This window comes from Lipotes vexillifer, unplaced genomic scaffold (genome assembly GCF_000442215.2).
Source record: "Lipotes vexillifer unplaced genomic scaffold, Lipotes_vexillifer_v1.1 scaffold1038, whole genome shotgun sequence".
In the NCBI taxonomy this organism is placed as follows: Eukaryota; Metazoa; Chordata; class Mammalia; order Artiodactyla; family Lipotidae; genus Lipotes; species Lipotes vexillifer.
In genome coordinates, this window is record NW_006780148.1 from 510,748 (window position 1) to 578,724 (window position 67,977).

Genomic DNA, 67,977 nt, shown 5'->3' on the forward strand with positions numbered 1-67,977 from the left:
ACCGTCCGGGGTGTTTTAATGCAACCTAAAAAGTAAACATAGCATTACACTCATCCTTTCTTTAGTCATTTACATTTAGTTTCATCCTTCACAGAAGGGTTTCTGGTGGGAAACAGAAGTAATTGCTTTCTGCTCCCATGCCTAGGGTCTCGTGATTTCTTTGTGGACAAATCTATCATACCATGTGGTTGTTAGTCTGGTTTGGATCCTGGCTCCTTCACTGACTCATGTCTACTCATCTGTAAAGGAAGCATAATAATAGTATCTACTTTTGAGAGTTATGGGACTCAATAAGTTAATATTTTGAACAGTGTTTGTCAAATAAAAATTCCTTCTGCCACCCAAGTTTGCTTAGTCAGAAATTAAATATTGTCGCTCCCATCACAATTCCCAGCTTTCAATGGCCCTGGCCATAAGGATACTCAGGAAGCACCCTTCACAGCAACACCCTCACAGCCAAATGAAGTGGCCAGGCAAAGCCTTTGTCTGAATGATCCAAGGCAAACTACACCACTGCTAGGATTATTCCAGAAGAGGACTTCAGCCTCTCAAACAAGTCTTGCCTATATTTCCTCTTTTTACAGACATAATTTCACTAATGAATACCACGTCCTGGATCATAATGATGCTAGAGGGAAACCATGGTTTATAACTGAAATTGCCTAAAATCACCAAGCCACACACACTTGACAGATTATTTCACAAACCCTACCTGGCAAAGGATTGGAGTAGATTTCCAGACAATTCAGTGACATTTTGTCTGAACTACCTGAAATAGTTGATCCAACCATCTGCTGGGAATTTTTGCTATTTGTCAGGGTTTCCTCAGGTACAAAGACTAAATTCAGACAGTTTCTATGGCAACTATCTGAGATGGCAAGTACATCCTTAGCAACAGAGGTCAAAGGTTTAGGGGGAGTTTTAAAAAGCCACCACCACTTGCTTTAATCTTGGACCACTTACAAATGCAGAATCAGGGCTGCTGGACTTGCAGATTAGGGCTGAAGGCTTCGTTTAATTCACCGTAGCCCAGAAAACACTGAAACCCTCCATATCCTGAATCTGTGTCCAGCCAGGATAACAACACAAAGGCAGCTAACATCTACTAGAAGCCCTTTGTCTCAGCACATGCTGAGAGATTTATATGAACTACATTGATTTTTCATAAGAGCCCTATGAAGCAGGTACTGTTAAAATTTCTCTCTCAAAGATCAAAAATCATGAGGTGAGGGTCAAAAAAGTTACCAGACTTGTCCAAAATCACACTGCCTGGCTAATTTCACACCTGTACTCTATTCATATATTATTCTCTCTATGAAAGCACAAGCATCCTGATAAATAAGACATCCAGCAGCACTGAATCTATTACACATCTTTCCAAAAATCAAAAAGGTTTTTTTTCACTCCATAGCTGCCTTTCTTCTTCAGATGCTGACATGAGACTGCCTTCTCAGAGGGCCATCGGTCTAGGAGATTTGGCTCCTACAGCACATCTATTTCTGATTTGTACCCTCTCTCCTCATTTCCTTCTGACCTTTACCTCAGCAGTCTCTTATTTTTTAACCAAGCCAAGTGTTATGGGTTGAATGGTGTCCCCTGCCTCAACATTCATGTTGGAGCCTAACCCCCAAGTACCTCAGAATGTGATTTTATTTGGAGACAGGGTCTTTACAGAGGTAATGAAGTTAGAACTAAGTCATTAGGGTGGGCCCTAATCCAATATGACTGGTGTCCTCATCAAAAGGGAAAACTTGGATGTGGAGACACACATAGAGGAAAGACAACATGAAGGCACATGGGGAAGACAGCCGTCTGAGAGCCCAGGAGAAAGGCCTCAGACCAATTCTTATGGTCCTCAGAAGGAACCAGCCCTGCAGACACCTTAATTTTGGACTTCGAGCCTCCAGAACTGTGACACAATAAATTTCTATTGCTTAAGCCACTCCGTCTGTGGTACTTTGTTACAGCAGCCCTAGCAAACTAATATATCAAGGAACTCTAGTTTTGACTGATAAAGGCACTGCCGTCCCAGGATACGGTGGCCTCGGATGGGGCTTTATTCAGTTATTATACATGCAGTGCCCACGGCATCCCAGGGGGTCCACTCCAAGATTGATTGAATCTCCTGCTGGGCTCCAGAGACTCCAAAAGGCATTTTTAGACACTCCTGTCATTTTGCCATTTATCTGAGTAAGGACAGGAAATTTCTAGGTCCCAGTTCTCAAATTCTGCAAGTAAATCAATATATAAGCATTGATTTTTCCCCCCTCTTACGAAAGCTAAGTGATAGGCAAACCTTAAATCGAGTCAGTCATGGCTCATCCTTTTTGTTAAAAAAAAAAAAAGTTAAGGGCTTTGAATTAAAACACTTCACCATGCTCTAAGGCTGAACCACACATTTCCAAAGAACAAAGAAGGTACAGAGGAGAGGACTGCAAAATTTGTTTTCAAATATCATAGGTGATGTGGATAGGAAAGAATGTGACTAGAATTCATAACATCACCAGAACCAAACAGCACCAAATATCCTGTGTGCCATTTAGTTTACCTCTGCACTGTATATTACTAAGAGCAGCATAAATTATACAGCAAGGCCAGATATGAATAAAGATCAGATAAAAAGCTTGCTCACACCATTGTTCATCAAGTAATATTCAGATCAATCATGCCCATCTTTGTGTTCTCACTCACAAATCTCTGGCACCAATTATATCACTTAAGGTTTAGAAAAAATCACAGGAGGATCTGACCAATTTGCACTCTTGGCAAATTAAGGACCCAATGAAAGTGACCATTAATAAGCTAGAAACAAACAGGCAGGCATAAAATCTGGGCTGCTGCCTTGCACTTCAGACTGATTAGGAGGGAGGAAGGAAGGACCAAGGAAGGAAAAGGAAGGGTGGATTGCCCCCTCCCCACCCAACATACACATAAATGTAAGCACTTTGTTCTCTCACTAAACTTCGCAATAAGTATGCCAATCTTTCAGCATATGAAAATCTGGGTTTACACATATGCAAAATTGAGGGTGATTTCTTACTTAATCAATAGGTTCATGATCAGGTAAATAGTCTTATGAGAGGATAGATGGCTCCTCTTAAAATATTTTAAATTTCTATGATTGACTTAAATACAAATTACAAGCATAATTATTAAAGAAAATAATAATGAGTTCTAAGGGATATTTTAGGAAGTGTGCTCACTCTTACTCCCAGCCGGCTATTGTCCCACCTGGCACTCCCCCAGCATGAGCAAGGGAAGGGGCAGGAGGGGTGAGGAGGTCAGAGGGAAGGGAGGCCCCCCACATGGGGACACAGATGGCAACCCCCCCCACCCCGTGGTGCTTCTCTGACGTCTTAAGCAGGCTGGCAGTAAGGATGTCAGTGTTGAGTTCTCTGAGGTGCACAGGTTTCCACCCCAGAAACTCTACAAGGGAGACAGAGGGAGGACTTTCTTTCTTCCATATCCAGCAGAACAACATCACAAGGGTATTTTCTAGCCTAAAAAGGAGGGTAGAAATCACTATTTCTCAAAAAAGTGGCTTAATTATTTTTAACAAAGTGTTGCTTCATGCATTATACAACATTTCTTTGTGTATTATAAAATGCACAGATGAGTATTTTGTCAAGATAATAAAACTACACATTCTGGCCTTAGAAATTCAGTATGAGGTAAATCTCAATTAGATCCCATCCCATATGGTTTAAACACTGAGATTTAAAACAAAACAAAACAAAAGACTTGCTATAATACTAGCTCATTTATGAGGTGACCTTGAGGCAAGGACTCTAATGACAAAAATGCACAGTCATGCTCGAGTGTAGTAGGCTAACGTTCTGATTTCTGTAATTAAATCATAATTGACAACTGGGATGGGCAAGAGAGTAAGGCGGAAACAAATTTAGTTCTGTCTTCATAAAGGATGCCATACCACTATGAAATCTCACTCATTAGCTAGTTTTTTTTAATAATTGAAAGTTTAAAAAACTAGCATTTAATGAACATCTACTAGGCTAAGTACTTTGGAAGACATTTCATTTAAGTTTCACAACAATCCTATAGGCAGTTCCTGTTGTCATCTCACAGGACGGGAAACAGCTCAGCGAGGTTGAGGAAAGGGTGTCAGTCTGACTGCAGAGACCAAGCACAGACCCTCTGTGTGAGGAAGATGTGCTCATCCTTAGTTTAAATATTCTTTAAGGGCATAAATCTACTTTTCTGATTTTTCTTTATCTCTTATTCAGAAACACAAGTCCTAATGTTTTAAAATAATTAACATACGGTAAGAAATCATTGATTCAGAATATCATGGATGAGAGAACTCAGTGTCAGTCTTACAGAATATTTTAAGAGAAATTAAGTTTTCTTTGTGTCACATTCACAATAACCAAGGATAGCTTTGTCTGTCATATATGCATAAGTGAAAAAATCATCTTGAGTATGGTTAAAACCTCAACCACTAGGTGAATGTCTGCTTTTATTAAGTTAATATTTCTTATACCTAAATAAATATTCATGTTTGTTCTCACAAGTAACAAATAGATAGATATTCCCCTAACAAAAGTCAGTACTCTTTCCTTGTTTAATCACTGGGGAGACCACAGAACAAATAGCCCCTTCTAAATTCAACACCACAGGTTTCTGAAGGAATACAATTTTATGCCAACAAATAAATATGGATATTTCTATCTGTGTAAACTAACAGCCATAAAAGCCCTTATTTGTCAGCCTTTGGAGAAAGGGACACAGTGGTGCTCAGCTTTCCTTCTCAGAGTCATCTCTCTTGACCTGGAAGAAAAGCGAGAGCACACTCTCCAGAGAGTTCCTTTGACAAAGGAATAGGAAGTCAAGTTGCTGCCAGGATATATTTTGCCTTTCATAAAAGAATGGAGGAGGTACCAGAAATGCAATCTTCACCTTGAATGACAGTGACTTTTCCCAGGGGACATCTAAGCAAGTTTCAAAGGATGCCATGCCCACACCTCACCAGAAGGCTTATAGTGAAACATCAGAGGGGCTTTAAAATGCCCCATTAATGTTGTCCCAGAGGTCTCTGAGACTGTCCTCAATTTTTTTCATTCTTTTTTCTTTATTCTGCTCTGCAGTAGTTATTTCCACTATTTTATCATCCAGGTCACTTATCTGTTCTTCTGCTTCAGTTATTCTGCTATTGATCCCATCTAGAGTATTTTTAATTTCATTTATTGTGTTGTTCATCGTTGCTTGTTTCCTCTTTAGTTCTTCTAGGTCCTTGTTAAATGTTTCTTGTATTTTCTCCATTCTATTTCCAAGATTTTAGATCATCTTTACTATCAGTATTCTGAATTCTTTTTCAGGTAGACTGCCTATTTCCTCTTCATTTGTTAGGTCTGGTGGGTTTTTGCCTTGCTCCTTCAACTGCTGTGTGCTTCTCTGTCTTCTCATTTTGCTTAACTTACTGTGTTTGGGCTCTCCTTTTTGCAGTCTGCAGGTTCGTAGTTCCTGTTGTTTTTGGTGTCTGCCCCCAGTGGCTAAGTTGGTTCAGTGGGTTGTGTAGGCTTCCTGGTGGAGGGGACTAGTGCCTGTGTTCTGGTGGATGAGGCTGGATCTTGTCTTTCTGGTGGGCAGGTCCACGATTGGAGAGGGTGTGGAGAAAAGGGAACCCTCTTGCACTGTTGGTGGGAATGTAAATTGATACAGCCACTATGGAGAACAGTATGGAGGTTCCTTAAAAAACTAAAAATAGAACTACCATGTGACCCAGCAATCCCACTACTGGGCATATACCCTGAGAAAACCATAATTCAAAAAGAGTCACGTACCATAATGTTCATTGCAGCTCTATTTACAATAGCCAGGACATGGAAGCCACCTAAATGTCCATCAACAGATGAATGGATAAAGAAGATGTGGCACATATATACAATGGAATATTACTCAGCCATAAAAAGAAACGAAATTGAGTTATTTGTAGTGAGGTGGATGGACCTAGAGTCTGTCATACAGAGTGAAGTAAGTCAGAAAGAGAAAAACAAATACCGTAGGCTAACACATATATATGGAATCTAAAGAAAAGAAAATGGTTCTGAAGAACCTAGGGGCAGGAGGCAGGAATAAAGACACAGACCTACTAGAGAATGGACTTGAGGATATGGAGAAGGGGAACGGGAAGCTGGGACAAAGTGAGAGAGCGGCATGGACATATATACACTACCAAACGTAAAATAGATAGCTAGTGGGAAGCAGCCGCATAGCACAGGGAGATCAGCTCGGTGCTTTGTGACCACCTAGAGGGGTGGGATAGGGAGGGTGGGAGGGAGAGAGACGCAAGAGGGAAGAGATATGGGGACATATGTATATGTATAACTGATTCACTTTGTTATAAAGCAGAAACTAACGCAGCATTATAATTGCTTAATTAAACTCCGATAAAGATGTTAAAAAAAAACAAAAAACCTCAAAAATAAATAAATAAAATAAAATGCCTCATTAAAAAAAAAAAAAGCAAAACTCAAGTGTTTTCTCATCCTCTCATATTATTGGACCCCACTTCTTTGGCATAGAATTGCTTTCTCCCTTGCACAATGGTCAATGTAGTTATTGCAGCATTACTGGGCTTTTTCCCCTAGAGAATGAAACAGCAACTTCTCAGTTTGACCTGCGTCACCTGCTTGAACTTTCTCATGGAAAGAAGAGTTAATATTCATTGAACGTCTGTTGGGTGTCAGACAAGGTACTGAGTTCTTTACACGCTGATCTAATTTACTCTCACAATCACTTGGTTAGGCAAATATCTCCATTTTGTAGATGAGAAAATTAAGGCTTGCTTGCTGGTAAATGATGAAACTGGCCTAATCCATCTGCCCAACCCTGAAGACTCATAAACTATATACCCAACAGTCCATGATAAACCCTCACTCAGTAAGACTCCTTTGTTTCCTGGTGAGAGCTGAATGCCATCCATTTTCCATGTCACCTAAACATATGCTTTCTTCTTCTTTCAAATTATTCCTCTCTTGCTATCTAAGTTTTTGAAGAAAAATAAAGACAAGAAAATATTAGAGAATATATTGCTCTTCCAATCTCCTGTTTGGTATCCCCCATCACAGAGGGCATCTGTTCCCAGAAAGTCACTCACAATGAAGAAAAAACTGAGACAGAGGCAGGGGGGCTGGACCTTTGCAGACACCAATAAGCTGTACACGTTTTGACATCTCAAAATAATCACACATTAGTTGATGGTACATCTGCCAATGTGGCCGAAAGAATGACCAGAATCTGATCAACATACACACCAGCCTTGCTTTCCCAATTGGGAAGGCAGATCTGTCTGTTTTCAAATCTTATTCTACTTCTTTTAAGAAAGGGTTCTTTTCCTTCTATGACTTTCCCCTTCCCTGCTGTGTCCTGGGCAGTCAGTCCTAAGAATCCTAAACTGAATCTCACTCTCTGAGAAGTAAAGAGAATGCTCAGTTTTTGAAGACCACATATGAGAGATGACACTTTGTGAAAATGAGATTCCAGCCCTGATTTGTAGATTATAAGAGCCCCAGGGCATCTCAGAGCTAGGAACTTTTTTTTATATTTTAATTACAAAGAATGAGTGTAATCCACATTTAAACATCCAAAAGTTTATTCTTTTCTTTAATGTCACTACCAAGCTAGATTCAAGCCAAACCACTTCATCAAATGAATTTATACAAGATATAGACAAATAAAAAGAAACCATGAAAGAAATTATGCTCAGTAAGCAAAACTTATCACACTAGGAATTAACTTTCCTTCCCAGCAAATGATACATAGCACCCCTCAAGGAATCAATTTGTCCAGCAACTTAAGTAATCCCTCCACCATCTATTCAGTCATTCTTAAAGAAATACGCTATCGACATAGTTAAGACATGTCAACGCTTACCTTTCTGTAAGTAACAAAATGGTTGTTAAAAGTTATTTTCTTCCATTCAACTGTTGAGACTCTTGCTGGGACTTGAGTACCTTCCCCAGAGGACACTCCCCTGCTCTGCTCTGCTTCCCCAGCCTCTCCCTTCACCTTCAGTCAAACATTAACCATCGACTGGCTTTATTGATTTTCAGGAACCATCAGATGTCATAAAGGGTATTGTACTCCAGGAAAGAAATGCATTTGTACCAAAAGAAGTTAATTCACATCTAATACATCTCAAAACAGGTTTCTGAATTTTGGAATGTAGGTTTAATAAATTAGAAGACAAGAAGTTAAAGTGGAAGGACTCTACACACTCTGTGTAGAGTGTGAGGTCCATGACATCCAAGAGTTTTATCCATATTTTGCTCCCCCACCACTTGGCACAGAAGACTCAGCTGACATGTATTTGTGTAGATTCCATCTTAAACACAGACAAACATAGACAGATTCCTGATTCCCACCCCTCAGTCACTCTTGGAATCTACACTAAAGATGAAAATCAAGGTCACCTTTGTGTCAAATTTGATATCCATTCTAATATTCATTTCTGGGCTTCTCCTGAGCTGTGTTGTGTTTTCCATCTGCTAGGTGTGCATCTAGCACAATGAAAGCACAAGAGCACAGCCCACTGTCTAGATGGGCTTCTTGCTTCCCAGATCCCCTTGAGAAGACTTAGTGATTGCTCTAAGCCTCGTTTATCTTGGGGACCGTGAAGTGAAACCACCTAGTTGCGTGCCAGTGGTTATAGCATACTCAGTGGACCAGCAGGCCCAGGAAAGATCCTTCTTCCTCTGTCTCACAGCCAAGATAACTACATTTAGGGAAATGAGGTCAGTGAGGCTAAGCAGCTCTCACATTCTTAACATCTGTGCCCTCCCCTGAGCTGAATGAAACGACCTGGTTCCACAAAATCAAATAGCTTCCTCTTGTATGTTTCACCTCCCGAATCAATGACAAGAATCTCATGGCATCGCTCTGAAAGGAGTTTGCTTCTTCTTTGGAAATTTTTTGTACTTTTTAATAAGGTATGCAAAAAGTACATTTAAATCTATAACGTTTTCTGTAAAAGAATGTATATATATGTATCACTTTTAATCCTTGTTTCTTAGCAATATTATACAGCTATGTTCATAGCATCTGTTAAAAAAGATGTTTTCTCGTTTAGTCTTTACAACATGGCCTGAAGTGGATTCCATCTTATAAACAGAAAACAAAGGCACAGAGGGGTTTTACCTCTTGCCCAAGTCACACAGCCTGTGATTACAGAATCAGGACTCCAGCCCCCGTCTGTCTGAGTCAAAGCCCAACCTATTCACCACAAGTGTTGAACTTGCCAGATTATTTTCCTTCTGGCTCCAAGTAATAAAAAATCTACAGGAAGAAATCCCTCTGTGTGAGGCCGTTACTGACAGGAGATGGCCAAGACCTGGGCTTTCCTATATATTTTATGCTATCTCTAGGCTGTAGCTTCCAAATCAGAGCATCAGATTGATTAAACTCTAAAAAAGCCATCAGAGAAATTAACAGGTGATTGCATCTCTGAATTATAAAGGCTTTTCCTGTGCTGTCCATGATAACAGGTTAGCATGGTTCTCAGAGCTGTGTGTTTCATCGTTTATGTATTAAATTATACATTTATAATTTATAAAATTATCTGGATTTTATAATTCTAGATTAAATCCAAAGATTAAGAGCATGCATGTTTTGCCCTGTGTTTCAGAGTGAACACCATTGCATTTTAGGAACCCATTTTCACACAAAAATGAGGCATTTCTAGTTCAGTAGTTTAATACTGACTCAGTAATAATAGGAATAATAAGGAAAATCTAATTGATGAAGATTACTAATTCCCTGTATCAGAGAAAGGTAGACATGGATTATGTATATGATGGAAACAAGTGAACAATTGGAAAGATTTGGGCAAATACTTCTGACGAACAGCTTCATGGTATTAAAACATATTAGCACTTCTGTCTATAATAATGTTTTAACCATTCCTCAAACATTAGCCCTAGAAAATATGTAAGTAATATTTAATTTATGGACAGTGCCAGTCAGCAATGAATAAAGTTTGGATAGCCTCCCAGATGAAAACTTTATGAAATTTGGAATGATTCTTAAAATTCAATGTATGTTACATTTTTAATATTCTTATTACTTAAAACTCATGGTAAACGAAGTCTACGAATGCTAAATTTTTCCATTTTTCATGCACTTGCACTTTAACATGGACTTTATTTGCATTACATATCATGTGTCTTGAGAACATTTTGTCGTAGGCCTATCAACATACAGCCTCACCTGACAGAAGTTGTATAATACATACATACGTCACAATAATATTTTTAAATTACTCGATATCTGTCTCTTAAGGTTAACTTAATGATGGCAGAAACTCTGTCTTCCATTAGCACTCAGTAAATACTTTTGAGAATTGATCTCCTTTCAGTTGTTTAATTCCATAATTCCAAATAGGATTGCAGGCAGGCTCAACCAAGGCTGATGGGAACCCAGACAAGTGAATGATTTTGTACCCCCTCAAACCAATATTTTACATCTTTTGTTCCATATTTATTTAGTGGGATGAGGTGAAACTAATTTTCTGCTAGTGAATGTTTGAGGCTGAAGCAGAATTTTTCCTTAATTCCTTTCAGTGGCCAGGACAGTGTCCGTTTAGATATAAGCAATACACCCCCTACTTTTATAGCTCTTATACTTGTCTGTGGGTTTGTTTGAGTTTGGGATTCTTTTGATGTCGTTGTTTTGGCAATTTTCCAAACCAGGACACTTTAAGGAATTATTAAATGATTTAAGACTTAGATAAGAAAATAAATCACTAATGCCAAGAAACACCGAACCATACATAATGCAGTTGCAAAATCTTAGCTAAGAGTCACCTGTGTTCAACCTAAAAATATTCAAAAAAGACAGTTTGAGGCTAATAACGAGGTTTTTCCCCCTGCTCTCTATTCTGACAGAAGTAGATCCGGTTTGCAGCTGTTTATTTCAGAAATATTTTTACTCCATCTACAGATGGTTGCTCCAGGCAATTAGACAAGGTCCTTGATCTGGCGCTAGTTACCCATGTCAGGAAACTGCTAGAGAATCCTATGACTGGAATGGTTAGTAAATATCCACATCAGCCATACATTGGACAAATGCCTTCTAGAGCTTTCTAAATCTGGAGAGTTTATTAAAACTGGGCCTTATATCATGAGATCCTGGTTCAGTAGGTCTGGGGTGCATCCCAGGGATCAACATTTTTAAAGCCCTCTGGATTCCTTATGTGGGTAATCACATGGACCCTTCTCTGAGAAACACAGCTTAAGGATTCTGTGCTTTATCCGCCAGTAAATATTCTTTAGCAAGGCCTGTGCTTGATATTAATTCCCCCCCATCATTTAGGATCCATTTCTGCAGGATCTGTCTCATACAACACTGCTGTTGACTTGATGTTGTGCATGAAGGCTGAATCTGGCAGACACAAAGATGCTCAACTTGCCTCAGACACTTTTTTTCACAGTCTACTGAATGTTTTATTTGACCTCAGTTTTTTTCTTAATTCCAAGAAATTACAATAATCTTGTTGGTTTTCTGAGACCTATCTCTGTCTCTCTTATCAGATTTCACCAGCATGGGTCATTCCTCACATCCAGTTCACTGCCCAGACCATTGCATATTGTTTCCATCTCCCGTACCCCATTGAAACTGCCCTCGCCAAGATGATAACACCCCCTCATGATAATCAGAGATGCTCTCCGGGCTGCACCTTACCAGACCTCTTAAAACATCTGACACTATCTACAGCTCTCCCTGAATTGCCCTTTACCCTTGGTTTGTTTGCCAGTGCTCGGTCCTGGTTTTTCTTCTGCCTCTCGAGCCAGTCCCTGGTAGTCCTGTTTGTAGCCTCACCAGACTCCTGGGGTCAATCCCAAGTTATCTGGCCTCCTCACTCATTCTAGGAAGTTGGATCTGTTCCCATCTGTACACCAAAGTCTCAAGTCTCTCTCACCACCCAGATCTCTCTCTTGGTCCGGGCTTCAGTCTTTTTAGTCCAACCAATTTTTGCCAGAGCACCATCTACACTTCCCAAATGCACAAAGAACTCAACATACCCAAGATTAACCACACGGTTTTAATTCCTCCCAAACAGATCCTCCTGGGACACCACTGCTTCATGCTAGCCCTGGTAGCATGTGTGCTGTGATTGATTAGTGATTCCTCTCATGGGTACAAATAGGAGACTGGCAATGGATATGCCTGGAAATCACCAACCTTGTCTAGGAGGACTCTGTGACTTGGATATTGGGGGTTCAATAAACATTGGTTTCCCTTCTCTGCTTATGAGTCTCTCACTAGACAACAAAACATTGGGACCGCCTCTGAAAATGTTGTCCTTAAGAAGTATTTCCTGGGAAAAAAATAGCCTTTTTGACAAATGGTGTTGAAACAACTGCATATCCACATGCAAAGGAATGAAGTCAAACTCCTACCTCACACCATCAAGAAAAATTAACTCAGAATGGATTAAAGACTTAAGTGTAAGAACTCTGTAAAACCCTTAGAAGAAAACAATGGTAAATCTGTATGTCCTTGGATTTGGCAATGGTTTCTTAGCTATAACAGCAAACACACAAACAATAGAAAAAACAAATTGGACTTCATCAAAATTAAGAATCTGTGCTTCAAAGAATACTACTGAAAAAGTGTAAAGACAACCCACAGGATGGGAGAAAATATTGCAAATCACATATCTGAGAAGGGAATTGTAGCTAGAAGACATTAAAAAACTTACAATTCAAAACTAAATACATAAAAATCTAATAAAAATAGACAAAGGGTAAGAATAGACATTATTAAAGAAGGTACACAAATAGCTAACAAATATATGAAAAGATGGTCCACATGATTAGGCATAAGCAAAATGTAAATCAAAACCACAATAAGATACTACTTTATACCCATTAAGATAGCTATAATAAAAAGGACACACATAATAACAAGTATTGGAGAGGATGTAGAGAAATCAGAATCCTCATACACTTCTGGTGGGAATGTAAAATGATACAGACACTTTGGAAAAAAATTCTGGAAGTTTCCTCAGAAACTTAAACCATTGGACCTAGCAATTTCATTCTTAGGTATGTATCTAAGAAAAATGAAAATGTATATTCAAACAAAAACTTGTACATGAATGTTCCTGGCAGCATTATTCATAATAACCAAAAGTAAAAACAACCAAATGTCCATTCATATGACAAATGTATAAACAAAATGTGGCATATCCACATAATAGGATATTTTTCAGCCATAAAAAGGAATGAAACACTGGCATATGCTACAACATGGATGAAGCAAAAGTAGTCAGACAAAAAAAGGCCAATTACTGTATGATTCTATTCATGTAAAATGTCCAGAACAGGCAAGTTCATAGAGCTAGAAAGTATATTAATGGTTGCTTGAGGTCAGGGAGTAAGGGGATGGGGTGGAGGGTTATAGTTAAAGGATATGGGGTTTCTTTCTGTGCTGGTGAAAATGTTCTAAAATTCATTGTGATGATGGTTGCACAATTCTGTAAATATACTAAAAGCTATTGAATTCTATACTTTAAATGGGTGAATTTTATGTGCATTAATTTTATCTCAATAAAGCTGTTAACAAAAAAAGGAAGAGGTAAGTCCTGCAGCCAAACCCACCCTGATATGAAATACAAGACACAGGCTAAACATTTGCAGTTACCTCAGACCAGGCATTTCAGAACAAATTCATTGTGTTCTATTATCATAGATGTTTTGAGGGTTTTTAATCATTTTATTTTCACTTAAATATACTTGTTTTACTTATTATTTGATCTCCTCTTTTATGTTTTACTTTTAAAAATGTGAATAAGAACATTTCAGTACTTGAAGATTATCTTTGCCCTGAGCAAAGAAAGAAGGAGGGGCTTCCTTGGTGGCGCAGTGTTTGAGAGTCCGCCTGCCGATGCAGGGGACATGGGTTCGTGCCCCGGTCTGGGAAGATCCCACATGCCTCGGAGAGGCTGGGCCCGTGAGCCATGGCCGCTGAGCCTGCGCGTCTGGAGCCTGTGCTCCGCAACGGGAGAGGCCACAACAGTGAGAGGCCCGCGTACCGCAAAAACAAAAACAAAAAAAAAAAGAAGGAAGGAGAAGACAGTGTGACCACAGGCCCTACGGTCTCTCTCCTAGTGTTTCAGGTCAGGCAGTTCAACACTAGAGAAAGCCTTTAAACTCACTGCTCACCCAAAAGGGAAGACAATTTTCTTTCTACATGACCACACCTAGCAACTCGGAAGAAAAAGGAGAAATTTTTTTCTCCCTTTGGTCTTTCCACTCAGGGTAATATTAAGCCTAGTGTCAGTAACAACCCAGGAGAATTTCTGGAAAACCTCTGTTATCTTAAGCCTGAAATTTCCCAGTTGCTACATGAGAAAATCCAGGAACTGAAATCTCACATCTGCGATCCACTTAGTTCCCCTGCCTCTGCCAGTCCTCAGGAGCTTCTCACAGTGCAGAGGAGGGGAGGAGGGGGGCCACTGGGCAGAGATTCTCGGGGGTCACCAATGAACGTTCAGGAAACGCCAGGTCTCCCTCACAAAGCATGGGGGAGGCCCTGCAGAGCATCTTGAATTAAACTGCTAGAATCCCACTCACCCCCATGCCCCCAATTTAAACCTGATGACCTTGACCAGTGTGTCACAGAGGCAGGGCTCCAGAGGGACTATTTTTAAATCTGCTCCCTAAACATGAGAAACAAAGGGGGTTGCCTAGAACCAGGAATATATCCAAACAGACTTACAAGACAGAGGTGGCTGTACCGTCTCTAAGTTACAAATACAAAAGAAAACTAATAACAGTTAGCAACACAGGACTTGACTAAAAGTTAACCAAAACCCACCACTCTTTTCTAATCCCTGAAAGAATTTTCTGAAGGCAAATAATAAATTTTCAGGACTGAGGTTCTTAGCACTGGCTGCATGGAATCATAGGGATTCTGATAGGATTGGTGTTTGATGACCTGATAGCAACCATCTCTAGGCTCTCCTTGGTACCAAAGGCACAGCTCAGGCTGAGACCCACCGATCTAATGCAGGCCTTTGCCGGGCACTTTCCTAATTGGTCTAAGCATAGTATCTCATTTAATCCTCACAATGAAACTGTGAGGTCATTATTTTTATTACTTTACAAATAAGGAAACTGAGGAACAAAGAAGATAAAAATGGACTCTCCAAGGCTTGAACCCAGGTGTGAACTTAAAAAAAAAAATCAAAGCACTTCACAGCTGCCCTGGGCTGAGCTCCTGTAGAATGCGTCTCCTACGCAGCTCTACTTACCTACCAGGCACGACGATCAGATGCGCAGCTCAGTCCGCTAGACAGATGCATCAGCTCACAGAGCCACAGTCAAAACGTCAACACTTCCACTCTAGCAGCATTCTCACCAGCTGTCCCTCCACTCCACCTTTTCTGAGAGTTACTTCGCAGGGAATCCTGCCCCAACTGTGAAACCTGCCCGGGTGTCGTTTCCATTCGCTGATAACACCAACCACTTTATCCCATAGAGCGCTTTCTACCCAGATCTCTTCCCCAGCTGTATCCTCTTAGATGTCCCCCTGACCTCCCTTGTCATGCAGCAAGAGCATCACCTGGCTGACTTGGACCCAGTCTCTCTCTCAGCTGGTCTGGAGGAAGGTCACCCTCTCTCAGAGCTAATGAGGAAGTGGTTAGCTTTACTGGAGCTCAGCTCAGACCAGGCCTAGCAACCAATATTGTTCAAAGAATTAGGCTTCCCTGGTGGCGCAGTGGTTGAGAGTCCGCCTGCCGATGCAGAGGACGCGGGTTCGTGCCCCGGTCCGGGTAGATCCCACATGCCGCGGAAGTCCGGGAAGATCCCACATGCTGCAGAGTGGCTAGGCCCTTGAGCCATGGCCGCTGAGCCTGCACGTCCGCAGCCTGTGCTCCGCAACGGGAGAGGCCACAACAGTGAGAGGCCCGTGTACCGCAAAAAAAAAAAAAAAGAATTAAACGTGACACCAGGGGCACCTTGCCCCCAGCAGTAACTCAATTACCCCTCACTCACTGAGCTTTCTACATGTTACCTCCCCTCAGTGACTGAACATTCTCTCCATTACTGGGGTATCATGTGGCTCCCAGTGCAGCAATGCCAACGTGCTGACCTTCCTTCTGGAATTTAACAGGAAACTTGGACTTTGAAAATTAATTTTCTTCTGTCTTTAGAATACAGGACTCTTTGGTCCTTTTTTTTGTTGATCATGAGGAAAGAATGAAGGGAAAATTACCAGGGAGCCAGTCCCAGGGGGTCTCAGTGTCAATGACACATTTCATGAGACTGACACAGGCAATGAGAACTTATTTCTCCCCGTATTTATTTAGCTCCCTAATAAACAAGTCTACTATTCGTTGAGTCAGAGTGTTTAAGACAACAGATTTTGGGTACTGGCAAATTAGGATCTGAATCCCAATTCCAATGCTATTCTTTGACTTCTATATTTATCACCAACATGGATTTGGAAATCTTAGATTAGACCCTCCACACCTCAGCCCCTAGTCTGTTTGTGCTCATAACTGCAGTGGCCCAAGGGGGTGAAAAACTAAGATGCATTAAGCATGTTTGTAGGGAGCTCTGAACTCTGTCTAAAAATGGTACCAAGATATTTAAGAATATATAGGTGGGTAGAAAGAGGAAATCCCAACATCTTCCATTAATTACTTTTCTAAACAGCCTTTCAACTCTACTCCACCTGCCTTGAGAGTGTTTTTGCCATCTGCCTCCCAAGCCCAGACCAGAAACCGACAGCAATTAGCCTCATCTGTCACAAGCCTAGCCTGCTAGGAAACTAAAATTGGTGTAGTCAACATAGCAAACCAAATACAAAGGAAGCCACAGAAAGTTAAGTTCAAATCCGCATATAAGTTTCTATTTAAAAAGTTAGAATGCAGCAAATATCAGTGAGAAAGCTTGAAATGAGTCATTAGACATCACAGTGAACACAGTTTGGACGTGTTTCTCACCAAATGACTTCCGGAATTGTGGTGGGAACTCTGATTTCTATTGGTAGCTGACTAGAGAGTTGCCCTGACTTTATAACCCTGCAGCATACTCTTTACATTCTGCAGCATATTCTTTATAACCCTATCTTCATATTCTGTGGAGCCTGCAACTTTCCCCAGCAGGAACCTTGCACAGTTTTCAAATGTAGCCCATCTGATTGCTCCAGAAGTTGTTTTGCCACCTAAAGTGTTCATCTACTGAATTTACGGATGGTCCTCAGTTCCTGCTTAACTGTTTAGTCTGATCATTAAGCAGTGACTTTGTTTTTCTTCCATTTATTTATTTATGCCTTCTCTTTTTTTCCTCCAAATTCCCAGTCCATCCCTCCCCTACCCCACATCCCCCTTGGCAATCACAAGTCTGTTCTCTATGTCTGCGAGCCTGTTTCTGTTTCATAGATAAGTTCATCTGTACCATACTTTAGATTCTACATATAAGTGATATCATATGGTATTTGTCTTTCTCTTTCTGAATTACTTCTAAACAGTTACTTTGATGATGTCTATTTAGCAAGTGTCTATTCTGTGCCAGGCACTGGGCAAAGTGCTTGGCTTATGTTATCTCTAATGTACACAAGTCTGAAAGTTAGGTCACGATCTCCAATCCTACTTACAGTTGAGGAAAATGAGGTTCAAAGAAGTCAAATACCTTGCTAAAGCTGGTAGGTTACAGAGCTAGGATTTGAACTCAGATGTACTGACTCAAGATCTTTGTCACTGTGAACATTGCTCCTGATTTATAGAGATGTCCTAGTCACAGCTTCTACCCTGGACACTGTGATCCCACCCTTTCTCTCATCATTTGGCCTTGAGTGACTCCACCAATCAGAAGAGACCTTAGTATACAACCAACTTTGTTTTACATAGTCTTAAAAAAAGTTCTATGGGCTTCCCTGGTGGCGCAGTGGTTGAGAGTCCGCCTGCCAATGCAGGGGACATGGGTTCAAGCCCTGGTCCGGGAGGATCTCCCATGCTGCGGAGCGGCTAGGCCCATGCACCACAACTACTAAGCCTGGGCTCTAGAGCCTGCAAGCCACAACTGCTGAGCCCGCATGCCACAACTACTGAAGCCTGTGAGCCACCACTACTGAAGCCCATGCTCCTGGAGTCCGTGTTCCGCAATAGGAGAGGACACCACAATGAGAAGTCCAAGCACCGCAAGCAAGGAGTGGCCCAAGCTTGCTGCAACTGGAGAAAGCCCGCGTGCAGCCCAACACAACCAAAAATAAATTAAAATGAAATAAAATTTTAAAAAAGGAAGAAAAAAAACAAACAGTAATATTTCTGTGAACCCTAGTGGGTTAGAACCTAAGGACAAAAATCACTTTAAAAATCTTGAACTGTTTTCAGAAATCATTCTGCTAGCAATTATATTAATATCATCATTCTGAAACGTAGATAGTAAAGTCAAAAGTAATTATGTTAATATTGTTTGGAACCAAGATTTTAGGCAGAAGAATGGAAATATACAAATACAAAATCAAAGAAATTAAAGTCCTGCAGTACTAAGGTCAAATTCAAAATATTAGCAGGAACTCATGGTGTATTTTCTCCTAAATATTTTTTATCATTCTGTCCACTGAAACATCCTAGAAACAATGACCAACTCATAAGCAGTGAGCAGCCCTAAAGCCAGCTTGTGATCTTTAAATATTGCTTTTCACAGAAGGAACTAAGCCTCCTTGGAGAAACTGCTGATTCTAGGTCTGGAGCAGGAAATGCACAAAATGTACCTAGAACATTTGTCATAACGGACAGCAAGGAAGTTATCAAAAAATATTGGGGCTGTATCAAAGGATTCAGAAGCAAACAGAAAGAGGTTCTCAGAGGGAAAAGGTGAAAATTTTGAAAACCAACAAGAATAATGACTGCAATTAACTGAAACACATCAAATATGTTAAAATCCATGAGATTGTAATTATACTTGACAACAAAAACTCATTGATCACCCTTGGAGGATGGCTGAGAACTAATTCATTATTCTGAACACATGTAAGAATCAAGGATTTAACCTGCCCTTGCCATGCAAACTGTATCTCAGGGTAACCAAATAGGTTTAAGGAAAAGTTTCTCTTTCTAGAAGTCTTCCAGTGAATAAATGAAGGAATGATAGAATTAGAATGTTACCATTTTGCAATCCCTACTGAAAAATCAGATCTAATCAAAGATGATAAACTACAACAAACAGACAACTGGTCACCCAGTTTGCCTCCTGAGAGAAGTATGCAATACCACTTATGAAGAATTCTTGATGGAAAATTATACTTAAATCAGATCAAACCTTCCATTCTAGACTGTATGTCTAAAGAATTACTCTATAGGAAATGTTGGTCAGAGGAACAAGTTACAGATGAAATGACACTCAGGGCTGCAAAATACAAAATGTGAGAAACTACAGGACAGATGACTCTGTTTCTTCCATGTATAAACTGAAAAGGAAAAAAAGATTAAAACATTATAGATTAAAAGAAATTTAAGAGAAGGTGTGGACGTTATTTGGACCTGATTGAAACAAACCAATTGAAACAAACCAACAAACCAAACCAGGCCTAGCAACCAATATTGTTCAAAGAATTAGGCTTCTCTGGTGGTGCAGTGGTTGAGAGTCTGCCTGCCGATGCAGGGGACACGGGTTTGAAGCCCTGGTCTGGGAAGATCCCACGTGCAGCGGAGCGGCTGGGCCCATGAGCCATGACTGCTGAGCCTGCGCGTCCGGAGCCTGTGTCCACAACGGGGGAGGCCACAACAGTGAGAGGCCCACGTACCGCAAAAACAATAATAATAATAACGGGTGATTTTTTTTGTTCAAACAATCAAGACATTTATTTCTTTAGAGACAGTGATGAGCACATTCGCATTAGAAAGCTGACGGAGAAGAGACGGTTCCACCGTAACCCCATGTGCTGTTCCTCTCATTTCACATTCTGAATCTGGCCTTTCAGAAAAAGTACATGAAGATTTCTGAACTGGAAGGTAAATTTGAAGGTCAAAGTACTACAATATTAGTATTGAAACAGAAGAACTGTTCTCCTTTGTTAGCGTCTAAACATAAGTAGTGCTTGTAGACAGAGGAGCTAGAGACCTGGAAGCAAAGTGGGTGTAGGGGGAAGGGGCAGACTGTCCACTTGAGATTAAGCCTCAGGAATTTTAAGACATCTTGGGGGTGTCTTTAGCCATTAACAGCATAATTTGAGATTCTGTGTCTCCAGTGGTCAGGGAAATCTGAGCTGATGGCGGGTTTACAAGCAATTAGACTCACTGCCGTTCATGAATTATCATTCCAGACCACATACTAAGCATTTTATATTAATTACCTCATTGAATCTTCACAGTCCTTCCCCTCCCCCATGGCACAGGAATTATGACCCCAATTTTACAGATAAGAAAAAGGAGGTTCGCAGAGGTCGAATTATCCTCTCAGGGTCACACAGCCAGTAAGTGACTTCATTTGTCCTCGAACCTAGGGAAGTCTGCCTGCAAAACCCTTCCTCCACTGTCTGGGTTTGGTAGGCAGCACTACCAAAGTAGTGGGCAGCACTTTGTGGACACCAGTGATTGGTGTCACTGCAGGCACCATGCACAGAGCATTTCCTGGGTGAAAATCCTACCCCTTGAAATAAGGGCAACAGCACCATCAGGGAAAGGATGAATACCTGTTACAGAAGTTAAGTGAGTTCAGAAGACAAAATGTATGCCTCTGTCGCCTATCGGGGCAGCAAATCCAGAACAAAAACATCCAGAAAGCCCGACAGGTGCTGGTGGCCAGTGAGTAAGGAGAAAGTATATTTCACAGCTCCTTTTCCCCATTACCTTATAACACCTTTAAATAGACCTCAAATGATATTTTTATAGACAAACACAGCCCCTTTTCCCCTGTGGCAAGTAGTGCAATAAAGGCTCATTTATTTAGCATCCTATTGATTAGAAAGTAGTGATACACATTAGAGAAATGCAAACCAAAACTACAATGAGGTATCACCTCACACTGGTCAGAATGGCCATCATCAAAAAATCTAGAAACAATAAATGCTGGAGAGGGTGTGGAGAAAAGGGAACACTCTTGCACTGCTGGTGGGAATGTGAATTGGTACAGCCACTATGGAGAACAGTATGGAGGTTCCTTAAAAAACTACAAACAGAACTACCATATGACCCAGCAATCCCACTACTGGGCATATACCCTGAGAAAACCATAATTCAAAAAGACTCATATACCAAAATGTTCATTGCAGCTCTATTTATAATAGCCAGGACATGGAAACAACCTAAGTGCCCATCATCGGATGAATGGATAAAGAAGATGTGGCACATATATACAATGGAATATTACTCAGCCATAAAACGAAATGAAATTGAGCTATTTGTAATGAGGTGGATAGACCTAGAATCTGTCATACAGAGTGAAGTAAGTCAGAAAGAGAGAGACAAATACCGTATGCTAACATATATATATGGAATTTAAGAAAAAAAAATGTCATGAAGAGCCTAGGGGTAAGACAGGAATAAAGACACAGACCTACTAGAGAACGGACTTGAGGATATGGGGAAGGGGAAGGGTGAGCTGTGACAAAGCGAGAGAGAGGCATGGACATATATACACTACCAAACGTAAGGTAGATAGCTAGTGGGAAGCAGCCGCATAGCACAGGGAGATCAGATCAGTGCTTTGTGACCACCTAGAGGGGTGGGATAGGGAGGGTGGGAGGAAGACACAAAAGGGAGGAGATATGGGGATGTATGTGTACGTATAGCTGATTCACTTTGTTATACAGCAGAAACTAACACAACATTATAAAGCAATTATACTCCAATAAAGATGTCAAAAAAATAAAGAGCATAAAACATATCAAGGAGACTAAAGCGTGTTTAAACAGAGGTTATTCTTCTTTGGCACTTATTCTAGAACAGGGCAGTATGCTAAGAGCTTTAAATGTATCCTGTTATTTCAATATTCTATAGCATTCCTATGTGGTAGCTTCTATTTTTATCCCCAATCACAGAAAAGCAAACTAACATTTAGGGGAGTTCAGTGATTTACTCAGCATTGCACAGCTTGTAAGTAACAGAGTCAGGATTCAAAACCAGGTCTCTCTGGAAGCAGAGACTGCATGAATCTTTGTTCTTGTTTTTTGTTTAAAACAGTTTAGACATGAAGGATGTAAGTTATATATTAAACTCCCATGTTACTATTGCCCAGCTTATGACATAAAATATTAGGAATAACGTTTATACCCCTGCAAAAAAAAAAAAAAAAAGTAGTGGTACAATACAATGAGAATTGATGATTGTGAAGATGACCCAAAGGCAGTGAGATATCCTAAAGAGGTTTATGACCCATCAAAATGCAATTACACTCCAGAGGCAGAGCATTAAATATATCTTACTGAATTAAATTTATCTGACAACTGTTCAGCTGCATATGGTTATGTGAAATCTATATAACCAGAATACTTGATTACCCAGAATAAACATACTCTCTGATGATGCTGGCTTTTCTGTCATTGGATCTAGGTAAACAAAACCTCCACCGTACATATTTACTCTACCACATGAAGAGTTGAAGATAAATAAAACTAAACTGGAAAGAATCTTGTAGAAAATCATCTGGAGATAGCCCTTTCAAAATGTATCATTCCTAGGGAGATACTAAACACTACAGCTTGGGAGCCTGCAGTGATTCCCTGGTACATTTGGGGAGGCTGCCCAAATCTATTATCATGTTTGAGGAAATAATATATGTAAAGTCCTGTATATGCCCAATAATTGGTAAGGGCTCCTAAGTGGCAGCTATTGTTATTGCTATCATATTATAATTATTAAAATGATCCTTGCCTTGTAGGTCCTTATAATAGAACTACGTTGATGGAAACTGGCTTATATTTTCTTTTATTTTGTCATCAGAAGAGGAGTGGGTGTGTGTCTTTGGTCTTAGTTTGAATTAAGATTCCCTTGAACATAGTACAATCTAATAATGACCATATTATTCCCTGTTTTATGCTTTTAATTTATCCCTAGTAAGGAAATACTGAAAAGCAGGCACAAGACAAAAAGACTATAGTATTTCTAAAATGCAGAATCTTTGTGAAAAAAGTGCTATGAGCAGGGTTGTCAAGTGAAGTCCCTCAGCTGATACAAGGCAGCAGAGAACACTGATACTCCTATTGTCTCACCAGAATTAGTCAGGGTTCTCCAGGGAAGCAGAACCAACAGCAAGAGATTTCTTTTAAGGAATTGGCTTATGCAATTATGGAGGCTGGCAAATCCAGAATCTGCAGGGTGGGCCAGCAGGCTGGAGAACCAGGAAGAGCAGTTCAAGTCCAAAGGCCATCGACTGACAGAATTCTTGCCCAGGGGAAAATCAGTCTTGTTCTGTTCAGGCCTTCAACTTATTGGGTAAGGCTCACCACACTAGGGAGAGCAATCTGCTTTATGTGAGCCCACCAATTTAAATTTTAATCACATCCAAAAACACTCTCACAGAAACACATATGTTTTACAACATATCTGGGCAGCATGGCCCAGCCAAGTTGTCCCTTAACTGTCACAATCTCTCTCTTTTACACACACACACACACACACACACACACACACACACACACTTGATCAAGATTCATCACAAAGTGAGGAAGGAAGTATCTACATCATAATGCCAAGCACCAGGGGTCTTCTGGAGCCCTCCAAAGAGGTCACTTGCCTGATGAGAGCATCATCATATCAATTTCAAGGTACGATTATTATATTTCTTCTTTTTTTTTTCACTTGCATAACTTGTTTTTCTTTTCTTTATTCATTTTTTATACAGCAGGTTCTTATTAGTTATCTATTTTATACATATTAGTGTATATATGTCAATCCCAATCTCCCAACTCATCCCACCACCATCACCCCCCGCCCCGCTTTTCCCCTTTGATGTCCATACATTTGTTCTCTATATCTGTGTCTCTATTTCTGCCTTGCAAAACGGTTCATCTGTACCATTTTTCTAGATTCCACATACATGCATTAATAATATTTGTTTTTCTCTTTCTGACTTACTTCACTCTGTATGACAGTCTTTAGGTCCATCCACATCTCTACAAATGACCTTATTTCATTCCTTTTTATGGCTTTAATTCCTTTTTAAGGAATCCTTTTCATTCCTAATATTCCATTGTATATATGTACCACATCTTCTTCATCCATTCGTCTGTTGATGGGCATTTAGGTTGCTTCCATGACCTGGCTATTGTAAATAGTGCTGCAATGAACATTGGGGTGCATGTGTCTTTTTGAATTATGGTTTTCTCAGGGTATATGCCCAGTAATGGGATTGCTCGGTCATATGGTAATTCTATTTTTAGTTTTTTAAGGAACCTCCATACTGTTCTCCATAGTGATTCTATCAATTTACATCCCCACCAACAGTGCAAGAGGATTCCCTTTTCTCTACACCCTCTCTGGCATTTACTGTTTGTAGATTTTTTGATGATGCCCATTCTGACCCATGTTAGGTGATATCTCATTGTAGTTTTGATTTTCATTTCTCTAATAATTAGTGATGTTGAGCATCTTTTCATGTGCTTCTTGGCCATCTGTATGTCTTCTTTGCAGAAATGTCTATTTAGGTCTTCTGCCTATTTTTTAATTGGGTTTTTCATTTTTTTAATATTGAGCTGCATGAGCTGTTTATATACTTTGGAGATTAATCCTTTGTCTGTTGATCCATTTGCAAACATTTTCTCCCATTCTGAGGGTTGCCTTTTTGTCTTATTTATAGTTTTCTTTGCTGTGAAAAAGCTTTAAAGTTTCATTAGGTCCCATTTGTTTATTTTTGTTTTTATTTCCATTACTCTAAGAGGTGGGTCAAAAAAGATCTTGCTGTGATTTATGTCAAAGAGTGTTCTTCCTATGTTTTCCTCTGGGAGTTTTATGGTGTCCAATCTTACATTTAGGTCTTTAATCCATTTTGAGTTTATTTTTGTGTGTGGTGTTAGGGAGTTTTCTAATTTCATTCTTTTACATGTAGCTGTCCAGTTTTTCCAGCACCACTTATTGAAGAGGCTGTCTTTTCTCCATTGTATATCTTTGCCTCCTTTGTCATAGATTAGTTGGCCATAGGTGCATGGGTTTATCTCTGGGCTTTCTATCCTGTTGCATTGATCTATATTTCTGTTTTTGTGCCAGAACCATATTGTTGATTACTGTAGCTTTGTAATATAGTCTGAAGTCAGGGAGTCTGATTCCTCCAGCTCCGTTTTTTTCCCTCAAGATTGCTTTGGCTACTCGGGGTCTTTTGTGTCTCCATATAAATTTTAAGATTTTTTGTTCTAGTTACATAAAAAAATGCCATTGATAATTTGATAGGGATTGCATTGAATCTGTAGATTGCTTTGGGTAGTATAGTCATTTTCACAGTATTGATTCTTCCAATCCAAGAACGTGGTAATAGAAACATTTGTGCTGTTTGTTTTTAAAAGTTTGTGTTGGACCAAGGGGGATTGGGGAGGGAGATAAATTGGGAGATTGGGATTGACATATACACACTACTATATATAAAATAGATAACTAATAAGGACCTACTGTATAGCACAGGGAACTCTACTCAATACTCTGTAATGACCTATATGGGAAAAGAATCTAAAAAAGAGTGGATATATGTATATGTATAATTGATTTCACTTTGCTGAAGAGCAGAAACTAACACAACATTGTAAATCAACTCTACTCCAATAAAAATTAATTTTAGGGTTTCCCTGGTGGCACAGTGGTTGACAGTCCGCCTGCTGATGCAGGGCACACGGGTTCGTGTCCCGGTCCGGGAAGATCCCACATGCCACGGAGCGGCTAGGCCTGTGAGCCATGGCTGCTGAGCCTGCGCGTCCAGAGCCTGTGCTCCGCAATGGGAGAGGCCACAACAGTGAGAGGCCCGTGTACCACAAAAAAAAAAAAAAAAAAAAAAAAAATTAATTTAAAAAAAGAGTCTGTGGTGGTATTTTGGCTAGGAAAGCAGTCTATCTCTTTCTTCTCTGTATGGCCCTCAGATAACCCAATTCCTGCCTTAGTGCAGTGCCTTATCTCCAGGAGGACCTGGAGTAGGTAAGAGGCTGAGTGCTTGGCAAAGCCACTGGGTGCAGACATGAAAATAACACACCCATCCATGAGTTACACACCCAATAGACACATCCAGAGCAAGCTGATATGCCATGGCCACCTTCTGGTGGGAATGACACAGGAGAAACTGCCTTCCCCTCCACAGTGCCTCTTGCTGCAAACAATGGGCCAGTGTACATTTGCCAAAGCTCTGCAAATCATGACTAATGTGAAAATCAATGCAAGAGCAGCTGGTCTAAGCCAAGGCAACTATGGGCAAGTGGTAAATTAAAGTTGACAAGAGGTAATCCCAGACATTCTGATGCAAAGATAATGACCAGAAACCAGGAAAGTGGTTGCCTAAAATCAAAAAAACATATTACTAGAAATAAGGTAACAATTCAGAGAGGATTTCTATTAAGAGAATCCTGAACTGGGAAGATAATAATACATTAACTCAGGGGTCCCCAAAACCAGAGAAGTTAAGTAAACTTACACAAAGTAACATAACTAGTAACATGATACAAGCAGGATATGAAACCAGGAAGTGTGACTCCCAAGTCTAAAAACTTAGCCACTCTACTACACGGCATCCTAATTTTGTAATTTATTTATGCCTGTGAGACATTAATAGGGCTGTTGAGATTTATCTTTTCCTTATCCCCATCTTATCCACATACATTTGTTTATAAATAATAATAATAAAATTGTATATTTTCTAAATATTTTATAATTTGGACTTTTTTCCAACAAATAAGATCTTGTCCATGCCCTTTCCTCCAGAATTTTCCATATATGTTACTTGTTCCGGGCTGGCCAAGTTTTAACCCAAATTGGTTCTTTTAAATATGAGATCACACTGCTCATTACCCTATACCATGTTGCCTCTTTCAGGTCACACTGAGTTTTAGCTTCTTTCAAGAATGATTTCATTGTATCAGAAATTAAAGCCTTAAGTTGAGCTCTATTTTCCAATATCAATGAGTAAGGTGAGAGGAAACTGAAGTGAGATTTGGGTTTTCTGATTTTCAGTTTTTGGAAAGGATTTTTTTTTAACTTATGGTCTTCCTACAATCATACCATGGAGCTAATTCCATTCTGCATCTACAGATAGGTGAGCAATTTGTTTCTGGGTGAACAGAAATTTTATAGGAGTTTGTTTTTTTTTTAAGTCATTCCAATGCTTTAAACAGTCCTTGTGGTGTCACAGGCTTACTGTGTGGTGACCTAACTCTTCATTTAGTTGCTGCTGCATCATAACTTGAAGCCTCAGTTTTCTCAGCTACAAAATGTAGCCAGTAATCCCTACTTCCTGGAATTATGAGATATAACTGAGGTAATAAAGATAGAGACCCAACACAAGCCTGGCACAAGGAAGGACACAATGACAGTTAACATCCGCATGATTCCCCAAGTCTGAGCTCTACCAGTCACAGCTATGATTTGGATATGCTTAATTCTTCTAAGACTCTGTTACCCTGTATGTGGGTCTAGACATCAAAGGGTCCCGCTGACTCTCTCTGTGATTCCAAGATGTCCTCTGAACTACACCCCCTCAGTGTGCTGACTGTACCCCTGGCGTGCACTCAGACCCAGCCCAGTCTCCTGGCAGATTTTCGTATCCTAGGTCACATCTATTATCTTCAGGACATCTGAATTAGCTAAATGTGCCAACTATGCACTACTCAAGTAATTGCACAAGTTTGAAGCTCCCTCCATTAAAATGAATGTTTGGGCTGAAGAAAACTTCAGCTTGAAAAAGAAAGACAATTCCCAAGTTTGTGAAAGAATTTTCTTAATGCTGTGACTAATCTAGACTTGGCAGAGCTGAGGGCTCCCCCAAGCAATGGAAATGTCTCTCTTCTGCATCCTCCAGCCCTAGCACGCTCCAGTGTAACTGCACCACCACCTCTCCCCATCCATTGTCATCACATTTGATTTGGAAACTGGTCCAAAGAGAAAGAAAACTGAGCTCAGTTAAAAAAAAAAATGGGGTGCTGAAAGAATAAAATAATTACATAGTACCCACCATTTATTGAACACTTACTGTGTGTCTAAGTTCAATCATTAAGACAATCCCCACAACAGTCCTATGAGGTAAGTAGATATTTATGAAGTAAGAATTTTAATTATCCACATTTTATAGATGAGGAAACTGAGGCAGAGAGAGGTGAAATGGTCTGACTTCAGAGCCCACGTTCCTCACCAACACACTGTCCTATCCTTGATGGCAATAGTAACACTGATGATGGCTCATATTTAGTGAGCTATCTGCAATGCACTGGACACTACACAAGTGTAGTATGAAAAGGGAATTTGCTCATTAAAAAAAAAATCCAGCTTCTAAGATGTCCACATTTTTAAAAAGGAGCAAAATTCATCTCAGAGATACACGGTGTTTTTGTTTATTCCACTGGTTTTCAACCTTAGCTACATATCAGAACCACCTGGAGAGATTTTTTTTAAAATACCAACATCAAAGCCTACCCCCCATCTGGGGGTGGGATCCAGGCATCAGTAATTTTTTAAAGTTTTGCAGGTGACTCCAATGCCCAGGTTGAGAACCACTGGTATACTTTAATCAACACACATAGGACTATTTTTGGTGAGAACATGATTGGAAAGGAAAACGTTGTCAACAAAGAAAAATAAACATTTTGCATAATAAAGTTACAAGAAGTTGGAGTCTTCTTCAAGTAGGAAGAAGAGTTGGGGAACCTAGAAGAGGGAGAAGAGATCTCTTTGGAAGGAGATCCAGACAGTCCAGGAGGGGAGACTGAAGATCCAACAATAAGACAATAGGAGAGACCCTGAAGGGAAAAGATGGAGCCATAGGTTACAAAACATAGATACAGTACTTCACTCTACCCTGTATCCACACCTTTGCCATGTGGCTTTGTAGCTCCTTGTATCCAAAAGGAGATTCCTTTTTGACTCCTCTTGAATCGGGGCTGATTCTATGAGTTGCTTTGACCAACAGAATACAGTAAAAGTACTAGAGTGCCAATTGTAGGCCTACATCTTGGAGAACTTGCATGCTTCCATTCACTTGCCATGTGAACAAACCTGGGCTTAACTGCTACAAGTTGAGAGACCACATGAAATAGAGCTTACATGTCCCAACCAAGCCCCCAGACATGTGAGAGTTCAGCCAAGACCAGCAAACTGACCACAGCTAACTGACGATCCATATGAAAGACCAGCTGAAACCAGAACCACATTGCTGATCATCAATTGCTAATGCACAGAATTGGGACCAAAACTTTTGGGTAGTTTGTTATGTAGCAATAGCTAACTGATACAGATGACTAGTGAGACAGCCTGTGGAATGGCTGAGAGACATTAGAAGGGTAATACCTAACACTCAGCTTTAGTTTGTTGTCTGGTCTGTGCTGTAAACCCTCTTGAACCACCCCCAACTAGACCCAGATCTGCAGTAAACACAACCACCATGGTAATGATACTTTTCCTAGTAAATAAAAGGGACAGGGGTCAGGGAGTCACAGGAGGGCAGTTACAGCAGGAAAGATGCAGAAGGGGCCTGAAAATTCTTTGGAGGCAGGAAATCAGAGTGAGAAACCATCAGGAGGAAAACAAAATCACCCCAAGAATTCTGAGAGCCCTGAAGGAGGGGAGATGGGACAAGCCACAGTGTGTGGAGTAGGCCTCAGGTAAGACTTTCAGGGTATCAAGGAAAAGTTGAGTCTTTCAGGCTAGAGGGCTCAGGAGCCCCCAGAAGCTGACCCCTGGGTATGCTGGTATTATTCCATTTGATCCTCACATCAGCCCTAACAGGGAGATATTTATCACTCTCATGTCATAAAGGTAAGGATCAGAAAGTTAAATAACCTCCCGAAGATGACTCAAGAGGGAGGAGGCGGAACTGCGTCTGACTCAAGCTTTCTGAGAAAATCTGATTAGGAGGTAGGAGTTCTGAACCCTTCTTCCTGAAACTCAAAACTTCCGGGCTTCCCAGGATGTGGCATTCCACTGTACCCCAGCCTTATGTAAAGGTTGAATAAAGTGACCCCAAATCCCGAAATCCAAATCCTCCCATCCCATTCAAGTGCCATCCCAACCAGCCTCCTCGGACTTTTCTCTCTGGTGAACAATTCCATTGGCTTCTGCCATCCCATCCGCCCTGCTTTCAACAAGAGTCAGTGCTTCCGGGTTCCTGTGACCACCCCGTCCTCCCCACTGTAGTAGGACTGGGCCCTCAGATCAGGAGACCAGCCCCGGGGTCACATTAGCATTCCCTGCTCAACGCAGTGGTCCAATTCTGCCCCAAGATGTGGCACTTCTCGCCAGAGCCTGTGCTTGGCTGTGCAGTACGGAGAAAGCCTCACCCACTCCAGCGTGTGCACCGACCCTCTGCATGGTGCAGGGGAGGGGAAAATCAAGACATGGGCAAGTTAAAGCTGGGGCATCACAGAAAACATCAGGAACCCATGGCTTGTGTTCCTGCCCCTCTCCCTCTGCCAGTGCAGAGTCAACATCATCTCTGGATGCTGGACGTTTTCCCCTAAAAATATGCTTTCTTGTTTGTTTGTTTGTTTTGCTGTTGTTTGTTTGTTTTTCTCACACACACACTGTATTTTATTTTTACAAGAGATAAATAAACTGACACCAAGCATTGTAAATGGATGACCACAACAAAAGCAACAATGATTGCAATTACCAAACATGAAACACATACTATGTCATAATATTGACATCCAGTCCAGTAATCCTCCACTGTAACAGCTCCTTTACTTTGCAGTGAAAATTGATTTGTATATTTTTTGCCTCTGAGTCCCTGTGGGATTTTTTTTTATTCAAACAGAAAATCACAAAAATTATAATCATCCTCATCATTTCATTCAGTCCCATGTAATTAATTTTTTTTTCATCTTAGCCTTTTGTTAGCACTTTTATGAATTCATCAGTTTTCCATTAGAGTTCTGAAAATGCTTATTCATTCAGTTCGGCAGGATAGTCAGTTACCAGAAACCTGTACTTGTCAGAGTCTTTTCCATGAATTCCTTGAAGATGAAACCCTTTTATAGGAACATTTTTGCAAAAGCATCAGAGTACACCCAGAACTGTCTGTAAATGACAAAAGACTTAAAAATGACCTCGGTTAAAGATTTGATGAAAGTTCATAATAATGCAATTGACAAGGAAATTTAGTTATTTCTGAGATATACATTTTAAAGTAATAACTAGAATTATGACTTATAACATTATACCAGAACATATAAGATTTTTAGAAATTTCATGTAATGTCTGAAACATTTATATTAACATATTTCCATACAAATAACCCAAAGAAAGTTTAGTACTAGTTGTTTTGTTTCTTTGTTTGTTTTTTTATACTGCAGGTTCTTATTAGTAATCAATTTTATACACATCAGTGTATACATGTCAATCCCAATCGCCCAATTCAGCACACCACCATCCTCACCCCACCGCGGTTTTCCCGCATTGTTGTCCCTACGTTTGTTCTCTACATCTGTGTCTCAACTTCTGCTCTGCAAACTGGTTCATCTGTACCATTATTCTAGGTTCCACATACATGCGTTAATACACGATATTTGTTTTTCTCTTTCTTTCTTCTCTCTGTATGACAGTCTCTAGATCCATCCACATCTCAACAAATGACTCAGTTTCATTCCTTTTTAGGGCTAATATTCCATTATATATATGTACCACATCTTCTTTATCCATTCATTGTCAATGGGCATTTAGGTTGCTTCCATGACCTTGCTATTGTAAATAGTGCTGCAATGAACATTGGGGTGCATGTGTCTTTTTGAATTATGGTTTTCTCTGGGTATATGCCCAGTAGTGGGATTGCTGGATCATATGGTAATTCTATTTTTAGTTTTTTAAGGAACCTCCATACTGCTCTCCATAGTGGTTGTATCAATTTACATTCCCACCAACAGTGCAAGAGGGTTCCCTTTTCTCCACACCCTCTCCAGCGTTTGTTGTTTGTAGATTTTCTGATGATGCCCATTCTAACTGGTGTGAGATGTTACCTCATTGTAGTTTTGATTTGCATTTCTCTAATAATTAGTGATGTTGAGCAGCTTTTCATGTGCTTCTTGGCCATCTATATGTCTTCTTTGGAGAAATATCTATTTAGGTCTTCTGCCCATTTTTGGACTGGGGTGTTTATTTATTTACTATTGAACTGCATGAGCTGTTTATATATTTTGGAGATTAATCCTTTGTCTGCTGATTCTTTTGCAAATATTTTCTCCCATCCTGAGAGTTGTCTTTTCGTCTTGTTTATGGTTTCTGTTGCTGTGCAAAAGCTTTGAAGCTTCATTAGGTCCCAGTTGTTTATTTTTGTTTTTATTTCCATTTCTCTAGGAGGTGGATCGAAAAAGATCTTGCTGTGATTTATGTCAAAGTGTGTTCTTCCTGTTTTCCTCTAAGAGTTTTATAATGTCTGGTCTTACATTTATGTCTCTAATCTATTTTGGGTTTATTTTTGTGTATGGTGTTAGGGAGATTTCTAATTTCATTCTTTTACATGTAGCTGTCCAGTTTTCCCAGCACCACTTATTGAAGAGACTGTCTTTTCTCCATTGTATATCTTTGCCTCCTTTGTCATAGATTAGTTGACCATAGGTGCATGGGTTTAGCTCTGGGCTTTCTATCCTGTTGCATTGATATATGTTTCTGTTTTTGTGCCAGTACCATATTGCCTTGATTACTGTAGCTTTGTAGTATAGTCTGAAGTCAGGGAGTCTGATTCCTCCAGCTCCATTTTTTTCCCTCAAGACTGCTTTGGCTATTCAGGGTCTTTGGTGTTTCCATACAAATTTTAAGATGATTTGTTCTAGTTACATAAAAAATGCCATTGGTAATTTGATAGGGATTGCATTGAATCTGTAGATTGCTTTGGGTAGTATAGTCATTTTCACAGTATTGATTCTTCTACTCCAAGAACATGGTATATTTCTCCATCTGTTGGTATCATCTTTAATTTCTTTCATCAGTGTCTTATAGTTTTCTGCATACAGGTCTTTTGTCTCTCTAGGTAGGTTTATTCCTAGGTAGTTTATTCTTTTTGTTGCAATGGTAAATGGGAGTGTTTCCTTAATTTCTCTTTCAGATTTTTCATCATTAGTGTATAGGAATGCAAGAGATTTCTGTGCATTAATTTTGTATCCTGCAACTTTACCAAATTCATTGATTAGCTCTAGTAGTTTTCTGGTGGCATTTTTAGGATTCTCTATGTATAGTATCATGTCATCTGCAAACAGTGACAGTTTTACTTCTTCTTTTCCAATTTGTATTCCTTTTATTTCTTTTTCTTCTCTGATTGCTGTGGCTAGGACTTCCAAAACTATGTTGAATAATAGTGGTGAGAGTGGACATCCTTGTATCGTTCCTGATCTTAGAGGAAATGCTTTCAGTTTTTCACCATTGAGAATGATGTTTGTTGTGGGTTTGTTGTATATGGCCTTTATTATGTTGAGGTAGGTTCCCTCTATGCCCACTTTCTAAAGGGTTTATCATAAATGGGTGTTGAATTTGGTCAAAAGCTTTTTCTGCATCTATTGAAAAAATATGCTTTCTTGAGGAAAAAACTGTGCCACCTGATTTCTCTTTCAAATTCCAGAAGAACAGGCTCGATTTTACTTCCCTAGGTTTCCGGGGCGGGGGTGGGGGGTGGAGGGAAGAGGACAGTGAATCTCATTATTCCCCCATCTGCTCGTTTTGCACATCTCACAAATACACTCTCCAGTCTGGAAGGACCCCCAGCTGCAGCTCCCCACAACCCTGGCAGAGAATGTAATCCTTACAGCAGCGGCCAAGCTTTGCTGCAGGAGATCAGGCAGGTCAGATAAAAATTAATTGAATGTGAAGCACCGTCTCTTCATGCTAATTGCAAACCCAGCTTGGAGCCTTACATTTGTAAGAAGCTTTTATCATAATTAATCATGTATTTTATAGGAGGGCGGCTCTGGCGACAGCTTGGTTCGGGTCCCTGGGTTTCTGGGCAAGCCTGTGAGTGACTCACAGAGCATGCCTCATGCCCATCTCCATGGAGGCCATGACCTTTGTCCATTAGCATCTGTCATGCAACGGTGACTTCACCGGCTGTCATAGCCCCCTCTCCTAGGGCCCTGCGGCTTGCAGATTCATCTCTAGGCTGTTCTGCTTATTCCACTTGAGCTGTTGGTTACCTTAAAGGTCCCTCTGAAGCCTCTGCACATCCCACACACTTCCTTTTGCTAATGAATGAGTCTAAGCTTATCATGGCTGCTTACATGATAATTAAAATCCAGGGCCTGGAGGGTCAGCTATCAATTGGCAATTAGTTCTCCAGTTACCAGCCACCCACCATAAGGATCCACCCAGGCTTCACTCATATTCAGTTTACTCCTCCTTACTTTGAACCCTTAAGTCAGGAAAATCACAGGGTGGCAGTAAGGGGAAAGGGGACAATGGGACAAACTGGAAAATCAGGATTCAAATCCAGTTCTGCTGCTTCATAGCTGTGTCTCCTTAGACAAGACACTTGACCCCCATGCAGTGGGAAGGATGACACATCTCACAGTGCAGTCATGATAATGCATGTGAAAACACAGTGTTCAAGGGCTGCCATGAGTAGGCATCGTTTATAGACTCACAGAATGCAGGAGCGTCAGGAGACCTTGGAAAGCATCATCACAAGAGCATGCATCAGGCTTTATTTAATGTCACATCCCTCTAGCACACAGCCTGGTGCATCATCAAAGCTCAGTAAACATTTACTTTTGAATTAATAGATTTAGCCCAATGCTCCTTACTTTCTAGAGGAAAATATCCTGAAGCATAGAGGTGACAAGACATTTGTGGAAGAGCTGAAGCTTGTCCCAGGCCTCCAGTGTCCTGTCTCCTGGTTCACATTCTAGAAAACACCATCCTCATTACCAGGAATATTCCCACTTCCCATTCTCATTGATCCCAGCTTATTGCACACGGCATGTGGGTCATTCATCCTCAAACCTGACCCTCTGAGAAGCAAGGCTGATCCAAGCCTTGAGAGGCTTCCAGCAAAGCCCTGATTGCTGCCTTCTGAAACCCATCCTCGGAGGGCCCTGAATCACCTACCACCTGGCCTTAAGTTTTAGAATTAACAAACATCATTCCTGGTCATGTAAAAGGAATGAAATTACATGTAAAAGAATGAAATTAGAACATTCCCTAACACCATACACAAAAATAAACTCAAAATGGATTAAAGACCTAAATATAAGACCAGACACTATGTAACTCTTAGAGGAAAACATAGGAAGAACACTCTTTGACATAAATCACAGCAAGATCTTTTTCGATCCACCTCCTAGAGTAATGGAAATAAAAACGAAAATAAACAAATGGGATCTCATGAAACTTAAAAGCTTTTGCACAGCAAAGGAAACTATAAACAAGACAAAAAGACAACCCTCAGAATGTGAGAAAAATTTGCAAAAGAATCAACAAAGGATTAATCTCCAAAATATATAAACAGCTCATGTAGCTCAATATTAAAAAAACAAACAACCCAATCCAAAAATGGGCAGAAGACCTAAATAGACATTTCTCCAAAGAAGACATACAGATGGCCAAGAGGCATATGAAAAGATCACTAATTATTAGAGAAATATAAATCAAAACTACAATGAGGTATCACCTCACACCAGTTAGAATGGGCATCATCAGAAAATCTACAAACAACAAATGCTGGAAAGGGTGTGGAGAAAAGGGAACCCTTTTGCACTGTTGGTGGGAATGTAAATTGATACAGCCACTATGGAGAACAGTATAGAGGTTCCTTAAAAAAGTAAAAATATAATTACTATATGACCCAGCAATCCCACTACTGGGCATATACCCTGAGAAAACCATAACTCAAAAAGACACATGCACCCCAATGTTCATTGTAGCACTATTTACAATAGCCAGGTCATGGAAGCAACCTAAATGCCCATCAACAGACGAATGGATAAAGAAGATGTGGTACCTATATACAATGGAATATTACTCAGCCATAAAAAGGAATGAAGTTGGGTCATTTGTAGAGACGTGGATGGACCTAGAGACTGTCATACAGAGTGAAGAAAGTCAGAAAGAGAAAAACAAATATCATATATTAACACATATATGTGGAATCTACAAAGACGGTACAGATGAACTGATTTACAAGGCAGAAATAGAGACACAGATGTAGAGAACAAATGTATGGACTCCAAGGGAAGAAAGTGGGCGGTGGTGGTGGGATGAATTGGGATATTGGGATTGACATGTATACTCTAATATGTATAAAATAGATAACTAATTTTTAAAAAAAGAAAACAAATACAAAACTACCAATGCAAAACACAAACAACACCAAAAGAAAACATCATTCCCTCCTTCCCTGAGCTGAGGGGGTTACTGCAGTCCTGTTGGACAGCCATTCATTTCTCAAACACCAGGATTTGTGAAACAATAGAAATAAGGATGCCTGCATGGAATTTGGAGAAGCAGGAAGAGGAGGCGCTGGCAACAAAATAAAAAGGCACCCATTCTGACCATTCTGAAAGTCACAAAGGATCCCCAGATTAATGGCGGATTCACAATTGTGCCCTGGGGAAGACAAGACATGCCCGTGAACACAGGCCCCTGTCCATCCCCCACATTGATCTGCTTCCTATCACTTCAAGCCCACAGCCTGTCAGACATCAAGAGTTAGCAAACCAGGCACCTGGCCAAGGTCCTGCCAGGACCCACCAGGCCACAATAGCAAGACTCTCTTCTCTCTGTTCACAGGGATTTCCAAAATACAGCTAGCTCTACAGAGGTGAGTCGTGGCAAATTCAATGAGGATATGGAAATTGAACCATATTGGTTGTATGTTGCTACTTTAGAAGCATGGTGTCCATTTTTGGAAACTAGGAGACCAACTATGGCATCTCAAAAGACTGAGCTCTTTCCATCGCCAGGAGTCTTGTCAGGCTTTTGTCTCCAGATCTAGGCCAGTGCCCATAACGTATGGTCAGAAGACCTGCTGAATCAGACTCTCCTGGGAGTTTATTCTGTGTCCCACCACTCTGGAACTGAATCAGAACCTCTGGGACAGAGCCCTGGGATCTTCAAAAGTCCCAGGAGACTGAAGTTTGATTACTGGGCTGCACTCCCCTTACCCCAAGTGCTGGATCACTAAATGCCAGAGGAGGAGGAGACGGAGGTGTTCATGCTTTGATGTAAGAAAGAGAAATGACTCAGTGTCAAATGGGATTGGAATCCCAGATCCTGGGGAGGGGAAGGGGCTTCTGCAGGTCTACCCCCGCATTCCACTGTGCCACCCCACACACAAGAGGACTTGAGTTTGGGTTTGGCTTCATGGCTGCCTGCAAAAGCCAATGCTAAGAGATTTGGGGAGCCACACTGAGAGCCCCATGAGGTCAGGGGTGAAGAGCACTGTGGTGGGGAGGCATCTCAGGAGCCCACCTAGAGCATCAGTGCCCAATACATGGGGGATCAACACGTAGTGGAGCTACTGTGTATCAGAAAGCAGAACAGTGATGAAGATAACCATTCCCTAGAGACCAGCTGTTTGGGCCTTGAATAAGACCCATAGTATCATGAATAAGCCTAAGGAGTGGTGGTCTCCCAAAAAAGACCAGCCCTGCTGAGAAAGTACTGAACTAAGATTTAATTTTATTTTAAAAAATAAAGAAACCTATCATTTCTCACATCTCAGTGTCACAGAGAAACGTATTCCCATCACATAGATAATATGTACACCAAAAAAATTTTGTGAACTGTTTTTCTGCTTGGCTTATGTGAAGTCATCATTAAATCTGTGAGTTTATGAAAGAGGATTACTTGAATCTGACCCCTAGCTTCCCAGCACGAACTTGGGAAGTCCAGACCCACTTCAGCTCAGTGCTTGGATGTATGTGACATGAATGTGTCCTTGCTCTTTATGTAAGCTGTGTCTAATTTACACACTGAAGAAAAGAGTCAACCTGGACTGAACTTGCTATTGTACAAATACAGAGCTATTTTTACTAGCATATGAGAGCATTTCCCAAAACATGTTCTATGGAACATCAATCCTGTAAGATGCACTTAAGAGTATCTTAGACAAATAGATATGGGAAACATTCCATATTCTATTCCTGCCTACTCGAGATTCACAACGTATTCATTATCAGTCAACTTCTGAGAAAGTTTTCAGTGAGATAAAGTAGCAAGCATTTATTGTTTGGCCTAGCCAGTACCCATTCCCACTTCCTTTTGTAACCGCATTCTGGTTTTCCTTTGGGGAATCACTCCCTCTCTCCCTTCCACCCACCCAAACCCTGCATTTCATCTGGGCTTGTTTGTTGAGATAATTCAGTAACAATGCTGCCTCATCCTCAATACACACACACACACACACACACACACACTTCCACTTACAGGCCAAATATGACACACACAAGATTTTTGGAGCTAAGTCTCTCATATCACAGCATCACTAGAAACAGTCCATGAGTTCCTGTTACTAAGATTCCTAAATCATTGCCATATTCTGTACCTCCAGAGATTTTACCATTCAGAGCTTCCCTTAATTCCTATGAACTATCTAGAATTATACCAATAATCAGCCTATCTCAGTTTCAGTTGCTTGCAACCGATGAATTCTAGATGATGCAAGGAGCCTATTTCCCACATGCAAAAAAATATATATATATGAAGTTGTACCCTTACCTTATACCACATACAAAACTTAACTCAAAGTAGATCAAAGACCCAAACATAAGAGTTAAAACTATAAAACTCTTAGAAGAAAACATAGAAAAAAAGTTTCATAACATTGGATGCTGCAAGGATTTTGAAACCTAAGGCAGTCATCAGAACTCTTAAACCATAACTTGTTTAATAAATAATATCCTGTAACCTGCCTTCACTGATCAAGCTCACCTTAATTGTTCTTGCAAATTGCATACCCTCCAAGCTTCATGGAGCTTAGACAATATATCACAAGACTCCTTTAACTGTCCCCTATAGATAACGCCTCTGATGTATGGTTCTCAACAGTAACAGCTGTTGAAGTTGTTTTTCAGGAACATGGAGCTACTCTTGCCCAGATCTTGCCTGTATCTCACTCAGTAAACTAGGATTAAGACGGAAAACACTAAACAGCAGGGAGCAGAGGAGGCATCTGCTTCTCTGGAGCTTAATGTCAAGATATCTAGGCGGTAGTTCCTGAGTTGGGGAACTTAGGGAATCCTCTTTTGGAGGATTGGAAGCTTGGAAACAAGAAATCCAGGCAAGAGGGCTGAGGCAATATGCCCCCCACATACATCCTCAGGGACTGTGAGCTAATTCCCTCCGCCTCTGTTTACATGCAGAACACAGGCTACTTAGCAACCTCAGAACTTACTAAAGGCTTTTTGAAATTTTTAGCTCAGCTAAAAATTCTCAGCTGCTAAGGGGAACTCTTTTGGCAGAGAGTTTGGTCCACCTTTTGGCCAGGGCATTCAGGCTGGATTACCCATCAGAATTGTATTGACTGCCCAATGGGAAAATGAGAATTTACAATAACAGAGTAGGACAGTCTCTTGTTAGACAGCCCGTCCCTACTTCCAGGCTTCCTTCCTAAGACTAGTCTCTGAAGGCTCTTGGTTTTTGTTTGAATGAAGAAAATAATTAAACATGGCTAAAAGCTTTCATCATGTGTCAGGGGCTGCACTTTTTATGCACTTTCCCACTATTCCCTGCAAAAACCTAAGAAGTAGATAATCTTAATTCATTTACTCAATTTCTTCCTTCAGATGACAAAACTGAGCCTGAGAAAGATTGTTAGTTGCCAAGTTACCGAGCTGGGAACAGGTGGAGCCAGGATTCAAACTCAGGCAGATGGACTCAGAACCCAGCTTCCTCTAGGTTCATCTCGTCTTTTCAGCCACCCTCTCACACGGCTGCACAGTCTGCATCTTCCTTCTCAGTCATAAATGGGGTGGATTCCATGTGTCCACTTCTGTCTTCTTTCCTATACTCAGAGTTATAACCCGAAGCACCTATGAAACCCTAGGGTCTCAATTCTCTGTTGGGTGGAACACTGTTCCACCTAAAAGCAGGTAAATGGACAAGGTCACTATCAATCTGATTGTTTTCATGAGTCAATCGTCCTCATCTTCCACACCTAAAATAGCATTTCTCATTGCCCAGTCTGTACAGAGACTCTCAAAGACACTATAAAGAAAATCAGATTACAAGTTCTCTCCTTTTGCTGCCAGAAGAGATAGCATTGGCATTTCCCCAACTGCTAATGTTTTTTAACTGGCTTTAGACATTCCAAGGGACAGTGATCAAGGCCAGACCAATACGTCAGCAAAGTAGGTGAGTGTCTACACCGGGGGTGGGCAATCCGCTGTGGGTGGGCACCGAGAGACCCACCTACTCTGGAAGATCCTCTCCACGTGCCAGTCAGACTGACACCAGTGATTTTCCCTCAAACACTGTTGAAGCCATTGATGGGCAAACAAGCCTTAAGGCCACCTCATACGTGCAAAGCACTTTAATAACCCTGTAGAGATTTCAAGACCTTTTAGAGATTGCAGAGCACTTTTACTTATCTCATTCCGTCATCTTAAAAACACTGAGGTTGGTATCATTTTTCTTATTTTATGTATGAGGATTTTGAGGCTCCCTAATAATTAGCAAAGCCAGGACCTGTATCTAAGTCTTTCAACTCAGGTGGCAGGGCAGTTACTCTTGTGGAAAGAGCATTGAACTGGGATCAGGAACCCTGAGTGCTGGCCCAACTGGGTCACTGAGAAAATCGCACTTGTCGGGGTCTCATTTTCTCTCTGTGCAAAAAGGAGGCCCTCTGCCATCCTAGGCCGTCTCAAGCTCTAACCTGGAGTCATCTTTTGGAGGCAAAAGGTCTGTGTGTACTGCCGTGGGACCAAGAGAGCTCAGTAAACATTCGTGTCCAGAGTTTGGCTAAGCTACTCTACCCCAGGGTATTGCTGCCTCTGCATCCATTTTATTTGGCCAAGTGACCTGTGGGAGGCCTTAAACTGGCACGAATCCCTTCATGCAAGTGCATGCCCTAGATAATAGCCCACAGAGTCATAAGCAAATGTAAGTCCCTGATGTGGCTTTCCCAGTAGCCCTGTGAGCACAGTCTCCCCGCACCCCTTAGATAAGACCGCCGCGGAGCTTACCAAAACTCTCACTCTTTTGTTTGAATTGACCCATCCAGCCTTGCCCCAAGAACCGCAAAGCCCTCCATCCTGGAATCTTAATAAAGGCATGTGTGCAGGTCCTGCCACTCTGTCTGCACCCTGCCTGGACCTCCCTGTGTGGTCCCTCAAGGCACGCTGTGCTTCCTCCAGGACCTGTGAGTAATAAACTTCTCTATTTCACTTCGTCTTGTGGTCTGCTGTTGACTGGGGTTCACCATCCAGCACTCTGTGCTGCATTAACAAATGTTAAGTTAGCAAAGTCATAACAATTAGCTACCACCATCCTTACGGACAACATCGTCTTGGCCACGTCTCCAGTAATGCATGCAGGACAGTTAAAATGTGCCCTCTGGCAATGCTGGGTGAAGGTGCACGTGGGACGACCTCCCAGCCACCGGCCTGCTTCCCCAGGTGGCACATTCACAGTGTGGCAGGTCTTGTCTGAAAGACCTCTGGAGGTCCTGTTTTCACTTATTTTTTCCACCTCAGCTCAGAATTCCCTTTGCCCAATCATTCCCCAAATAATCCAAGTTCCTCACAGTGCTATTTCCAAATATTGAAACACATTATGGCCAGCCACCAGCTCCATCTTACAATCAAACAGATGAATCACAGGCAATTTCCTTTGGATTTTTTTTTAATAGGATTTCCACTTCTACCTCATTGCCTTGTCCAACCTGATGCTTACAAAAAAAAGAAAGTACTGCTTTCAAGTATACCTGACTGTTTTTGTTTTTTGTTTTTTAATTAATTATTTATTTATTTTTGGCTGTGTTGGGTCTTCATTTCTGTGCGAGGGCTTTCTCTAGTTGTGGCAAACAGGGGCCACTCTGCATCGCGGTGCGCGGGCCTCTCACTGTCGCAGCCTCTCTTGTGGCGGAGCACAGGCTCAGTAGTTGTGGCTCACGGGCCTAGCCACTCTGCGGCATGTGGGATCTTCCCAGACCAGGGCTCGAACCCGTGTCCCCTGCATTGGCAGGCATATTCTCAACCACTGCGCCACCAGGGAAGCCCCTGACTGTATTTTTTAATCAAATAAAAGCTAACAGACTATCGAATTGCAGTCCTCACAGCTCTTTGCCTTGCCCATTTTCTGATATTCACAACATGCTTTGTGTCTTTGTGTCTGTGGTAGTCCTGATAAGGTACCTTTTGCCAATATTCACGTGAGGGTTATAGTTCCCTCATCAGATATTTATTTTAAAACATCTGCCATCGGTATTACAATTATGGTTTCTCTTCAAATGAGGCTGCTGTAAATGTGTGCGTGTGTGTACATATACATGCATATATAAGTAGGAAGGTATGTATATGTGTATGTGTATGTGTATGTAGCTAAAATTACAAATACCCTACAAGAAAGTGCCCTTCAAAACTGTTTCAAATTACCCACAAGGCAGCCAGATTTCTGCAAGTCAAACAACGACCGTGAGGCCTCTGGGTGATGCTAGATCCAGTACATCTCAGGCCACCTAAATTTCCATGTTTCCGAAAGCCTGACAGTAAGAGGTCGCTTCTCTACTTCGGAGCAAGTGGTTAAAAACACCAGCACCACAAAAGATGCAGGCTCACTTTTGTTTCCACTTATTTGACCACGATCTCAGCAAACTTAAGTTACAAATCATCTTGAGTTTCTGAAAGGGCACACACCTCATAAATAGTTTCCTTGATAGGTGCTGAAGTAAGTAAGACCACTGACAGCAGCAGCATTTTGGGAATATACTGGAAAGTGGAGCAAGATGAGAGTCTAGTTGACTTTTTTTTTGTTTTTTTTCGGTACGAGGGCCTCTCACTGTTGTGGCCTCTCCCGTTGCGGAGCACAGGCTCCGGACGCGCAGGCTCAGCGGCCATGGCCCACGGGCCCAGCTGCTCCGCGGCATGTGGGATCTTCCCAGACCGGGGCATGAACCCACGTCCCCTGCATCACCAGGTGGACTCTCAACCACTGCGCCACCAGGGAAGCCCTCTAGTTGACTTTTAAAGTTATTCTACTTGCAGTGCTCTACTCCCTTAGCTGTGAGCCCTCTCCTTCCCACCTCTGCCCCTCAACACACACACATACACACATACACTTACGCACCGGCACACGTACACGCACACACATGCACACTCATGCAGAGTCACGTGCGTGTGCAATGGCACTCCTTTTCCCTAGTCACATGACAGGGCAAGCAGGTGTATAATATTTACTTCCTCAGAGCTTCAGGAGTTAAACTGGACCATTACTGGTGGTCTCGGGTCTCTTGTACTGTGGCTGTTTCCTAGGCAGTCACAAAATCAGAATCCTCCCCCTTACTCTGGTATAATCTTGTAACCCAGGGCCTCAGCTGACACCTGGGCCCACCCTGTTCTGCTCTTTCTCTCTCTCTCATTTGCATTGCAGTCTGGCTATTTAGGTATCAGGCCTGACTGCGTTGGGAGCACTCCTTGTACAAAACTTTGAACCCTGCCACATATGTGTACTCATAAATCCAAGGGACACATCAATGCTTCTCCTGCTGGACAGCTTCCTTCCCTCTGCCCAGGGCACAGTACTCGGTACGCTAGGCCAGGTGTTCCTGAGGCTTCCTCAACGGTCTCCTTGCGGGGAGGGGATGGTCTTGTGCCTCTTGGTTCCTGCCAGGTCAGCTCTCCTGGGGCACCTACTGAAGCGGCGCCACTCATCTGTCACACCCTATTTGGCAATATTCAAAAACTGCATTGCCTTCTGAACCAAGTCCAAACTTCTCAGCCTGAAAATTGACGTAGTCTATGACTGCTCCCCTCTTATCTTCCTGGTTAGTCACTCTCGCGCTTTACATTTAATCCTCGTGATAATCCTTTGAGATGGGTATTATCCTTGTTTTTCAGATGAAGAAATTGAGGCTTATAGAGGCTAAGTTGCCCTAAATAATCCAGTGTATTTCATTTCCTAGGGTTACTGATGTTACCATAAACTTGGTGGCTTAAAACAACAGAAATGTATTCTCTTGCAGTTCTGGAGGCCAAAAAATCTAAAATCATGATGTCAGCAGAGCCATAATTCCTCAGAATGCTTTAGGGGAGAATCCTTCCTTCCCTCTGCAGCTTCTGGTTGTGCCAGACATTCCTTGCTGTTGCTTGCTTGCAATTGAATCACTCCAATCTCTGCTTTCGTCTTCATGTGGCCTTCATCCCTACGTGTCTCTTCTGTGTCCACATCTGTCTCCCTCTCTTTTCTCTTATAAAGGCATCACTCATTGGATTTAGGGCCCACCACAAATCCAGAATGATTTCATCTCAAGATCCTTAACTAAGTACACCTACAAAGACTCTATTTCCAAATAAGGTCACATTTGAGGTAGACATGGATTTTGGGGGAGCACAATTCAACCCACTACACCTAACAAGTAAGAATGTGAAACTACATTTTTCTGGTTCTGAGCCTCACATATTTAACCATTTACATAACCACCTTCCAGGAAGCTCCTAGTCAAATTGGACTTCTTTTATTTTTCTCAACAGATTTTTCTCTTTCCTGCCTCTCTGCCCTTGCTTATGTTATTTTCTTTACATAGGCCAACTTCTCCATTTTTCTTTCTTTTAACCAATCTTACCTGTGGAAATCTTGAGTAGTCTTCAAGATGAAGCTCAATGCCACTTCCTCCAAGAAGCATTCCAGGATTGCACCAGCCAAGCAAGGAATTCTTTTTGCCGTCTAAGCTCCAACCACCTTACTTCACACACCTCCATGGCCCCTTCTTATCGTCTATGTCATATTCTAGTTATTTGTGCAGTTGTCCTCATTCACACCATGCCCCCCTCCCACCAATATGTCATAACTATATCATAAGCTTCTTTTTTTTTTTTTTTAACATCTTTATTGGGGTATAATTGCTTTACAATGGTGTGTTAGTTTCTGCTTTATAACAGAGTGAGTCAGTTATACATATATATATGTTCCCATATCTCTTCCCTCTTTGTCTCCCTCCCTATCCCACCCCTCCAGACAGCCACAAAGAACCGAGCTGGTTTCCCTGTGCCATGCGGCTGCTTCCCACTGGCTATCTACCTTACGTTTGTTGGTATATATATGTCCATGTCTCTCTCTCGCCCTAAAGGCGAGACTGCCTTCTCCCACCGTGTATTCTCCACAGCACCTTTGCACAAGCAGGCACTCCATGGATTTTGCCAAGTGATTTTATTTGCCTTGTTCCCTGTATTGAGTAGTTCATGTACTGAGCGAAAATGTAGGATGCTTAAAATCCAACTTTTCTCCAGTGCTCCTAATTCCCCAAAATGGAATTTTAAAAAATAGCCTAATTTGGGCTTCCCTCGTGGCACAGTGGTTGAGAGTCCGCCTGCCGATGCAGAGGACACGGGTTCGTGCCCCAGTCCAGGAAGATCCCACATGCCGCTGTGCCTGCGCGTCCGGAGACTGTGCTCTGCAACGGGAGAGGCCACAGCAGTGAGAGACCCGCGTACCGCAAAAAAAAAAAAAAAAAATTGCCCAATTTACTTTTCCACACTGAATCCAATCATTTTAATAATTTTTTTCTTTCGTTTGAATTTTATCTAACGGCAGCAAATCTAGTGCCTTCCAGGTATAATCCTCCCACAGTTCATTTTCTTCTATCTCTAATGCCACCTTCTTTGGCTTTATGGGACAGTCGAATTTACTCTGAGGACCAGGACGATGTCTTAGTCATCATTATATTCCCGGCACCTGATGGTGCCTGGATGCCCAGTAAAATCTGAAGGAGGTGTGAGCGAATGAAGGCGAGAATGCTGCGTTGGAGAAGAAGTGGGAGTTCTCTTGGGGCGAGAACTTTTGTCGGTCTCACGTTATTCTCACCACAACACTGTGGAGTAGGTGATATTGTCATCCCCACGTCACAGACGGGGAAACTGAGGCTGAGAGGATAAGCAAGTTCCTCCTGGTCACACATCCACAGTGATGAAACCAGACTGAAACCCAGATCTGTCTGACTCGAGCCATAGCTCTAAACCAAAACACCTCTCAGACTGGACTGCAACCAGAACTGTGTGCCTGGCTCAAGCTGGGGGAGCTCTGGGGTGACAATCCTCAACAGGCCCTGAAGCTTAGGAGGCTTGGGAGCTGTCGGCCGGCCATTTGCCTGGGAAGATCTGAGATAAGTGAGGAGGACAGTTGAATCTGGCAGAACAGAGTATAAAGAATGTGTGTGTGTCTGTGTGTTGGTGTGTGTGAGGTACATTATGTGGTGTGTGTGCTGTGGGATATATGTGTACTGTGTCTGCTGTATGTGTATATGTGTGTGCTGTGTGGAGGGATGTGTGTGTGGTGTGTGTGTGGTGTGTGTGGGGATGGTCCGTGAGGATGAAAAGAGCTGTGTGTATAGGAAATGGTTTTGGATACTAGAAAATGCAAATTAGTTCCATCTGGACCCCAGTCCTAGCCCAGACATTTCACATCTGAACTAATATCCCCCTGGACTTGTTTGCTATAAAATGTCCTGTCAACCTCCTTGGGCCACTGAGAGGAACCATTCAAGAAGAAACACTATAAGAAGCTTCAATATATGCAAAGCACTGTATTGCAGAGAGTGAAGAAATGAAAAGACATAGTGGCCCCTGATTTTGAGTTTCCAGACATATAAAACTAACTAACTGATGCAGAATGGAAGATGTGTGACAATGAAAACTGCCATCTCTCGAGCTCTTTACGGTATGGCAGACTGAAAGACATCCATCTCACAACCTTACAAGGTAGGTATTATTAGCAACCCCACTTGCAGATGAGAAACTAATAGTTAAGAAGCTTTAAACTTTAACTACTCCAAAGACACACATGTTAAATGGCACAGCCAGGATTCATCCCAGGCCCGTATAACCTGAATCTTTACTCTTATCACCTCCCTGTACTGTTTCCTTGACCAATTCAAAGATGCAAAGGGGCTTCCCTGGTGGCGCAGTGGTTGAGAGTCCGCCTGCCGATGCAGGGGACACGGGTTCGTGCCCCGGTCCAGGAAGATCCCACATGCCACGGAGCAGCTGGGCCCGTGAGCCATGGCCGCTAAGCCTGCGCGTCCGGAGCCTGTGCTCCGCAACGGGAGAGGCCACAACAGTGAGAGGCCCACGTACCGAAAAAAAAAAAACAGATGCAAAGTGCAGAGATGGGAACCTTTGCTCCCAACTTGGACAAGGGAGGAGAAAGGGCCAACAAAACAGAGACACCTTGTAAAACTGTGTCGCTTTGGGCAATATGCAAGATCCCTTGATTGTCACTACTAGTGTATGTCTGATTACAAACTCAGAAAGATAGGGAGTTGAGACAGCATGCTGGGGGGTCCAGAGGTGTGAATGGGGAACAGCAGGAAGTCCTACCCTTGAAGCAGAAGGGCTACACAGCACCACTGGAAAGCAGCCACGTGTTAATGTCCAGCTGTAAAAATGTCAGGGAGAATTTGGTTAAAAGCCTTGCCTGGCTAGAGCTCCGGCTGAAAATCACCAGTTTCCTTTTTCTCCCCCCTAATCCTTTATAATTTCCTCTAATGTTTTACTCAAGCTTAGGACCATGAGCCTTTGGGGAGCAAAGCAAAGCCCATCTGTTGAGTCAGGAATTCGCCAGACCAAAGTAAAGGTCAATCTTGCTTTTACTATAACTTGGTATTTACATGACCTCAAATACTTGCTAACTGCATCAGCCGAAAATCACTTTGCATTATTGTGAATCACGTGTCAAAGGAGAGATGTCAGGGATACTCTTTAAAACGGATGATGACTGGGCTGTTGCCAATGAAGAGAAGAAATAAAATAATAGGTATGTTTCTTTATAACGTGCTTGCTCTAGAAGCTACATCAAAATGATCATAATCATCTTGAGTCGGGAGGAAAAACATTTAGGAATGCCTTTTTTTTCAAAGATTTTATTTATTTTATTATAAGACATAGGTAAAAACTTGAATATTCTGAAAAAGATAGAAAATGGTAATAAAATGGGCATTTTTCTTATTAAGAAACATGTTCATAAATATGCTTTATCAAATGTTAAAATGGTTGTTATTTTGCAAAATAATAATAAATAGAGCAGAGCTGTGGCATAAAAGGGTCAACCCAAAATGCTGGAAGTATTTATGTTTTGTGTTTTATAAAACTTCAGACCTTCGATTATATTGAAAAATTTGGTATTTTGCACTCCAGGTTCTCAATAATTTAGATTTTAAAAATATTTTTTATGATGGCCCTATGATTTTAAAAATAATGCAACATAAAATGTGGTTTGACTAAATAGAATTTGATTAAAATAATTTTCCTTTAAATAAAAAATTATAAGACAACAGTAGTAAAGATATAATTTTTGAACCCATTAGTGGTACATGTAGCAGTTCCCAATTCTATAGGCTTCTGGATCCCTGACTGTGGGCACTGAACAAAAATTGTTTACTAAGCTTTAGTTTCCAGCAAGTCCACCGTTTCTTTTCACAGCTTCATGGAGCAATAACAGTGATGATCGTGATGAACCCAGTTCTGCAATCCTAGCTCCACAAATATAAGGTACAGAGAAAGAAGTTCTCCCTCCTTTGAAAAATTCCTTTGATGGCTTTCCTATATTTGTTTATGACCCACTGATCGGCCTCAAATTCACATAACAGAACACCAGGCAAAATTTTAATAATGAAAAATTGTTGTCTAGGCATTATTTTGTAGGCTTCAATTCTCTACTAGCCAAAGGAGAGAAGGAAACACATGTGAACACCAACCATGTCCCCTAATGAGTCTTGGGTGTTCAAGCAGCAAAGGTCAGGCTTTTCCTGTAAATAAATACTGAGTCTTCACAAAGCTCTTTCATTTCTCATGCATTTTGCTGCCCATCAGCCTAGCACGTTAGTTCCCAGCTAACAACAGGGGAAGCCACATCTAACAATACTTAAGAATCCAATCTAATATAGATTATGGGTCCCAATGGCCTTCAGTGATGTCCACTGGGGGACATTGGATGACTCCGGGTGCCTAGAGCACAGAGAGGTCATGGCAGGATTTGGACTTGAGCTTAAATGCCATGTTCTTGTTGTTTTTGGCCACGATCTTGCCCCAGAAGCGCCTGGCTTTCCGGGGGATGCTCTCCCTCCTCTTCTGATAGGCCAGCCGCCGCTCATTTTTCTCCTTGCTGTCCCGCCGGAGGCGGACCTGCCTCACAATGCCTTCAAACAGCTCCTTGACGTTGTGCTGGACAGCTGCAGAGGTCTCGATGAACTTGCAGTCGAACACCACAGCACACGCTCTCCCTTCTGGTGGGGAAAGGAGGGGAGAAGAAAGTCAGGGGGGCTGCAGAATATGACCCTACACACAGAAAGCCAAGCTGGATGAGTCCTAATTTTAAATGGTCCTCTAGGGAACTCTAAGTCAGTCATATATGCGATGGATACAGGAGGCCACTGGGACACATGTCCTCCCAGGGCTTAAATAGAAGGAAAGACTCTCACACGAAGGTTCCTGGAAACAGGAGAGATGGGCTTTAGATCTGGCCCACCAAATTCACTGTGTGAAACTCCAATTTCATCAAATATCAGAATATTAATTAGTCAAAGCCATAGCCTAAATTTATTCCCATAAGGAACTGGGTTGAATATTTTATAAACATTTTTTTAATGTTTACAACAATCTTTAAGAATACATTATCCCTTTCAGATAGGTGATGAGACTGGAGGGGAGAGAGGTGGTCCTTTAAAAACTTGAGGCAGTTCACATAGCCTGTAAGTGACAGGTGTGAATCCAGGCCTGCTTCACTCTCAAGTTCATGTTCTTTACGCTTTCTCCTGAGTCAGTTTCCTGAATTGAAAATAAGAATCTGACTATTTGACTTTCCTCTCTGAAAAACATTTTTTTAAGCTCTGATGAGATATTTTGAAAAAAAGTTGGAGAATTTCACACAGTACAATACAATTATGGCAATCTATCAAAACAAGCTTTTCTGAAAGTCTCATTTTCGAATGTTCTATTGTGTTCAATGACCAGGTGTCCAAGTTTTGGTTTGGAAAAAAATGACTACTGTAGACAGTCATTTCTTAAGAGTAAGACATTCCCAAGCTGGTTGGGTCTATTAAGTATTCAACAGGGTTCTTTTCTCCTGGGTGGAGCCTGGCAATACAGTATTTTATTTTTTTACCATCGTACCAAATCTGTATTAGGCCAATAAAATTTTAAGGGCCCCCAAAGGCACTTGGGTGCCAACTCAACAAACAGGAATTATCCCTGAACCAAGTACGACAAAGGATACGTGACACCATCAGACTGATGCCTTAACTGAAACTTAGGAAGCAAAGGGTAAGGGCTGGGAGGGTGTTTCTAGGGTCTACAGGAACCAGAGGCAACCAGAGTGGAATTCTTAATCTCAGTGAGACTCTCACAGTGCCCCTAAATCAAAGTTCCCGTCCTTCTTGCTTGAAGATGCTACTTTCACTTCCCAGGACTCTTGAGATCTCCCTGGAGAATAGAAAGGACAAGGAGCAAAGGCTGGGGACTGCCAGTAAACCCCTGAGCATGACCTCTTCCCTAAAGGAATTCCAGGGAAAGCCTTGGGGATAGGGAGACTGGAATCCTGCAAGTAGAACAGATGATCTGCTGGGAACATGGGCACCTTAGAGAGTACGCATAAAACTCCATGTGGCATTTTAACAAGTCCCTGGTTCCAGCTTCATGAAAGAGGAAGGAAAGAACAACTGTTGGAAGGAAAATGCAGGTGACCCAGAGACAGTTTCTACGGTATTGGCACCACTCCTCTCACCTGATACAGACACTTCCCGGCACCGCACCAGGTCACTTTTATTGCCAACCAGAATTATAGGAATGTCCTCTGTCTGCCGGGCCCTGCGGAGCTGGATTCGAAGTTCAGATGCCTTCTCAAAGCTGGCTCGGTCCGTGATGGAGTAGACAATCAGGTAGGCATCCCCGACTTGCATGCAGTGGTCTTGGAGCCACTCATTCTCCCCCTGATGAAATGAGATCTCCCATGAGCTCAGACTTGCCTGGTAAATGAGGTGTTAGTTTGAAAGAGACAATGTGTTTATCCTAAAGTACCCTTGCTGATATGAGAAAGGAAGAAAACTTATTCCAACTCTCCAAAAGGCATCAGTCTTCCATGCCTACAAGATGTCTGTGGCTGTAAAGACTCCTAGCTCAGAGAGCACTGATGCCAAAAAGTTTTACTTTATGATTCCTCCTACAGCTTGAGTTGATAAATTATACAAACAGTCTGCCAAACAATATTTCCAATTTTATTTAAGCTACCAAAAATTAGTCTTTCCTGGCTTCCATAAAACTCTTTTGCCCCTAAGTGATAAAATTAAGAATCCTTTTGTTAGCATAGGAGGGTTCTTAATAAACAGAAGGTCTAGCAAATAGGCTCAGAAACCCCAAACCTTTAAAAAGCAAATGTTGAAAACTAGTAGTGAGAGTGTCAGCTTCATATAATATGTTTTTATGTAGTTTAAAATTATCATCCATACTTACTGGCACTTTCCCTAAAACAAATACACTTTTTTGTATTCTTGAATAGAACTAAGGGCAAATCACTGCAACTTGCTTGTTATTCAAAGCTCATTTATGAACAACTTGTTCCTTAGAACAGTTTCATTCTTCAGAAGTAAACGCTTTTAATCAAGAAAATGAGTCCACCTCATCTGGAACATCAAAAAGGGCAATGTCACCCTTGCCCCAAACAGCCTGTTGGAAGGCAGGCCCTGAAGGAATTTACAGAGAGCTACAGACTCTGCATACCTTATTTTCCCACATGTCCAGGAGTATAATTGTTGCACTTTCCCCATCAACAATCAGTGTTCGCTCATATGTATCTTCTGGAAAAGAAAGAACAGTGATCCTGGAGGCAGGCAAATAGGCAACACTTTTCTGTAAAAGGGTGTAGAAAATTATGCCAGAAAATAAACTTAACTAAATATGCAACTAATTATGTAAATATACAGAGTAAACTGTGTAAATATTCACACAGGCAAATTATTTTTTTAATCACCTTCAACAACATTCTACATATATTCCTCCAGCATTCTGCTTAGTAATAAGCAGAACACCTACATCTTCTGAACGTGTATCACTAAATGCTTGAAATGAAAGGCATTTGTTTTCATCATTTCTATACCTTTTATATAGTAAAGCCATTCAGGAGAATAAACTCACTTTACTGCTTTTGACTCAGAGTCCATGGACGGTGCCGTGAGAAACACTAACGGCCCAGCAGAACTGTAAACCCAGCTCATAAGCCTTCTATGGAAAAACCCGCTGCACCTTTCAGTGGGGTGATTACTGAACATTCACTGGCCATTTCAGGAGCTCTCATCTCAGAGACATTTCTCCTCTTTTGAGATGTGCAAGAAAAAAATCTTGAAACTATCCCTGCTTTTGCGAAGTTTTCTTGGTTAAAAAAAATTACAGTTCCCTAGGAATAAACAGCCTTGTTTTTCCATCTTAAGTAGAACAGAAGTGCAGTCTCCAGCTCTATTTAGTAATGGAAACCTTCCTCCCTGCACTTGAGCCCAGATGGAACGCAAGCGAAGGGTGAATGTAGTACAAAGGGCCAGAGCAGCTCCATCCCAGAAAAATCAGTGGGAGTGGGGAGAGGGGGGATTAACTGAGTTAACTGGGATTTTTGCAAGAGAGATTCCCATCAATTCCATACAACTGAACTCATACCCACTCTGTTTTCACAATGAGGTTTCCTGTTTTGAATTTTATCATTTGAGAATTATGATCTTCATAATGATTTTTTGCCATTTTTCTTGCTGTTCCTTTTGCCTGGAATCTGTTCTCTCAAATATCAAAAGGCTTGTTCCCTTCTCTCTTTCTGGGGGATGTGTTCCCTGACCATCTATTTAGAATTCCATCGCCTCTCTGCTACCAATAATCCTTACTCCCTTCCTTGTTTCATTTTTCTTCATTGTGCTGACTGCCATCTAACATGAATCCATTTAACTTACTTATTTTATTATTTTCTGTCCCTCTCGTCTTCCAGAATGTTAAGGCAGAGACTTGCATCTATGCTGCTTACTGCTATTTCGCCCAGCACCCAGGACAGCGCCTGGTAGATTGCAGGTGCTCAGTAAATACTTATCAAATGAATGAATAAATGATAAATATAGCATTCTGGCTTGTGAGCACAAGCAAACCTGAATTCAAATCTGGGTGCCATCTCTTATTAACTGTTTGGCTCAGGACTGCTTACTTAAGTTCTCTGAGCCTCAGTTTCTTCATCTGTGAAATGGGATTGATAACAGTATCCACACCTCAGGGCTGTGACAATTACATATATTAAGCCTGGGCACAAAGTAGGAATGCAATAAATATTAACTGCTATCATCACTTCTTCAGATGGAGGAAGTTGGCTCCTGCCATACTTGCCATTCCCTACTATAGGTAAATCCTAGCTTAAGAGCCCTGCATTGTAGGAACCAGGGCATTTCCTGTTTCATAATAGTGAGGGGTTTATAAAAAGCAATGCTCCTGGTTCAATGTTTCTTCCTCTAAGAATTAGAATCAGGAGAGGGAAAGAAAAGAAAATATGGACAAATGAGAATAAAATTAGCCAGGAATGGCTCTGTCTATCTATCAGTTTTCCCATCTCTTTAGGTGTCATTCTTCTAAATGATGTTAACAGTTTCCCACTGGGGGATTTTAAATCTATTATTCCCATCATGTTTGCCATCCACAATATGTATCATGAATGGGATCACAGTGAAATGCCTAATTTGGCTTACTGGAGAGTAGAGCCTCATGACCTCAACAGGCAAATTTACACAACCAAGTGCAAATCATCAAAGCTTGAGCAGCACAGATGGGGGTAGGGGGCGGGGGAGCTGACTGCCCCTTACCACCTCAGAGTTTTTCTCTTTTCTCTGAAAGACCTCCCTGCACTCAGAAAACTCAAAAAAGCACTTTCTCTGCCCTCAGCTCATCACTCACCACGCAACAGTAGGCACAAGAGATTCATTTGAATCTTTAGTAGTTCGGACAGAAACATACTGTATCCCAATAGCTAAGGGGAAAAGCAAACTCAAACTTTCTCTTGGTTTACGAGGTACCAGAAGAAGTCTAGAGAAAAAGTGGACTAAAGATTCCAGCTGCAAAAGTAAGGCCAAACTGCTTTGCTGTTCTGGAAAGTTCCTGATAGGATCATTCTGACTGGACTTACCTCTGCCTGAAAGTCATTGTGCCGGAAACCCAAAAGCCTAAAGCAATACACCTCCGCCCTGCTTTGTGCATATGCCCTGCACCTGGGCTTATGTATCACCTCTGGCCACATGCCCCAAGGATTTCTCACTCAAAGCATCCTGCTTGAGAGCCTTCTGCGACCAGGAGAGGACCTGCTTGCCACCAAAGCTCTATTTTCTCTTCTTCTCTTAGTCCCCACCTTTCAGCCTTTTCAAGGGTTAACTGGGTGAGAAGAGGGGAAATAAAAGAATATAAAATTCTAGAAGAGTCCTTTGAAATTTGCTCTGGGTTAAGGTGTATGGAGAAAGGGTTAAGGCCTATTGGCTTATAAGGCTTTTCAGTAACCTGGTCTGGGGAGTCCTCATTTTTCCGGTCCTCTCCATGAAAGCCTGGGGTGTGTACTCACACCCTGCGTAGCAAGAGAGATCATCCTGAGGTGTGGGATGGAGTTTGTTATCTGCAGCCATCTTCCCTGGACTAGCGCACCTCGACTTGTCTGTCTGCATCTGACCCCCACTGTGCTTGGAGGACCATCCTGCTCGAGACTGGCTCAAGCGCTGTGTGTGAAACTGCCCAAGAGTTCTCTTACCCGCTGGAACCGGCTAAGGCAGCCCCTCGAAAGTTCTGAGGCTGCAGCACCCCTCTCCCCTCAAAACTCTCAACTGCTTTCAGCTTTCAGAGTGCAGAGGATCCCAAGGAACCCTAAAGGAACTCCTGCTTAGGAATACTGGCCTATCCCCTAGTGGCTCACGTCTCCTCTGCACATATCACGGGGCCCCAGCCAAGAGGGACCAAAGTGGATGAGGACTTCAAGCAATGAAAGGTCCAGTTGCGGAAGATAAGCCCAAGGAAAGGAAACAACAGATTCAGAATCAGCTCTAACTAATGTTCGTTCACTCGGTACTTACTATGTGCCAGGCACTATCACCTGTTATCCTCTTAATACCCTTTGAAGTAGTTATTGTCTCTATTTTACTAACAAGGAAGCTTAAGGAGGGTAAGTGTCTTGTCCCCAGGGCACCTAGCTAAGTCAGTGTCAAAACTGGGGTCTGAACTCACATCATCAGGCTGCGAGTCCGGGGCTCTCTCCTGTACTCCCTGTGCACACGTGCAATGCCTTCCACCTACCTCAGGGCTTCCAAAACCTAGTGGTCTTTAGGGTCCAGCTCAGAGACCACCACTTCCATGAACCTTTTTCTGATTTTCACAGCCAGAAATAATATTTATTTTCTCCTCTGAATTCCCACAGCACTGCCCTTGTACCTCTTTGAAGACACTTATCACATCCTATCAATTTATAGCTGATCTCTACTGCATATACTGTAAGCATCTTTAAGGAAGAAGCCCCATGACTCTTTGTATGTCCTCAGGGTGTCACATCAAGCTCCACGGTATAGGTTCAGTAACTGTTTAGGGGTGAATGGATGGATGGATGGATGAATGAATGAACGGCATTAAGCGTGCACAGAGAGTCATAAGATTATTGCAATATAATCTTAACAACATCCATCTTTATTTGGAGAAATGAGGATGAGAGTATTGTGTAGTTTTTTTCTTATGGTTAATGCTGAAAAAAGAACAATGCAGTGAAATGCCGTGGAAAATCCTCTCTTTGGGAAACATAAAAGCCAACTAGTGATTCCAATAGCCACCTATACGTAAGGGCTGTAACCCTAGACAGTATAAATTTAGTTACTCAAATAGGACACGTTAGGTAGGATGAGTCAGCTGAGAAGCTTCTTTTTGTCCAAGATTCCCTCTTTGAGGAGATAAGGAAAGGATTCTCTCTACCAACTGCCCCCTGTCCCTATTAAACAAAGAAGCTTCCCAGATACCGGAGCCTGCCTTCTCAAGTTTCAGGGATGGGTCAATCTTCTTAATACTCTATGCCTATGGGGATACCACCCTCTGGATAGATACCACTGCACTCTAATAGACAAACATTTTTGAAAGTCTGTTATCCACTAACTGTTTCAATTCCTCCCTCCTAAAGAAACAAAAACTCTTGGTTGGTCTCTCCTTTATATCAGTCTCCAAAGCACTTTATTGTCACTTAAGGTATTCATATAGTTTTATCCTGCTCTGAATTATAGCCACTGACACCCTCCTTCCTAAGAGGGTATGTATGGTGTACCTCGTTCATCACTGGGTACCCCAGAGCCTAGCATGGAGCCAGGCATGTGGTCAGTACCCAGCCCAACGTGCTACAGTATGTAACAGCATTTGGATGCTAAATCCAGGGGCTGCCAAGTACAGCCAAAGAACACAGGATTTAGGTTCAACCACAACTAGTTTTGAATCCTGTCCAGACCACGGACTAGCTTTTTCAACCTGGAAAAGTCACTTGACTTCATAAGCTTCCATTTCTTCACCTGTAAAATAGGAATATTAATACCAAATTGGTTCGATTTTCATAAGTATTATCAAAATACTTGCGGGAAGTACTTAGCACAGTGCCTGGCACATAGCAAGTCCCCTATCAATGACAGAAGGAGAACACCACCAAACTAACATTATAAAATCCTGAGTTCTAATTCCAGCTGTCCCAGTGGGTGATTCTAGCAAAGTCCCTAAGACTCAGTTTACTCACATGAGTACAGGAATAATGTCAGGACCAAAATAAACAGTAGCAAATATAAGGCTCCCAATAAAGTGCATGTCCCACTGCAAATGCGCATTCTAGATGGTAGTTCCTCCTCCCTTTCTCCTATAGTGACACTCACCCACAGGCTTTTACATAAAAAGAGAGACTGACCCTCTTTCTCCCTTGAAATACGGTTTAGCTATCGTCCCTGAGATTTCAGGAGTGAGGAGAGAAATCAGTGTTCCATCAATGAGTCATCATTTAAAGCCAGTTCGGAACTGCCTCATGAAGCAGTGAACTCCCGGACAATGGAAGAATAAACGTTTAGTAGAAATGGGCTGACAGTAGTGAGGAAGGAGTAGGATTTCTATGCCTGAAGTAGACGGCAGAACCGAGTCATCACTAAGACATCTTCCTACTCCGGAAGTGTGTGATTCAGCTGTGAGCTGCAACTGAGCATAGAGATAGACCATGCCACTGGGACAAGAACTGGAAGGCTCTTCCTTCATTTCTGCAGCTGCAAACAGGGACACACAGCGACCCTGGCATTGTCTAAGATGGGAGCCGTGGCTGAAAGACACTGTATGAAAACCATCGACTATTAGGATCCTCATCTTACTTCCCAGAATGTAGTGCTATGCTTTACACGTATTTGAGGAATATGTGAATTTTTGAGACTGTGTCACCTCAAATTAGTTTTGGAAATCAAGGCTTAAATAATAAATATTTTAAATGAGATTGTACAGGGAAAGTTGTCTTGAAAAACTGTGACTCTATACAAATATATGTATCATCATTGTTGTATTTCACTATTTTTTAAAATGTGCTATTTAAAATACAGATTTTAAATGATTTTATACCCTCAAAAGCCTCTAATATTGCAATAAACAAACTAGTGAATTCATCCTAACAGTTTTTCAAATCGGTTTGGTTTTAGGTGTCACCATGGAGAAAGGCTGTGTCTACACTCAGTTCTTGAAAGGTCCAGGTCAGAAATGGCAATAGCCAGAGGTGGGATCCTGACCCTCTGGCTCTGCCCTCTATAATCTGTCTCCCCAGTCCCTTTAGAGCTGGAATCTAAGAAATTCCCTTTCTGGCCCAGGCTCTATCTACGAGCATTTTCATTTGCTTGTCCCAGGAGCTTATGCCAGTGCTTTTGTGGGGACTCAGCTCCCGAGCCAGAGCCAAGAATGCATAATCGCAGTTTCCAACTCTGCAGATAAATGACCCACCTACTTGCTCTTTCTCCTGGACCACTGCTGACCACAGAAGCCCGCTGGGGCTGGTCCACCTACCTCCCAGCATTTCGCAGTCACTGTCCATGCTGTCATGCACGCCTGCAAAGATGCTGGCCAGAGTGGACTTGCCCACCCCCTGCTCCCCTATGAGAACCACCCGGTAGTAGGTGTTCCCCGACTCGGAGGAGATGACTGAGTCCGTGGAGTCGGAGGACCAGCTCCGGCGGCAGTGGTCCTCGGGGGTAGCAGAGTGACGGTTGCGCTGGCTGTACTGGTGGGGCTCTTTCTGGACCATCAAATGCCTGCCATCGGCTGGGATGCTCCAGCGCTGCTGCTGCGGCTGCATGCCCACAGTGCCCTGGCGCATGGTGACATTATTCAGAGTCATCGTTGGGTCCTAGAGAGCAAAGCAGCCAAGGTGTTAGCATTAGGAAACATGAGTGAGAGCTCAGGGGGCTTAAACACAGTCATCAGTGATGTTTTATGAAATGAGGTGAGACCTAAGTAACCCTAACACAAGGAACACCAATGAAGCAGTCAACAGGCTTTCAACCGAACACACACACACACACACACACACACACACACACACACACACACACTCTGTCACCAGCTCCTTAGGCAGACTGTTACTTGCAAAGAGGCAAAAATACCATTAATATCCCCCACTGCCCTGGGGCTTCCTCCATCTTCAAGGAAGCCTGGGGATTCCCCACTCAGAGCTGGCACAGAGGCAGCCAGTAGGAACCAACAGCCTCCAGAGATGGCTTGAAAAGCAACAAGTTAATGCAGCTGGGGACAGGCTGGCCAGATTAGCTGCTCTTGTCTAAACATGGCTCTTAATTGCACCAGCATCCAGTGGGCCTCAGTGGGAAACACGTGACAATGACATCACTCCCCCTGGCTGGACTGGACAAGCGATTATTGGAACTTCCATGTTTAGTAAAGTTGCCCGGATGCTCCCCAGCTGCCTGAATTAGCTATTATTTGAGGGGCAGGGAAGAATTTGTTTGAGGTTTATGCCTCAGCTCTGCCCTCCTGTCCACGGATATCACATTTAAAACATCCCAGCCCCATGCCTTGTCCTTCTGGCAAGGAAACAACCCGCTCAGGTTCAGACCTGTCAAATTCGCAGAGAAAATGCTTCACTCTTATTAAACCATGTCCGCTTCAAGAGTTCTTGAATTCAACTCAGATTCCCACCTTTCTGAAGCAAATCAGGTCAAAGGCTCTCCCCAAAGACATTCAACAACTTCGCTACAACTTTCCCTTTCCCAAGGGAAAGCTGCACGGAGGTCCCCCTTGCACGGAGGTCTGTACTCCCAGGGTCCTTGAGATAAAGTCGAAGCATTCTTATTTGAATCAGCAAGATCCACTCGGGAGAGCGAGAAATGCACAGACACTCCCCTTCCCACGCTCACCCCCACCCTCCACACCCCAACCCGTCGATGACCCTAAGCACGACCCTGACCGCGATGATCAGCCGGGTTTTTTAATCTCACGAGCAGCGCCCCCGTTGGCCGACTTGAATTCAAACAACCAGAGCCTGACGGCTGCCCTCTGACCACAGCCTGTAGGAGGAGGTGGCCCTCTTCCTGAACTGAAGCAAGGAACCTGCTGATGACAGATGGCATCCTTTGCACCTTAAACTTTGCCCCCGACCTGGAAAACCACAGTGCGGACAGCACGTTCCGAAGGCTCTTTTCTCAACTTAGAAAGTTCTGCGGGCTGGGAACGCCCACCCCTTCCCCAACCAGCCCCCCACCCCTCTCCAAAGTCGGGAGAGCCCCCGCGGGCCGCCTGGCTTACTTGGGCGTCCGAGGGTCGGTGAGCGCTGTGATGCTGGGGCCGCCGAGCGCAGGGTGCTCGCGCGTTGCCGCCGTCTGTGCCTCCGCCGGAGCCCGCCGCACGCAGCCGCGGCGGCCCCGCGGTTTATACCGGCCCGGCTGACCCGCGCCGGGGCTTTTCCGTGACGTCAGCGCCCCCGCCGGGAGGGGCCGGCTGTGCAGCAAACCCGGACTTGCAGCCACTTCACTGAATCAGTTACTCGCCATCATGTGACCCCACTCTCCCCTTTTAAAAAATAACGACAGTTCAGTCCCAGGCTCCTTTATTTTGTTTTGTTTTGTTTTATTTTATTTTTACCAGGTGGACACAGGAAGGTGAGAAAATACACTAAGTGCCACATAATCACGCTTCCCAGGAAAACACTTGCGAGCTGTCCGGATAAAGGATGGAGGAAGAGGCAGGTTTGAATTGGAAACCCAGTTTCGCCAGAAAACAAAACGGATCAGCCGGGCGAGCGTGGAGATTTAGCCCTTCAGATGGGGCTGCAGCCACCTTGAGCGGTCACGGCTTGTGTTAGACGCATCTTCTGCAAGGAAAACAGCCTCTTCTGCTCCTTTTCCTTTCTCCCTGGAAGAGAGATGGAGGGGAGCCCCACACTGCTCTGTTTCCCTTCTCTGACAGGGACCCAGAGAGAAGGGGCCAGAGGAAGTTGAGGAAAGGGGACAAGACCTTGAAAAGGTCTTGAAAAATAACCTAATTAAGGATCCAAGCAGATTGTGCTAAATGTTGCTGGCGCTCCCACTCTGGACCGGGATGCTGAGGCTCCTCAATCAGGGAATTTAATCAGCGTCGCGTTCAGCAGCATCTCTGTGCCAGGCTCCCTGGCATGGCTGGGCCTGGTCTTGGAGCCAGTTCTCCAGCCATGGGAGGAGCCCTGAGCCAGAACTGGGGCCCAAGTCCCCCGAATGAGTCCTGTGAGTAAAGGGCACAGGGTAGTAATAGAATGGCCACTTCTACTACCATTTACTGAGTACCTCTGAGTCCCTATACTCAGTAGGTACTGTTAGGCCTCTGCAGTACCTCGAACTTTACTACAATTTGGCAAGGTGGGTATAGTGCCACTCCCATTCTATGGAGGAGAAAAATGACAAAACAGCCAGAGAGCTTGCCCAAGGTCACACAGCTCGGATAAGTGGCAGCGTCAGGATTCAAAGCCTGGCTTGCCTGGCTCTGCACCAGCTGAAGGGATTCAGTGACTTCTTTCTGGGCACATGGGCGTTTCCCAGACACTGTGTTTGGAGATGACACTGGCCTTTCTAATACATCCATCCATCCACTTTTCCAGCCAGCTTCTTCTCTGGGTTGGCTGGTGGCTCCGGAAAACAGCCAGAGGCACCAGCATCTATTCGAGTGGCCGGACTCTGCTGTGAATAGGGCCCATGTTCCGTTATCCTGCAGCACTTATCTGCTCTGGGGATTATCCAAGTGACCAGCTGCTGAGACATGCCGGGCCCCAAGCTGGCAAAGGTGGAATCCACAGAGGAATGAAAACTTAGAGATCTCTCAGTCCTACGTGCCCTGGCCTCCCCCAACCTCCTACTTTTCTTATATGTGAGGAAGCTGATACTCAGAGGGGTGACTACCACTCAGTTAGTAATTAGCAGAGCTGGAACCAGAACCTGGGTGTCATAATTTCCTGGATGGTTTCCGTCATTTCCATCGAGTTTTCCTTCTGGGCTTAACCAGGAGGGGATGGCTACAGATGTGGGGAAAGGAGAAGATTGGGGGGCCAGGGAGGGACAGAGAGAGAGAGAAGGCGGGAAGGACACCAACCAAAAGTCTTCCGCTGGCTCCATGCTAAAATACATGTAATACGTGAATCATTTGTACTTCAGAATTATCCATGCTTTTTCCATTCTGAGCCTCCGACTCTGTCAACTGGTCTCAACAGAAACATTACGTGCGGTAAAAACTAAGAATAAATCAGAGTATATAAGCATATCATCTACCTCTCAATTCTACTTTTGCCCATTGATAAGAACTTAATTCTTCCCATTAATAAGAACCTAATTCTATGTCTAGGCAACATCCACTCTGAACTATTTTTCATTGGTATATGTGAGGCATGCGAAAGAAAACCAACTCTACAGATGGGGGAGGGGGACTTTCAGTCCACTATGGATTCCATAAGTACAGCAATGTTGTGTTTGAATAATAGAATCTGCCTTCTTAAATTTTCTGTCCCACAAGAAGCCAGATGAGAAAACAACTACTTAGGAAAAGTTTCAACTGAATGGCAGTTAAGTTGGAGTGAATATTTAGACAAAAGTCACAGTTATACCTCGCAAAGCACATTTGACAGCCAAGCCTTATCCGGCAGAGTCCCAGATACCTCGTCCAAGATTCCAGCTCACTGAGACCATCTGAGGTTATAGAGATGGAGAAAAAAAGGTGGAATCAGGGAATTTGGGCAAATAGCAAGTTCCGAAGAAGAAAAATTGGCAGAATATTGTAGTTTCTTATTCTATGAATTATTCCATCTGTATTCCTTCTGCAGGCATTTGAAGGCTTCCTCAGAATTTATCTAACAGAGAAAAGAGTGGGGCTAGGAGACAGAACTCCAAACAAAAAGAACCAATATTTACTGACAAATGCACATACCTTATCTCAGTTCATCCTCATCACCACTGCATCTACCCATGTTTCATGGATGAAGATGCTGAGGAATGAGGTCAAATAACTTGTTCAAGGTCACAGAGCCAATAGGTAGCAGAGCTGCACACTCTGGGTCCACAGTATTAACCACTATTGTCTAGAGTAAGGGATACACTTCAGCCCTATTCTCATGCTAGCCCCACCTCAGCCCAGCTCCTTCCTAACCCCCCTCAAAAGAGAAGGAGTTTTTATTAGATTGGCCAAAGCCCATGACCTTCATTGCTCCCCATATTAACGGGGAAGGTCTCTCTCTCCTTAAAGGCATGAACCACGCTGTTCTGTCTTTTCTCTGGGTCCTATGCCTGGGTGAGAAGGGAAACTTGGGGTTCTTTTGGGGGCCTATCTCTCTTGTCTTTGTCACTGTCAGTCTTTGTCTCAGCATAGAGACCTGTGCAACTACCCCATGATTTCAAAAAGGGGATGAGAGAGAGAGGAAGAGGTGGGGAAGGAGGGGAAGAACTTTTGACCAGGGCTGGGACTGAGGCATATGGGACTTGCACAACCAAAAATGTCATATTACTTTGAACCTCATCCCTTGAAAATTCTAGGGAAGACAAGATGATGGGTAGGCCCAGGATACGTACGTCCTTGGGTCTGTAATACTATCCTAAAAGCCAAAAAATCACTCAATCTTTACCATACACTTCCTCATCTATACCAAGGTCATGCTTACTCATGCCACCAAGTCAGTGCTACTCAGCGATAAAGTGACACCATCCATCTTCACCACCAACAAAGAGAAGTTATAGACTGGACACTGAAGAGGTGGTAAAATAAATGGGTTTGGTTTTTATTGCTTTTTAAATGCTTTGCATTTTGATGCCTTTAGGCAAAGCATGTTCTCTAATTCCCCCACAGTCCTCACTACTCCCTGATGTCTTCTACTCCAGCCAGCTTCTCTCATTTAGATTATCTACCTGGCCCCCAAAGGCACTTGCATTTGTGACCCCTACAAGGACTGAAAGAAAAAATAGGGGATTCAGCATTAGAAAAGCAAGTTCAAACCTCAGCCTTTCCTCTTTGGTGATCCTGGGGATGTCACCAAACCCCAGAGGTCTTGGCTTCTGCTGCTGTGAGGACTAAAGAGCGGCTGAGCATGCAGCACTTTGTTAACCACAGAGCACCGTGTCAATGTGAGTGATTATAATGATGACGCAGGAACCAAGGCTTGGAGCTTGGCCACCTGCCATCGGTTTGGCTGCCCCTTAAGGCTCACGTTAAATGAATCCAGCAGAAATCAGGACACATGAGGCAGAGGGAGGCAGGGCGGGAAATGTACTCCTATTGATGCTACTAGGAAAAAATAATTAGTAAGGAGAGTGGTATGGTTAAGTCCTTTGTAACCGAACAAGGATCTGGGGTCAAATCCAGCACACAGAATAGGTCTACACCAGCCACAAAAGAGCTGGGAGGAGCTGGGTGGGAGGCAATGTGCAAAGTGTCTGAGCACAAAAAGAACCTCCTACCCCCTCTGGGAAGTCTAAAGAAGGAAAGAATTACTATATGGAAAATCATTGCTTTACAGAAGGGGAAAAAAAGATTCCAGTTGCAAAATCGAGAGAGCCCTGATCAAGAGAAAATAAGGACTGAAGAAAAGATGGCTAAGAATAACCTCTCAACATCCAGAGGCCTGTGGAATCCAGACGGACACTCCCTCCAGCTGCATCCTCCTTCAGGCTGGCCCCAGCTTCTCATCAGACCCCTGCTGGGCAGATTTAATTTTCCACTGAAAAAATTATTAGCTGTCACACTTCCTCCGCTCCATTAGCCCAGGCTGCTGCAGGCCTTTCTTGCTCCTTCAAAACTCCTGCAGGGTAAGTGCAGAATGTATCTCGGAAGGCCGAGGGGAGGTTCCTGAAGTAAATGGACATTCACTGAATGTCCATTCACGCCCAGATTCCTCCATTCATTACAATAACTACTGAGCATTTACCTGTTACCAGAACCTGTTCTCAGGGCTAGGGGTAAGGTACTTACGTTCATGGAACTTATATTCTGGTTAAAGAAATAATAAATAACAAATAACTAAAGTATCACCATATTCATTCATTCATTCACTCATTCACTCATTCTTTCTCTGAGCTTGCCACTCTTTAACCTCAGTTTTCTCATCTGTAAAAAGAGAATGATAACACTGGAGACAATGTATAAAGTAGGGGTCAAGTACACACCTATTCAGAAGTCTGACAACAGCAAGGTTGATGAAAATGTGAAGGAGAGCACTTGTGCCCTGCTGGTGGGAGTGTGAATTGGGAGGCCACCTTGGAGATCAACCATCAACATCTAAGTTATGCACATCCTTGGTGACCCAGCGATTCTGCTTCTCATTGTTCATCTTCTATATCACACAGGAGACAGGCACAAGGATGCTCATTAAAGCACTGTTTGTAATAGCAACAATCAGAAACCACCTAATGATCATCAATGAATAAATGCACGGTGCTATATTTTTGCAGTGACATATGCAGCAGTGAAAATGAATGAACTAGACCTACTTGTATCAACCTGGATAAATATTGAGACCATAATGGTGACTTTAAAAAGCAAATTGCAGGATATCTACAAGAGTAATAATTTATATAATTTTCTAAAACCCCACACTAATATCTTATAGTTAGATATATCTAGTAAAAGTATAAGAACATGGATGAGAAAAATACATACCAACTTCAAAATAGAGATTACCCCAGGGAATAGGGGAATGACAATTAAGTAGATGGACCCCCAGGCTTCTCAAAAATAGCCAAGAAGCAAGTAGACAGTCACATAATAAGATCAAAGTGTTTAGAGAAAATAATCATCAAACTTGAATTTTATGTTCAATTAAACTGTTGTTCAACAATGTGAGTTAAACAAATATTTATTGAGCACTTGTTATTACTAAGCAATATCCTAAGCCCCAGAGACACGGAGTTATATAAGCCCAGGAGCATATGCTCAAGGAGCATAAAGTCTGGTGTTCCTTTCTCCAGAAATTACCAAATCCATGAGAAGATCATCTAAGAGCTGCATTAAAAGCTTTGGCCAAATGTATATTTGGTTTCCAAACCAACATGATGTTTTCCCTGAGGTTCCTTCCTTCAGCAACAGAAAAATCAATGACACTATTTAACACAAGGAGTCAAAACCAGCCTAAGGCTAAAGCCTTGACTTAGCCAATTGTAGTGACCCAAGAATTCTTCAATGATAAATCTAGAAAGGCCAAAAGAATGAACTGTAGTTGGGTTGAGGACATGGGCAGTTAACACCTTTCCTACATGGATGTAAGTAAGCTAACATTTTGATCTCTATCTGTGTCTCATTAATCTATATCTCACTGGGTTGAGAACTTTGAAAACACATTGAGATTTAGCGCTCTCTCAAACCCCAACTTATATGAAGGTGGAGATCGTATATGATTTATTTACCACTGCACAGCAGGTGTCAAGCATGGTGCCAGGATTACAGCTGGCATTTAATAATTATATTGGATGATTGGCTAAAGAATGAGATCCCTTCCAGAGAGAGTGATTGAGAAAGACTTTATAGTAGTGATATTTAAGATGAGTATTAAATGTAATAATACTCATAACATTAGTGAGAATAACATTAACTAACTTTTATTGAGATCTTTCCATATTCTAGGCACTCTGTAGATTATCTCTACCCTGTGAGCTAGGTACTATCAGAATTAAAATTTTACAGATGATTGAACTAAAACATAGAAAGTTTAATTAACTTGCCCAAGGTCCCATTGCTATAAACTGGTAAAGTTAAGATTTGAACCCCAACTGCTGATTCCAGAGAACATGAACCTGATTGAGTAGGCCACTGGGAGCCATCAGCTCAACAATGTCACTCAACAAACAAATGTTAAAGAGTTATTATACACCTGTCTCTAGGAATGCAGGGTGCATAACAGTCTCCATACAAGATGGTTGGGTAGAAAAACTGAGGAGTGGATAGTAATAGCTGCCCTTTATTGAGCCGGGTATTTTGCTAAGTGATTTACCTGTATCATCTCATTTAATTTTCTCAACAAACATTTATGGTTATTATTAACAGTATCCCCATTCTACAAATTAGGAAACTGAGGCATGGAGATATTAAGTAACCTGCCCAGGATCACACAGCCCAGTGATGGAGCTGTAATTTGTAGCCAAGCAACTTGACTTCAAGGACAGAGCCCTCATATCCAAAACCATCACTGCAAAGTGACATGACAGACAGTGTTACAGAGTATGTGTGCAGAAGAGTGGGACAGCAAGAGGGAGTGATGAACTATGCTCGAGTGGGTCAGAGAGAATCTCACAGAGAAAACTTCAGTCTGAGTTTTGAAGTACAGAAAGCAATTAGCAGGGTGGTGTGTGCATGTGTTCTGTGCATGTTCTTGCACCACCATGTGGACAGGGGCTGGGAAAGAGGAAGCATTCCAAGGTTAAAAAAATAAAAAAGGCTCAGAAGTATGGGCATTTGGGTGATCACAAGTAATTTCAGGTGGCTGGAGAACATGTCGGGGGGGAATGAGAAGTAGGGCCAAAAAAGTGGTCAGGAGTCCTCTGCAAATTCCAAGCTATGGGAGGACAGTCCCAATGCTCTGTTTAGTCCTACCCACGAACTCAAAGTTCCAGCAGGAGCTCAGGTGATGGGAGGCGGGGAAGAACCTCTAGAGGTACAGGAGCAAACAAGGAGAAGCCAGCTCTGCCAGCCTTGAAGGCCAAGTGATTGTGGGACAGTGACATGCCAGTGCATATTTGCCCTTTCCCATACAAGGAGCAAGAGGTGCCCACAATTGTCATGAGGGAGCAGCTCCATTAAATGGAGCTAAGTGGCTCACCAGACCCACGGGCTCTGCTCCAGAGGAAGGGGGTAGGCCTGGGATCCACCAGGGCCAGCGGGACCACCAAGGAGGGACAGGCCGCACATAGCGCCACCAGCTGGCGCAGGGAGACTTTTCCTGCACACTCACACATTCATCACTTCCCCTTTCTCCTCCTCACTCCCTCTTGATGCCTCTCTTCTTTGTCCTTGGTCTACATTATTTTCCTGAGCATCCAATACGCAGAAAGCATGGTTTGTGCTCAGCCAGGGATTCTCATGCATACACAAGACATCACGGTTGGATGGGGAACAGATGTTTCTGCCCATTAAAATTTCCATGAAAACTATAAACATTCCTCTGATGGGTGAAATAAGTGGAAGCCTCCAAGAAACTGTGAAGTCATCTATCCAGGAGAATTCAGCAGG

The 67,977-nt window shown here is 42.3% G+C and overlaps 1 protein-coding gene across 2 annotated transcripts; it reads right to left on the bottom strand.

Moving 5' to 3' along the window:
- Positions 1-47,843: 47,843 nt before the first annotated feature.
- Positions 47,844-60,107, bottom strand: GEM (GTP binding protein overexpressed in skeletal muscle). Of its 2 annotated transcripts, XM_007453241.1 has the most exons (6): positions 60,058-60,107; positions 59,353-59,355; positions 58,306-58,645; positions 51,985-52,061; positions 50,993-51,197; positions 47,844-49,496 (listed from the first exon to the last, which is right to left on the bottom strand). In XM_007453241.1, the coding sequence occupies exons 3-6, from the start codon at positions 58,634-58,636 to the stop codon at positions 49,219-49,221; spliced, it is 891 nt and encodes a 296-aa protein (XP_007453303.1). In that variant the 5' UTR covers positions 58,637-58,645; positions 59,353-59,355; positions 60,058-60,107; the 3' UTR covers positions 47,844-49,218. The 2 variants fall into 2 exon arrangements, with proteins under 2 accessions (XP_007453303.1, XP_007453302.1); XM_007453240.1 differs by lacking the exons at positions 59,353-59,355; positions 60,058-60,107 and adding an exon at positions 58,902-59,089.
- Between the last annotated feature and the right edge of the window lie 7,870 nt (positions 60,108-67,977).

Bases quoted from the DNA above. Each gene is read 5' to 3' on its own strand.
- GEM (XM_007453240.1), bottom strand. From the start codon at position 58,937: ATGGAGGAAGCCCCAGGGCAGTGGGGGATATTAATG. The intron at 52,062-58,305 runs GTAGGTGGACCA...TTTCTTTTCCAG, and splicing joins TGACTGCGAAATGCTGGGAG to AAGATACATATGAGCGAACA. The intron at 49,497-50,992 runs GTGAGAGGAGTG...TTTCCCCACCAG, and splicing joins CCGGGAAGTGTCTGTATCAG to AAGGGAGAGCGTGTGCTGTG.